At 44.5% G+C, this 72,089-nt stretch overlaps 2 protein-coding genes across 2 annotated transcripts; one reads left to right on the plus strand and one right to left on the minus strand.

The window, feature by feature from the left end:
* Positions 1 to 19,059: 19,059 nt before the first annotated feature.
* On the minus strand, positions 19,060 to 56,086 carry LOC145400388 (NFX1-type zinc finger-containing protein 1-like). Its single transcript, XM_080272903.1, has 5 exons — positions 55,932 to 56,086; positions 47,330 to 47,441; positions 43,086 to 43,309; positions 35,245 to 35,492; positions 19,060 to 22,135 (listed from the first exon to the last, which is right to left on the minus strand). The coding sequence occupies exons 3-5, from the start codon at positions 43,307 to 43,309 to the stop codon at positions 21,354 to 21,356; spliced, it is 1,254 nt and encodes a 417-aa protein (XP_080129029.1). The 5' UTR covers positions 47,330 to 47,441; positions 55,932 to 56,086; the 3' UTR covers positions 19,060 to 21,353.
* LOC145400442 (uncharacterized) lies at positions 44,614 to 45,945 on the plus strand. Its single transcript, XM_080272956.1, has one exon. It carries the CDS (start codon positions 44,614 to 44,616, stop codon positions 45,943 to 45,945), a length of 1,332 nt encoding a protein of 443 aa, XP_080129082.1.
* Positions 56,087 to 72,089: the final 16,003 nt, after the last annotated feature.

The following is a 72,089-nucleotide window of genomic DNA, read 5'->3' on the forward strand; positions in this document are numbered from 1 at the left end:
TGTTTTTAGCCAAACCTGGGCCGATCACTTGCAGCGCCTCCGCCGAGTTTTCACCCGAATTCGCCAGGCAGGCCTCAAGTTACATCCAGCCAAATGTGTCCTGGCCGCAAAAACCGTCGCGTTTCTAGGCCATACCATTTCCCAAGCCGGAATTTCCCCAGACCCCGATAAGCTGCGTGCCATAGCGGACATACCACCTCCGCAGGATGTCCACGGCATTCGTGCCTTTTTGGGGCTCACATCCTACTACCGCCGCTTTGTGAAGGGGTTTGCACAGATTGCTAAACCTCTTCACGATCTGACGAGGAAGGGAGAACCTTTCCTCTGGACAGAGGACCGACGAACCGCTTTCCAGCAGCTGAAAGACAAGCTTATCTCGGCCCCCATCGTGGCCTTCCCCGACTATGCCCTTCCTTTTCGCCTCTACACGGACGTCTCCCTGGACGCCATTGGCACTGTTCTAGCCCAGGTACAGGCCGGTCGGGAACACATTATTGCTTGTGCCAGCCGCACACTGAACCCGGCCGAGAAAAATTATGCCGCCACCAAGCGAGAATGCCTCGGCATAATCTGGTCCCTCCAATATTTTAGAGCTTACCTTTCCGGGACCCAAGTCACTATAATAACCGACCACCAATCACTCCAGTGGCTGCGACAATCGGACTCCCAGAACGCTCAAACCGTCCGATGGCGTGACACCCTAGAGGAATTCCAATACAAGATCTCGTACAGACCCGGGAAGCTCCACACCAACGCAGATGCCCTCTCCCGCCTTCCCATCCGCGCGATCCAACCAGATCAGGACCTGCTAGAACTCTGGCACCACAAAGAACGCCCCCCCTGGATTCCAGCCTATCTGTTTCCCAAATTGTGCCGACAGGGCGACCACCTTTTAACCCCGTCTGGACATATCCTCTTGGCCCCCGATGCGGCACGTGACACCCTGCGCCACTTACACACCCACAACGGCATCCATTTGGGCACAAAAAAATTGCTACAGGTGTTTAATGACGCGTACTGGGCCCCGAACCCCTCCACCCTCGCCAAGGAAATTATTCAAGCTTGCCGTGCCTGCGCGCTCGGGAAAGACATTACCCGGACCGCCGGGCCTTCTGGCCATATCACCGCCCACAAACCCTGGCAGCTCCTAGCAGTCGACGTGGTAGGACCTCTCCCTCCTAAATCGGGATATAAGTACGTGATCACTTTTGTCGACACGTACTCCAAGTTCGTAATAGCCTGCCCCGCTAAAGAACATCACGCCGTCGCGGTCGCCGATGCCTTACTCCGACACTTTTTTCCCTATTTTGGCATTCCCCAGGCCATCCATTCCGACAATGCCCCCGAATTCTCCGGGAAAGTCTGGGAAGAGCTGGCCAGGATTTTTGGATACGAAATCTCCCACTCCTCACCATATTGGCCTCAAGGGAACGCGGTGTGTGAACGCAGCCATCATACCTTGGCAAATCAGCTACGGACCAGAATCGAGGCAACAAAAGACAACGATTGGCCAGCACACATCAAAATCGTCCAGTAGGGCATGAATTCCTGCCCCCGAGAGGACGGGGTTTCCCCCCACGAAAGGATCTTTGGCGAAACGCCCCTCCTACTACCTTTACGCCATCACCTGCAGCCGCCCACCTCCGCCCCTGCAACAGACCCGCTACACTTGCTAAAAAGGTGGGTATACCACCTACAGCGGAACTTAGATCTTGGGCCCGACACAGCCGCCAACCCCTACAAGCAGGGTGACACCGTAGTCATCGCCCAACTCCCCACTCCCCACAAACTTGCCCCCCGTTTCACGGGCCCCCACACCATCACCAAGATCCCCAACCCTTACCAGGTGGTCGTGGACTACCACGGCACTCCCCGTACCCTCCGAAACCGACACGTGCGCCCCTTCCGCACGCCCATTCCCCCCGCCCCAACCCCATCCCCCCAACCCCCCACGGCTCCCGCTCCACCCTCTACAACCATATATGAGTGCTACATCTCCTCCTCCCCTTCCCCCTCTCCCCCCCCTACCACCTCCGCCTCTCCTGCCCCAGGCACCTCACCTGATGTCTCCCCCGCCATCCCCCCTCCCCCTCGCCCCACCCATCCGTGGCTTGCCCCTCAGCCCTCACTCCCCCATCTCTGGCCCCTGCCGCCACCCCCTCCCCCCAGCCCATCACCACCCCTTCCGCCCACACCACCACCCCTTCACCACAACCCTCTTCCACCCCCCTTCCCCTGCCCACCACCCAGACGCCCACTCCACCAATACCACGTCCTACCACGCCCACGGCACGAAAAACAACACGCCCACACCTAACGCCCCCCTCCCCCCCCACCCCTGCCCGCACCACCACCACCACCCCTTCACCACCACCCCCTTCTCCCCCCCTTCCCCTGCCCACCACCCGTACACCCACTCCACCAATACCACGTGCTACCACGCCCGCGGCACAAAAGACAGCACGCCCACACCCAACGCCCCCCTCCCCCCACCCCTACCCTCACCACCACCACCACCCGCTCGGGCCGCCTCTCACGCCCACCCGCCCGATATTCCCACACCCCTACACCCCCCACCTCCCCGCGACTTCACACTGTCCAGCTACATCGGGCCCAAATCCCTCCTACCTGTACTCCCCAGAGACTCAACGCCGCATTACTACCGCACAAAACCCGGCCTTCGCCCACTCTGTCCGGCATTCCACCTCCAACCACACCGACAACCACACCAAGCAACATGAGGATTAAGCGAGCTGTATGGGCCCCTTCCTTTGCCAAGAACCACCGGCTCCGCGGGCCCCACCACCTGTTAAATATCCTCAAGCACACCACCACCCCCTCCGCCCTCTTCCTCACCTATGACCAAGCACAAGAGGAAAATTCTTACACTGCCGCCTGGCAGCACACGCTCCGACACCTCCAGCCCATCTACACCACCTCCAACACTCTAGCGTTCCACCTCCAGCCACAGGGACGTGACTTTTTTCAAGAACACGGTGGTGAAATGCGTGGCTTTGACAGATACAATACTCCGGAATATTCCGGAGAATACCGTAGTATCCCCAACATCGAGGCGGACCAGGAGCAGTGGAGTTTGCCCTCAAGAATGCCGACACCCCCACTCGGACCCCACGGGGTAGCCGCCGCCAGCCACCACCACTCCGGGCAACAACGGCGTACGTCAGCCCGGGCCGTGCACCCTTGTGACACTCAACCACCACGCCGCCGCCACCGTAGGCGAAAGACACTACCTTCGTGTGGCAGAATCACCGAGTTAGCTAGGGGTGGAGTCAGAAACTATACTCCAGGCAGCGCCCCTAAGGTAGAGACGATCTATGGTCGCTCTGATAGTGCTAAGGTAGAGACGATCTATGGTCGCTCCCATAAAAATCCGGTAGAGACGATCTATGGTCGCTCCCCTAAAACTCAGGTAGAGACGATCTATGGTCGCTCCCCTAAAGCTCAGGAAGAGACGATCAACGGTCGCTCCCTCAGCACCCCGGTAGAGACGATCAATGGTCGCTCCCATAAAAACAAGGTAGAGACGATCTATGGTCGCTCCCATAAAAATCAGGTAGAGACGATCAATGGTCGCTCCCTGAAAGCTCAGGTAGAGACGATCAACGGTCGCTCCCTCAGCACTCCGGTAGAGACGATCAATGGTCGCTCCCCTAAAAACAAGGTAGAGACAATCTATGGTCGCTCCCATAAAAATCAGGTAGAGACGATCAATGGTCGCTCCCTGAAAGCTCAGGTGGAGACGATCAACGGTCGCTCCCTCAGCACTCCGGTAGAGACGATCAATGGTCGCTCCCCTAAAAACAAGGTAGAGACGATCTATGGTCGCTCCTATAAAAATCAGGTAGAGACGATCAATGGTCGCTCCCTGAAAGCTCAGGTAGAGACGATCAACGGTCACTCCCTCAGCACTCCGGTAGAGACGATCAATGGTCGCTCCCATAAAAATCAGGTAGAGACGATCAATGGTCGCTCCCCTAAAGCTCAGGTAGAGACGATCAATGGTCGCTCCCTCAGCACTCCGGTAGAGACGATCGATGGTCGCTCCCAGGGTATAGTGAGGAGAAAGACGTCTCCACGACCGGAGGTTGAACTCCAGGGGCCTCACTCCGGGAATTCTCGTAGAGACCTGCCTGTTTCCCCCGGCCTCTGTTCCCTACGCGTGGCCCTTGAGAAGACCCACCTGTCAGGCCCCCGTGACAGCCGCTGCCGCAGTCCTCCCCTGACGGCGCCCCTGCTTGTGGGAGACCGCAGTCCGTCGCCTCTTCCGGCCCGCCCTAGGACACCCGGGCGAGACCTCACCACGCCCCCGCGACGCCGAGACCTGACCCAGAGGTTCCTAGACCTCTTCGGCCCCAGTCCCAAGGGCCTTACACCGGAGCCCAGTCCGGAAACCCCCGGACGTGAGAGGACGCCCTCGCATGTCGCCCCGTGCCCTCTCGGCTCGCCCCACCCTGACGACGCCCTCAGTCCGACCGGATCACCAATGATGTGTCCGTGTTTCTCTTCATGAGGAAATACGAGTGATCCTGTAATAATCGTGAAGTGGGTTAAGTGTGACTCCTTTTCTCTTAGAATAAGTATGGTGCAGTAATTTCATGTAATCTCCATTGGGGTAAACCAGGACATAATACCCTGTTGAAGGACGAGAATGTGGGTTGAGACCTCAAGTGAAAATACGTGCGAGTGTCATCCCGAAGTTTTCTAAGGACATATCTCTAGAGCCCGAAGAAAGACTAAAATATTATTGGAGTGCTATTGGCTGAGCTCTGAGTAATATAGTGGAATAGTATTTACGAGTGTTCCGACTTTGTTACGCGTTGGGAAGCGAGAGTCTACATAACATATCGGGGAGATGTGTAATGTATAAGTTGTGCCGACAGAAACCTAGTGTCACCAAAACAAGGACGGCGAGTAATAACGATATTCCCCTGCTCTGCACGTTATTCCTAAAAGCTCTCTCCATTCCTCACTCCCGCTCTTAAAGTCAAAATAAGAACCAGAGTTAATTGTCAAAGAATCTTCGCCAACAGAGAACACCTAAACTCCCTTGCTAATATCGGGCCTCCTTAAATATTACCATAACTTCCTTCTCGCCGTTTCAAGTCACTCTCCGTGTCTCCCTACCTCCTCCTGGTAGATCACAAACCCCCCCCCCTCTCCCCTCACGCGCTCCGCGCGCACGGGTATTTACTGCACTCCTAGTACTAAGATTTGTTGTATTGTCATTAGTATCTAGAAAGCTAGTATCCTGCGAGATACACAATATTTTAGATAAGGTTTTTGTATTGATCTATATTGTGATGTAATGTCTACTGAAGTGTCCTGTGTCTGACTGAAGTAATACACGTGTATGGTGTTGCCGAAGGTTTTTATGTCCTACCTCTCTTCATTGCACTAGTTCCGGTCTCGAAAGAGGACCCCGCTCCGCGTTGAGTTGAATTGGGACGAGAAGTCGAGCCAAATTCAACTCAGCATTACAAAAATTTTTCTCAGTGGGCTGACTATCAAAAATCCTGTATCTCCTATTGCGTTTTCTTAATGCTTGTCGGCAATCCGGCGTCCACCAATGTGCTCTATGCTTCGCATGAACTGTAGAAGTCTTGGGAATAGCAGCCTCAGCTGCGTGTAATATGGAAGTAGTTATATTTTCAACCTTAACATCTATGGTCTCCCCAGATATATCTAAATTGGCGATCCTTGAGAAGGATCCCCAATCTGCTTTCTTATAGTTAAATTTTGGAGGTGGAGGGTCCGAAATGATGTCGCGTGTATAAGAAAGACAGATGGGTAAAAAATCAAACACTTCCCAAGGAGTCGTCGTAAGGGTCCCATGAGAGATCTTGATGTATACCAGGGGAGGCCAAAGATAAGTCAATGGCCGAAAAGTTACCAGTACGATCATCTACACGATTCGCTCTACCATCGTTCAGAAGACAGAGGTTGGACTGTAGTATTAGGTCGGCTACTTGCTCCCCACGACCATCAATCCTCAAGCTACCCCATTGATAGTGATGGGCGTTAAAATCACCCAACACTAACTTATTTCCAGGCAGATGTTCAACTAGTGAATTTAAAGCATCACTATCAATGGGGCCATGTGGAGGACAGTACAGAGAGTAAATAGACAGATACGTGTTATTAAATTTTACTCTGCACGCGACAGCTTCCAGAGTAGAATTTAGAATCAGTTCCGTTTGTGGGTGTGATTTGTGTGTGTAAATTGCAACTCCGTGACCTTCATATCTTCTATACGAGTGGTAGTGTTTGAACTGTGGAGGATCAGGATGATCCTCCAGGCGCGTCTCCTGTAAACAAACAACGTCTGGCCTGTGTATTGACAGCAAGATTGCTATATCTTGTAACTTATTCCCAATACCTCTACAATTCCACTGTAATAGAGTGAATGCGGCGGTTTAAGATTTCCGTTGGGGGCCAGTGTGCTTCGTCTTTTTTTGTCGCCCGCCAGAAGGCGAGCGACTACCGGGGGACCTATCCCGGTGCTTACTCATGGAAACCTCCATATTCTCATCAATTACAAGGCTCCCAGACTCCACCGAGGAAGAGCTATTCTTTCTCTCCCTCGCTGGACCAGGAGCGGGAAGGACATGAGGACGTGCCGGCTTGGTGAGGGTGGTCAAATTAATCTTATCAGACTTGTCGGGCTTCGATTTTGGCCGCACCGACTGCGAAGGAGCAGCGGCAGCCTGAGAGTAAGAAGTGGCGACAAGGATGTCTGTAAGAGAGTTGGAACGTACAGGGGGTCTAGACTTAGAGGTAGGGCATGTGGCATGTGGAGCGAAGGTAAGGTCAGTCTGTGTCTCCACAGTGCACATCACGGGACGGGACACAACCGCCGATGCATAGGAGACATTAGGCTTGGGAGTTGCATGCAGCTCCTTCACCTTCTTCCTTGCATCGTAAAAGGGACAAACCCTCGAGGAAGTGGAGTGAGCATCCTTGCAGTGAAAGCAGCATTCAGTCTCGGACGTACAGGTGTCAGCAGAGTGACCTACAGTCGCGCACTTGCCACACACAATGTTGGAAGCCCGACAAGCCTTTTCGTGGTGTCCATAGAGTTGACACTTTGCACAACGAAGGGGGTTCGGGATGTATGGTCTGACATTTACTATTTCATATCCAACTTTCACATTGGTTGGGAGAGATACCTTTCCAAAAGTCAAAACAACAGTTGCGGTCTTCGTCCTTATGCCTTCCGAAAATCTTGTGATGAATCTGGCCTCTATTACATCTTGCTGAGAAAGTTCCTGTACGATTTCTTCCTCTTCCATAAGCACAAGATCCCTGCAGGTGATAACACCCTTGCAGGAATTCATGGCGTGCGGGATCGTTGTTTGGACATCGTAATAGTGGAACTTCCTCAGTTTCAGCAAATCCTTGACCTGGGCAGAATTCATGGTTTTAACGAGAAGGTCTCCACTCGCAAGTTTTTTTTTAACTTATTCCACCTCACCTGCACACCCATCAATCACCTTCTTGATGATGAAGGGATTGAGGCTGGACAGGGGAGTGGAACCAACCGCATGAATCTGTACAAAGTCGGCGTTTTTTACATTGATGTCAAGGCGGGTACGTGTCTGGGGCCGTTCAGTCTGGGGGCAGTCCGTCCGTGCAGCAGTCGGGGGTCGGTCAGGACTACCTCCCCCCCTGAAGGGGGGGGAGGCAGTTGTGCCGTCCGCCATAGTTACGACTTCCCCCGTGAGGGGGAAGCGGGAAGAAAGAGAAAAACAACCAAGGGAGAAATTGCCCGGGGAAAAAACACCTAGTCTGAGATTACCCTCTCAAACCACTCTCGGGAGGACGCGCCTGTGTGTCACTCACACCCCAGAGCGATCAGTGGGGGGTACACTCCAGAGGTGAGTAAGCAAAGGCAATCTCAGTAATTAGATATAGACACCTACTATATCTACTAAGGCCAGGGAGGAAAATGAGGTCTAGCTAACCTAACTTTATTGAAAAACGCCCTAGTGGCGGAGAAAACAAAGCTAACGCCGGTGACGCAACCCTGCAGCTTTTTTTTTTTTTTTTTTTTTTTAAATAACAGAACGGAGGAAGGAAAAACAAATGGAGAAAAAAAAATAATCCATACACCAGATTACTGGTGTCCTCTGTTCATAAAATATCTGTAAGAATTAGACTTGAACAGTTGTAGGTTGAAATTTGGAGGAAAACAACTCTGGGGAAGCGAGTTCCAGAGAGATGCAGTTCGGGGAATGAAAGAATTCTGATAGGCAGAAGTTCTGCAATGTGGTTGAGTGACATTCCAGTCATGAGCGTTACCAGATGCCCGTGTAGCACGAGGGAAGGCATGGAGAGGTGGCACCATGGACGCAACTTCGTCTGAGCATTTGCCAAAAAAATATCTGTAAAATAATGCAAGGGAGGCAACATTCCTTCTTACTTGCAGGGGAGGTAGTTTATATGTAATGGCAGGGTTGTTAATGATTCTAACAGCTTTATTCTGAATTTTGTCTAGTTGTCTTAATGCAACCTCTCCACAACCATTCCACAAGGGTGAGCAATATTCAAGCTGAGAGCGCACATGACTCTTATAAATTAAAGCTAACTGCTCATCGGCGAAGAAGTTACGGACTCTGTACAATAATCCAAGTTTCCTTGAGGCGGTTTTAGCAAGTGATCTGACATGAGAGGTCCAGCTGAGGGCACTGTTAAGTGAGACACCAAGAATTTCAATACTTTTGGAGATGGGAATATTAGTAGCACTGAAGGTAATGTACGAATCTGGCAATATCTGTCTATTAGTAAACTGTATATATTTAGTTTTACTAGCATTAAAAGAGACAAGGTTGTTTTGTCCCCATTCACTGATTGTAGATAGATCTTGATTTATGGAGATGGCTGTATTGAGTTGAGAGGTAGAGATATTAGACTTTGTAAATGGATGTCTGAGTGTGAATGAACTATGTAGTGTTGAGTCATCTGCATATGAGTGAATGGGATTGTGAGTGACAGATAAGAGATCATTAATATGAACCAGAAATAGGGTTGGCGCCAGAACTGATCCCTGTGGCACGCCGGCGTTAATTGAGTGGAAATTCGAATATACATCATCTACTTGTACTCTTATTTTCCTGTCACTAAGATAAGAAGAAATCAAAGGAACAAAAGACGTTAGTCCATAGCAAGGGAGTTTGGACAGCAGGGAACGGTGCCATAGAGGAGAGCCAGAGAAACACGTCTGAACACTCAGCGACCATGCATAAAAGTCCTGGAGTTGACTTTTTTTTTTTTTTTTTTTTTTCCGGCCTATCAACCATTGGGGCCGAAGCCCCTGGTTATTAAGGCCGTGTATATATATATATATATATATATATATATATATATATATCTATATATAAATATATATATATACATACATACACATACACACACACACACACACACACTTCCATGCATACATACAGACACACTTTCATGCAAACGTACATATATATATAATAATTTTAATCTTATTTATTTTTATATTTTTTTTTTAATTTTTTCTTGGTTTTTTATTTTTTATACCTTATATTATAAAGGAACACTAATCTAAAGACCCTAAAACTAATCACCTAACAGACAAATCGCTAACCTATACTAAATCCTACAGAGACAAATAGCTAGACCTACACTAATGGTAAAAATACCTCGACTAACAGAACACCATCGACTACAGATATGTAATGCCTATCTACATTACATACCTGCACTCATCACCTGGTGACTGTCAGTCGAGGCACAACCTAATATAGGGGACATCAATATATGAAAGGGAACCAGACGAGTCAGGAACATTTCCATATACGTCAGCTGTCGTCCCTAATTAGAATAACTTAAGCAAGATAATATAATGTATTTACATAATTTGTACAAAAAGTGAAGAACCTCGCCCAGCAGACCACCATCGACTACAAGTGCCCAATACCTTCCTATATTGCACACTTGCACTCATCAGCTGGTGACTGTCAGGCGAGGAACTTGGCTTAATGTAGGGGACATCTATATTAGAAATAGATCGGTGGGAGGAGGAACTATTTAAAATATGTCAACTGTCAACCCTAATTAATATTACAATATCTACATATTTACTCTTCATAAAAACCATAAGCACACAGTAAAAAAGTCACATCACTCTGATCAGTCCGGTCTCTCTCAAGAAAGCCATCAATTTATCAGTCATAACAATGTCCCCATCACCCAGGATGTTGGAAAGGGTGAATGGGTGGAGCTGACACTCACTAGGAGGAGATAGGGGAGGTGCGGGGAGTGACTTGGGACGGCTAGGAGAAAGTTATGGTAATACTGGAAGGCGGCAGATATTAGCCGTGAAATTTATATGGTTTCCACTAGCCAAAATACTTTGGTAAATGAATCTTATCCTTGATTTACACTCACTTGAGATTTGGGAGTGAGAGCGCGTGGTAAACAAGATTTTATGGGTAGCGTGGGGGAAGGAGTCACTCACACGTATAGTCAAACAGATCTCGTTCCACAGCGTGGGGGAAAGATGGAATACTATTAATACTTCCTTTCACAATATTCCTTCACAGTAATGGGCCTATGTCTTTATAGGCATAGGCTTATTAATTATATAACAGGGATGTCACTCGCACGTATAGTCAGTCAGATCTTGGTCCACATTCTCGTCCTTTAACTTCTCACTGTGATCTGATTTACCCCGATATTCACTATATGAAATCACTGCACAATACTTACACTAGGGGAGAATCACTATCTATCTATCTATCTATATACCTAGGCTGCTTCCCCCAAGGAAAGGGAGGTAGCCGAGACAGGACGACTCACTCTCCATTTACTCATCCATTCAAACACATTCATTCGCATCTTAGCCCCAAAGGGGAGAACGGACAGATCCTCACCGCATCACACCGCACAAGGGTCAACTGCGCAATGCAATCAGTGACATCCGCAGCAGGGCCCGACAGCAGAACTGGTTTACCCCTGCTACATCATAACAGACCCATCCCCTTACCCGCACCTGACCTGACTAGCTGATCAGACCAAATGCGGGAGAATATCCCCTCAGGGCTGCGTCATCACTTATTCATTCACAATTTCTCTCCATTTATTTGTCACGCACAGCCACTCTTCCTTGCTCAACAGATATCCCTCTCGCATCCAGCGCTCTCTTCACACTGTCCATCCATCCTATTCGTGGTCTCCCTCTCAGCCTTACACCTCTCACATCAGATCTAGTTATCTTTTTCACCAATCGTTCATTATCCATTCTCTCCATATGCCCAAACCATTGCAACACCCTCTGCTCAGCTCTACCAGCCATCTCCTGAACAACTCCAGTTCTCCTTCGCACTTCATCATTTCGCACTCGATCCATACGCGTCACTCCACACATACTCCTCAGACATCTCATCTCCATTACATTCAAACTTTTCCTCTCTGCTACACCCACATTCCATGTTTCAGCCCCATATAATGCAGTCGGTACCACAACACCCTCATACAGCCTTCTCTTTACATCCATTCTAAGCGAACGACATTTAAACACTTTTTTCATTCCTCCCAGCACCTTTCCTACTTCATTTATTCTAAACTTCACTTCTGCATCTATTCTTCCATCCACAGCAACATGTGACCCTAGATATTTAAAACAATCTACCTCCTCAAGCAACTCACCATTCAAAACTATATTCATCCCCCTACCATCTATCAACCTTGTACACTTCATCACTTACTCTTATTCTCATTTACTTTCAATTTCCTCCTTTCACACACCCTTCCAAACTCCTCTACCAACTGTCTCAATCTCTCCTCTGAATCAGTCACCAGTGCAGTATCATCTGCAAACAGCAGCTGCTTCAGATTCCACTCTCCTCCATCAACATTTACCAGACTCAGACCACCTAAAACTCTTGCATTCACCTCCCTTACAACACCATCCATGTAAATATTAAACAACCAAGGCGACATCACACATCCCTGTCGCAGCCCCACTCTCACGGGAAACCAATCACTCACAGCATTTCCCACTCTTACACACGCTCTACTATTTACATAAAAACTTTTCACCCCTTTTAGTAACCTACCATCAAGTCCATACAATCTTAAAACAGTCCACAAAGCCTCCCTATCAATTCTATCATACGCTTTCTCTAAGTCCATAAATGCCCAAAACACATCCTTGCCTTTCGCTAAATACTTTTCACACACTTGTCTCACAGCAAACACCTGATCAACGCATCCCCTCCCTCTCCTAAAGGGGAGAATCACACTTAACCTAAATCACTCATGTTACAATATCACACGTATTCATCAGGGGATAGGCAGGAACATGTCATCGGTGATCCTGCTGGGCTAGGGGCACCGTCAATGCGGGGCGTGCCGAGAGGGCGCGGGACGGCTCGCAAGGGCGTCCTCTCATGTCCTGGACTCCCCGTGGCTTCCGGACTTGGCTCCGGCGTGTGGCCCTCGGGACTGGGGCCGAATAGCTCCAGGAACCTCTGTGACAGGTCCCGGCGTCGTGGGGGCGTGGAGAGATCACGCCCGGGTGTCCTGGGGAGAACCGAGAGAGACTGTGGGCTGCGGTCTCCAGCGTCTAGGTGCTTCCACTGGGGTCCGTCAAGTGCGTCTGCTCTAGAGCCAGGCGTAGAGAACAGAGACCGGGGGAGGCTGGGAGGCCTGTCTGGGCCGCTCTGGGATAGGAAGCCTGGGCTTCAGTCTCCTGCCGTGGGGACGTCCCTCTACTCTACACGCCCTCGGAGAGACCATAGATCGTCTCACGAGGGAGGGAGCGACAATAAGTCGTCTCTACCACGACACTCTCGGGGCGACCATAGATCGTCTCACGAGGACGGGAGCGACCATAGATCGTCTCTACCGGAGCACCTTGGGAGCGACCATAGATCGTCTCTACCGGAACACCTTGGGAGCGACCATAGATCGTCTCTTCCTGAACACTTTGGGAGCGACCATTGATCGTCTCTACCGGAGCACCTTGGGAGCGACCATAGATCGTCTCTACCGGAACACCTTGGGAGCGACCATTGATCGTCTCTACCTGAACACCTTGGGAGCGACCATTGATCGTCTCTACCTGAACACCTTGGGAGCGACCATTGATCGTCTCTACCTGAACACCTTGGGAGCGACCATAGATCGTCTCTACCTGAACACCTTCGGAGCGACCATAGATCGTCTCTACCGAAATACTTTGGGAGCGACCATAGATCGTCTCTACCGAAATACTTTGGGAGCGACCATAGATCGTCTCTACCAGAGGGGCGCCGTCTGGAGTTTGATTTCTAACTCCACCCCTAGCTAGCTCAGCAATTCCACTACGCGAAGGTAGTGTCCTTCTCCTACGGTGGCGGCGGCGTGGTGGCTGCATGTCACAGGGGCGCACGGCCCGGGCTGACATGCGTCGCTGTTGCCCGGAGTGATGGTGGCTGGTGGCGGCTACAGGGGCGCACGGCCCGGGCTGACATTTGCCCGGAGTGATGGTGACGGGTGGCGGCTACCCCGTGGGGTCCGTGTGGGGGTGTCGGCATATTTGCGGGCATACTACGCTGTTCTTGGCTTGCCCTGTCGTCGAGGATACTATGGTATTCTTCCGGGGCACTGTTCAAGCCACGCATTTTATATAGGCTACGTATCGATGGGATAAGTCCATCAATCCCATGACATATTTCGTGCTGTATCGTTCATACCTTATCGCTAGACCTAGCCTTATCGTTTATAAATGCTCCAGCATGCTTCCATGCGTCGGCCTTGATCACCCACGCTCTCCACGTTGCTCGATCTCTGGCAGCCTCCCTATTCAGTCCCTTATCCCTGAGGTCACACTCTGTGACCTCGTCCCAGGTCTTCGGTCCGCCGACGTTCACACTTCTCACTTTCTGCATCCAAATGTCATCCTCCATCTTCTCCACATGCCCAAACCATCTCCATCTATCCCTCCTTATTACAACAGTACACTCCAACCCCATCCTTCCTCTCAAACCATCTCAATTTACCCCTCCTCATCACAACACGAATACACTCCACTCCTATCCTTCCTCCCAAATACATCACCAATACACTCCAGTCCCATCCTTCCTCCAAAACCATCTCATTCTATCCCTCCCCATCACAACAACAATATTCTAGTCCCATCCTTCCTGTTATGCTAGGTGTTTTTAGGTCGACTTCTCGACCTCTGAACGGGGTCCTCTTTCGAGACCGGAACTAGAACGCACAACAAGAGGAACAGGGCCTAAAAACTCGGCAGACCACCCTTACACATATATTGCCTTAATTTGACTTCCTTACAATATACAATTGTATACAATGCAAGACATAGGGACAGCGTCAGGCTTCAATACAAAAGTTACTGCACACCATCCATACAAATGTAATCACCATTAGCCACAATGTTCACTAACAGTACACAGGGGCGAGGCACAGGCTATGTAATCTTTTCCTTACAGTCCTAGGGTATCACTCGTTAGTTCCAGATTTAGGTATTTCTCACTGCACATTGAGAGTGCCACTATGGTGAGTATAGTCACTGCCAGTTCTCAATACATCACCGATATGAATATGCCATATAACACAGACACTGTCAGTCTTTGTTCATTATGGTGTCACTGATATTACACTACAGTCGTGGCGCACGACTCTGAAGTTGTTATTTTCGTACCCTGGCAACCTCCCATTCAAACGTGTCCGATTTTGTATCATATTATACACGAATCATATTATGCACCAATATAGTATACACAAATATTATCATACACGAACGTATTATACACGAATCACATGCGTCTCATATTACACACGAAATCAAACGCACTTTTGAATGGTAGGTTGCCAGGGTACGATAATAACAACCTCAGAGTCACGCGCTGCGACCATAGTGAGCTTCTTGGGCTGCTGAACCCTGGGCTTAATCAGAGGTGATGTCCGGGCGTAGGGGGCTGTTGCTCGGGTGTGCTTTCCTTGTACGGGGCACAGGACTACTGCAGGGGAGTAGTCGCCCGAGTGTGGTCGTGGCCCGTGGTGCAGGGAGGCCCTTTCTGAGTGGGGCCTTGACCTGGTAGGTGGCCCTCGGGATTGGGGCCAAACAAAGCTGGTAGACGCACCTGCCGCTGTTTGCTCCGGGCAGAGGGTCATCAGCGGGAAGGACTCGGGAGCTCCCACCCTGGGGTCCTGGGGATGTCCCCGGGTGGCTGGGGGCTGCGGTCACCACTGGGCTGGACCACCGTCAGGAGTCGTCTGTGGCATCCCTTTTGGGTGGCGTCCGTCAGTGCTGGGCGTCGTCAAGGGGCGATCCGTAGGGCATGGATCCCCTCTCTCGAGATCGGGCCCTGCCACCACCCCTCAAATGGCAGCTCCTCTTGGGGGCCACATCTGTGGGGAGAGTGAGAAGGGTGTCCCACGCCGCCTCTGGGTGGGAGGTGGCCCGTGCCAGGGGCTTCCTCCAACGGGGAAGCCCTAGGGACTGCAGACAAAGGGTGTACAGTGGCTGACCCTTCCCCAGTGTGGACAATGGCCGACGTCGCGGTTCCACAGACCCTGAGGACAGCAGCAGAAGGGCGTACAGTGGCCATCCTTTCCTCGGTATGAACAGTGGCCAATACAGAGGTGCTGCTCCTGGAGGAGGTGGAGGCAGATGAAGGGCAGACAGTGGCCGATGTTGCAGTTCCGCCTTTCCCTGGCTTGCCAGCCGACGTGCGTACATTGGCCGTCACGTCCAACCTGGGGCATACAGTGGCCGCCACCGTGGGGCTGGCTCCAGGTGTGGCTGCAGCAGAAGGGCATACAGTGGCCGTCCCTTCCCCGGTATGGACAGTGGCCGATACCGTGGTGCTGCAGGGGGCAACAGCTGAGGGACGTACGGTGGCCGATCCTTCCCCGGTATGGACGGTGGCCAATCCCGAGGTGCTGCTTGGGACTGCCTGTAGACAAGTCCCACTCCGATCCTGTCGAGGGCTGGACCGGCTGAGATGTAGTCTGCCATTACTGTCTAGTTGTCGTTGGCTGTGTTCAGGGACACAGAGGCGTATGGTCGTGGCATACCGGGGCCCATCTCGCTCAGACCTGGCGCTCGCACTACCTGTTCCTCCGTGGTCTCTTCCTGGGGTGGGATTGGGGCCATGGCTCCATCCTGGGGGGGGACTGCGCGTGTATTTCACTTCCTCTCGACTCTGTCGTAAAACTACCCCCCCCCCTCCCAGGCCTAGCATTCAAGGACACACTACACTTCCACCAAATCATTGTCATTTCTGTACATCGAAGTCTAAGAATATCCTCTCCTTTTACTGGCCAGGTCTCACTGTCATGCAGCATTAAACTCCTAACACCACAAAGTAGCACCAAACGTATTTAACAATACTGTATATTTATGGGTGTCACCTATCCATCGTCGTGGGTAACAGCAAGACTATTTACCATAATCAAGCATGGCTCGCGAGCGTTAGTAGCAAAGTACAAAGGCATCAATGTGATCAATTATTTAGCTTAATTATATAATGTGGTTCTGTCTCACCTTAAATGTCAGGACCAGCTGCCTAGCCCCGGGCTCCTATGGTCCTCATGGGGCAGTGTAGGATTGGATGATAGATGGATGGTTCTGTATTCTTGTCTAAACACATGCTTTTCCCTCTATCGTGAGCTGGCTGGTTGTCAGTCTGGGGGAAGTATTCTGGGATGGTTAGGAAGCTAACTAACACCTCTTTCTTAATGATTATTTCTGATTCTGCCCCATTACTACATTCTTCTGTATTAATCAGGGAAATGGGGAAAAAGAAGTGTGTGGTAATCATAGGAACATTTGTCTTCTTAGTGTAATAGGAAAAGTATATGGTAGGATACTTATTGACAGAGTTCAGAAGATAACAGAGGAATTAGTTGAAGAAAAAGGAGGTTTTATGAAGGGAAGAGGATGCGTAGATCAGATTTTCATTCTTGGGTCTTTAGCGGAAAAGTTTCTAGAGCAGGGAAAGAAAGCGTAAGTGGCCTTCATGGATTTGGAAAAGCACATGACAGAGTAGATAAACAAAGAATGTAGAAAGTATTAAGGATATTTGGACTAAATGGGAAGTTCCTGAATGCCGTGAAGAGCATATATGAGGGTGCTAAGCCTGCAGTGCGTGTGGACAGTGAACTGAGTGAATTTTTCTCTTTGACGGTTGTACTGAAATAGGGATATGTCTTGTCCCCATGGTTGTTTAGTATGTAAATGTTTGGTAATAAAAAAGATACAAGGTAGGGCAGTGGATGTTGGAACGACCTTCATGAGAGAGGGCTGAATGTGGAAACTCCTTGTACTGTTGTTTGCTGATGATACTGTGTTGTTAAGATGAAGGGGAGCTGCAAGGCTTGGTGAATGTGTTTAGGAGTGTGTAAGAAACGGAATCTAAAGGTGAATGTAGGGAAGAGTAAAGTTATGGTCTCGAGACAAATGAAGTCACTGAATGTACAGTGGGGTTGGATGAGGAGGAAATGGTAAATGTGAGTGCATTAAGTACTTGGGTAGTGTGATAAGTAAGGATGGAAGCTTTGAGGGTGAAGTGCTTGAAAGGGTACAACAAGGATGAAATGTTGTTGGTTCTTTGAAAGCAGTGATAAGTAACAGGTAAGTGAGCACGGAGGTGAAAAAATTACTGTACGATAGTGTTGTGATACCAACTCTAACGTATGGAAGTGAAGCTAGGACCTTGCTGGAGGGACACAAGTCTGTCTCTCTCTCCATTACTACATACTGTATACAGAATCTTACTGACATGTGCAGGTACTGTTTGTGTAGGCCTATCATGTAGTACATGCTTTGAGGAATTAAAACTGTTTCTGCAGCACTTATCTTTGTCTCCATCAACTATCAACCCATCACTAATTTGCAGCATACTGCACAAGACAATAATACGGTGTGCAACACAGCGTCTGATGGGCCTATGTTACCGGTGATCCACCCAACTGTCTTTGTTTGCTATCAAGATACTACATACATGAAAATGATGTGACGTACGCAAGTTGGCCTTTGAATGGGCTTAAAATGAAGAAGGTTTGTGGGTTTGATCAGATTTGGAACTTGGGTATCTACCTAACTACAGAATGCAATTTATTAATCTCTAGTTGTTTATCATTCATTTATGGCAAGCACTAGCTGATGTTTATTCCAGCACATATGGGTTTCACAGGTTCAGTCAGGCTTGGCACTTATCACACATTCTGCTAATGGTAGTGTGGCTGCCCAGCTTTTCAGATACTGGATTCTGCAGTCTCACACTTGACCATAGATCATTACAGAACATAAAATTTTTATCTGATATAATTATTTATTCAACCGATTGAAAGAATGCATGTGATGTGAAGTACAGGTGTGGCGGGAGACTTGTGGGTGTTCTTTTTCTCTTTTTCTCCTCTCTCTATGAAAAACCTCTCTTGCTCCTCCTCTTGAACCAAACTCCTTTCTACCACTTTCTCCTCTAGCCCCCTTCCTCTCCTTTCATTTTATCCATTGCTCTACTTTGCTCATCTTTTCTCCACGCATCTCTTATCTATCATCATCTCTCTTTTTATCCTTGCCTCTCTTTTGTTTGCTCTCTTCCACCCTCTCCTCTCTTTCCATCCACTATTTCCCTTTCTTATCTCATCACATCTCATCTTCTTCCTATCCTTTCCCCTCTTCTGCCACTCTTGTCCTCTCCCTCCTTTCTGCTCACTCTTTCATCTCTTCCCATCCACTATCTCCCTCTCCTCTCTGCTTGTGCAACTCATCCCCTCCTCTCCTCTCCTCCTCACTTCCCCTCTCTCTCTCTCTCCATGTAAGTCAACATGCTCCTCTCAAACAACTTACTGTATTTCCCAATGCTCTCACTTTTGACTTTGGTCCTCCCAAGTGTCACTTGGACATGCACCAAGAAGATTCCATTACTCAATCTAATTATCATAAATTCACCATCAATGATGCTTAATAGTTATCAGTTACTCACATCTCACTAATAATCACTTTTCAGATATTTGTTATTAATTTTTATTTCCTTATATTAAAACACAAGGGTGTGCATACCCAGTATAATTTGTACCTGTGCATAACAATAGTATTGTTAAATATACATTTAATTATTTAAAAAGATCAAGTGGCTTACCATACCATACTGTAACTATCATGCATAATTAACACATTACTGTACTAATTACTTTATGGGCTAAAATAAAATCCACAATAACAGTTCTTTCAATGAAGTATTTAACAATCATTCCAAACAAAATTATTAATAGCCTACAAGTATTAATGTAAACACAGAATCAGTTCAGTATTACAGAAGATGTATCTAACTTATAGCTTATCATTTGTTATAGACATATAATTATCAACTACTACTTTTATACAAATAATAATAATAATAACAATAATAATACTGTATAATTATAATCATCATCTAATCCAGTGTTGCCCCATGAGGAGCGTAAAAGTCCGGGGCTGGGCAAGTTGGTCCTGACATCTATTAGGAGAGTAACCAGCCTCACTCATCCCTAAGTGCCATTACAAGAGCAATAAACCCCAACCACCCCTTTGATATAAACCTGCCCAGGCTCAATCCAACTGGAGCACATAAATTACCCACTAAACCACCAGGTGCCACAATTTGGTTATATGGTTACCACCCAGCATAGTAAATGGTTTCCTGGTGTACAGAAAACCATTTGGCTTGTCAGTGCAGAGTCACCCACAGACAGAAGGAAGAGGAGAGAATAAAGGAAAGAAAGACAGAAGAGAAAGGATGGAAAGAAGGAAGGAAAAGTGGAAAGGGCAGTCACCTGAGAGCAGCATTACATCAAGTGAGTGGATGGTGAACATCCCCACCTACCACCATAACAATAATAATAATAATCATAATAAAATAATAATAATCCATCCATCATCAAATCCTACATTGCCCCATGAGGAACGTAGGAGCCCGGGGCTAGGCAGTTGGTCCCAACATTTAAGATGAGAGTGACCAGCCTCACTCATCCCTGAGTGGCATTACATGAGCAATCAACCCCAACCATCTCTTGGATATAAACCTTCAACGGCTCAATCTGACTGGGTAATAATAATAATGTTTACCTGCAAAACTTTACTCTAAAGATACACTGTTTTTACTACATATATTTTTCTCTGAGTTATTAAACTTACATAATACTGTACAGTATTGCTTTTCAAGAAGCAGTAGGTAGAAGAATTAAGAAAATCATATTCTGTACAATTCTAACTATAAACACTGCATTGTGCTTCTGGAGTTATTTTCAGGACGTTTAGTATCTGCAGTTGCACTAACGCAGCAATTATAATAGCCGAATTAGTCATCAGAACATTACTATATAAGTATGCACAAATAAACACAAAAGTACTGTCTACAACCCACCCCATCCATTCAACATCCAATCCAGTATTACCACATTAAATGCATGTGGTTAGGCTATACTCCAGGCAATGAAGACATAAGTGACACGTTGGTCAACATGAGCAGTAAACCCAAACCACCTGTGGAGGCAGACCACCATGGATCACAACCAGCTGGAGTGCTTTAACTCACCAGACCACTGGGAATCTTAAAGAAACTATGAGGACAGTATGGCTACTGCACTACACAAACACACAGCACAAGAGCTCCCTCTTTATATCCTTGCATGCATCAGAAAACTGTCTTATAAGGAAAGCACTGAAATGCACCACTCTTAAAATCAATGTACAATTATATAATCAAAAATATCACAGCATGCATGATCATAACTCTCATAATAAGCAGTGAATGATGTAGCTATCACAAAGCATTGCTGAATTAGTTCTGGAATTTGTATGGTACTGCTACAGAATATTAAACCTCTACAAGTCATGTGCAAAAAATAAGTAGAAAATTTTTACGACCACAAATTTGGGAGAACATTTTTGTACTGTAATCAATATTTAGGTGGGAGGGGATATATGGGATGGGTTGGAAGACAGGACACAAGTGGATGGTAAAGGGTACAGTACACTCTGCTGTTGCTGTGGAAGCTCATCTGGACATGAACCTAGTAGACAGCGGGATGAAACTGTCATTCTTCTGTGGTACATCATCATCCTCTCCTTGCTTTTAAGAAGCTGAGGGATGTTTGTATAACTGGCAGTTCTTTTCAGCTATATCAGTGCCACCACTTGAAATGCATCCCTCTCCACTATGTTAGATGGGTATTGCATGTATATACGTATTAGGTGCTAATAATGGTGAAGCTTTTAATCAAAAGATACTGGAACTATGTAACAGATGCAGCTTTGCAATTTTGATATATAAAACTACCTGTAAACACTTTTTGACTGAATCTCTCCTTTACCTCATTGATGGATATGCTGGTGCACTGGCTCTATCCATCTCTGATGCAAGAGCATTACCACTTACCAATCTATGATCCACACCTCCAATAGGAGCTTTACAATCAGGACAAGTGCTCTGTTGAGTTGCTCCACCACATTCTCCAATACAATAAATATGTCCATTAGGGCACTTGAACCAATGTCCTTGTTTCAGACCAACAGCCTGTACAATCATAACCCTTTCACTGTCACTGATGCCAAGCCCACCAAAATATTCCTCACTTGCTTTCAATTCATTACGGACTTTCTTGTCAAGTTCTTCATCAAATATTACTGTAGGATCCATTAGTTTCTCTAACCTTCCTTTAACCATCAACAATTTCTCATTACAGTTACCAGCAACTTTTTCTTGGAACTTCCAATAAGCAGGAAGGATCATCTGTCGCTGTAGCTCATAACTTACCTCTTTCATCATCTGAGGTGCAATTGTTACAGTCTGCTGCATCACTCTCTCTAGTATGGTATCAATGTTTGCTTTCAAGACTTTATTAAACTTTGGTACCTTTTGCATATCAAACCTGTAAGAAATACCACTTCTGTTTTGAGAAGCCCCATCTTTTTCTTCAGACTCTTGCAAAATACTTACAGCTTTCTTCAGCACTTGAGCTTGGAAATATAAGAGCTTCAGTTCTCCATCACTCAAAAATTTCTGTTTCTTCCGGCGATTTGTGGGTCCAACACCAAGAGTAACTGTAATCTTTTTGGCATAAGTTGTGAAGTAAACACCAAATCGACGATCTATAAAGAAAAAAGAAAAAAAAAACTTGAGAAAAGCTAAAACACATTAATTCATTACTAACAAATATATTATTATGTACATGCTGATGTACCAATGTCAGCTATATCCTTCAATATGATGAGCATAAAGGTATAACTTTCTATCTGACAATCAATGGCAACACTAAACTATCCAATAACCTAATATCTGACAGTATGCTATTATCATCATTTGCCACAAAATAGTAATAAAAATAATAAATAAATAACAATAGTGCGGTAGGTGGGGGCACTCATCATCCACTCACTCCATGTAGTGCTGCTCACAGGTGACTGCCCTTTCCTCTCTTCCTTCCTTCATTCTTTCCTCTTCCTTCTGTCTATGGGTGACTCTACACTGAGTAACATACCAAATGGTTTCCTGTACACCAGGAAACCATTTATTATGCTGGGTGGTAACCATAAAACCAAATTATGGCACCTAGTGGTTTAGCGGGTAATTAAGGTGGTCCAGTAGGGCGAGTCTGCAGGTTTATATCCAGGGGATGGTTGGGGTTTACTGCTCACTTAATGCCACTCAAGAATGAATGAGGCTGGTCGCTCTCATCTTAACCCTTCGAGATTCCAATGATGCTTTTTGGCATCATTTCAAAACCAACCTCAGAAATTCCGATGACAAATTTACTCATCATTTTACAATACTTTCGTAAAATATTCACTATAAATTGCGTTTACATCATAACAAAGAGACTCGGGCATGATGTGGAGGAATGCTTACTCTATGCACAGCATGTACTGTGCAGCTGGTATGACTCATGGCTTTGTTACTTTATTACTTTATTCTTGGCGAACATTTTTCTACAGAATGGTATAAAATTTTTAACTTCAACTGGTCATTTTGACTTTTTATTTTGTTTTCCATTTCTGAACCTACTACGATAATGTACAACTATTCATCATTAAAATGACACCACCACCAGCCTTCTATCATCAAAAATGTATTTAAACTGGCTGATCAAAGAAAAAGTTCACAAAGCAAATACAGGTATGAAGCCAAGAAATACAGGTATGGAGCCAAGAATACAAAAAATTGTGCATCTATTTCCTGTTGCTTTTCCTTGAAATGAAATGCAGAAATAACCATAATCTATATATCATTGTAGAGGTGTTTTATTGTAGTTTTGAATAGTTTAAACCAGATTTATATATTTTTTCTTTTTTGTCGAATATCTATGGCAAGGTATAAAAATTTTGGTTTTCGTCTAAGTTCAACTCGTCATTATGATTTTTTAATTTCTTTGTTTCCCTTTTTTGAAAATACTATTATAAAGTACAACTACTCAGCTTCAAAATAACACCACAACCAGCAACCTATCATAAAAAGTGTATTTACACTGACTGATCAAAGAAAAAATCGTGAAGCAAATACACAACAGAGAATCATGAAAAATTGTGCATTTTTTTCCTTTTGCTTTACTGCATAATAAAATGCAGACATTACCATAATATACAGTACGTAGCTTTGTGAAGGTTATAAATTGTAGTTTTGCATGGTTTAAACCAGATTTATATACAGTAAACCCTCACATATCCATCCAACATCCAATCCTACACTGCCCCATGTGGAGCGTAAGAGCCCAGGGATAGGCAGTTGGTCCCGACATTTAAGATGAGAGTGACCAGCCTCATTCATCCCTGAGTGGCATTACATGAGCAATCAACCCCAACCACCTCTTGGATATAAACCTTCACCGGCTCAATCCGACTGGAGCGCAATGATTACCCACTAAACCACCAAGCGCCAAAATTTGGTTATATGGTTACCACCCAGTGCAGTAAATGGTTTCCTGGTGTACAGGAAACCATTTGGCTTGTCACTCAGTGTAGAGTCAACCACAGGCAGGAGGAGGAGGAAAGAATGGAAGGAAAGAAAGACAAAAGAGGGAGTGTAAAATTACCCTGTAGGCAGAAAGACAAGGAAAGAATAAAGGAAAGGAAGACAGAAGAGGATGGAAGGAAAGAAGGATGGAGGAGAGGAAAGGGTAGACACCTGACAGCAGCACTACATCAAGTGAGTGGATTGTGAGCGTCCCCACCTACCACATAATAAAGCCAAAGGCATGTCCGGGTAGTGGCAAGATCCGGATAATGAATACTATTCCCCTACTATACCCAGACCCTACCTATAGCCAACCTCCAACAATACCTAACCTATCTGTACAATAACTATGCCTAATTTAGCGGTGTTTTCCAGTCATTCTGTCATATTTAGACATCAAAACACACAAGAATATCCAAAGTAATGCTAAACACCAAGAAAACCATGCAGAAAAACACTGAAAACTTAAAAAAAACCCTACCTATACATTACTGTGTGTAAAGTACCCCTCCTTATTTTAGCAGTGTTTTCCAGTCATTCTGCCATATTTTGACATCAAAACACACATAGAAATATCCAACGTAATGATAAACACCACCAAAATCATGAAAAAAAAAAAAACACTGAAAGCCAAAAAACACCCCACCTATACATTACTGTATGTACAGCACCCCTCCTAATTTTGGAGCTGTTTTCCAGTCACTTTGATGTATAGACATAAAAACACACACAGGATTATTTATACCAATGCTAAACATCAAGAAAGCAATGCATAACTAGCAAAAATCTACAAAAAAACTGAAGACGGTTTGAAAATCAGTTATCTGTGATGAGTGATTGCTTCCGGGGCTTTAAAAAAAAAAAAAAAAAAAAAAAAAAAAAAAAAAAAAGACAACTATGCTACCAGAAATTGGTTATATTGCAATTAATCATATACCACCATCTTTGCTGGTGTTTAAACTATAAGATTAACTAATAAAAGCACATAAAATTGATAAGTAAAATTACAGAAATGCAGTGAGGATAAAGTGTTCAGAAGTAAAACTTACCGTACCTTCCTATAGTCTTCTCACCATCCTAGTGCAAAATTTTGCCAACACCTTCCAAGTGTTAAGTATATGTTTAGACGCAGAATTTCGTTAGCTTTCTTGTGGATTTTGCAGAATTTCGATACGACCAATAGTGGTCCAATAATTGCAAAAAAATGTAAAAACTCACGATTCAGTGTTATCATCTGGGAGGAAGGTAGGAACTAAAGAAATGAGGGGCCAGCAGGGAAGGTATGGAGGAGGCATGGGAGGAGGGGAGAAGCGTGACTGTGGGCAGGATTTTCACCCTTCTGTCACGATGCAGATGGGCCCTTTTGCCATACATTTACTCATGGCTTGCAGTTTGTTAGACCCCAAGTGGCCATGCAGAAACACAACTCACAGTGACCGGGTGACTTTGAATGTTCAGTAGAGAGGCAGACAGCTGCTGTCACCGAACATGTATTCATGGCTTGTGGTCTGTGTTCGATGGCGGTGGCAGTTGGGAAAGACTTAGCCCAGTGACCGGACAAAATTGGATGTTCAGTTGAAAGAAGGACAGCCGCTGTCATCGAACATGTACTCATGGCTTGTGGTCTGTGTTTGATGGTGGTGGCAGTTGAGGAAGACTTAGCTCAATGGCCACGCGACATTGGACATTCAGTGGGGATGCGTACAGATGTTTTGACACCGTTTGCGGGTTACAGTCAAATTACTTGGGTGCTGGAGGTTCATTGAGAGTGACTGGACGAGCGCTTGACTTTGACCATTCAGTACAGGGGCGAATGGACATTTTAGCTCTGGTTGTGGGCTACAGACTACTTCCAACTCACAGCTCAAGCCCAGCAGGCATGATACCGAATGTTTGAACATGTCGGCTGGCCGGCTGAAGTTCTCGGGGACTTTTATGTCCGGATAATAGCAAATAAATTCAGATAATGGTTTAATAAAGCCATGGTCCAGCATCCAGATAATGAACAAGTCCGGATACTGCAAGTCCGGATAAATGAGGGACTTCTATACCTTTATTATTATTTTTTTTTTTTTCCCAAACATTTTTCTACAGCAAGGTATAAAATTGTTGGTTTCCATCAACTTCAACTCAACATTCTGACTTTTTTTTTTTTTTTCCTTTTTTTAATATACTTATGTAAAGTACAACTGGGAGAAGGAGGGAGGTGAGAAGACAGGAAGAAATCAGTAGGATAGAAGTTGTGAAAGCAATGAAGAAAGTTAAATAGGGGAAAGCCCTAGGAATTGATGGAGTGTGTGGTGAAATGCTGAAGCATGGGGGAGAGATAGTAGTAGAATGGATGTGGAAGATACGCAGATTGGCCTGGGAGGAAGGTAGAGTCCCGGAGGATTGGAAGTCAGGTATAATTATTCCCTTGTACAAAGGAAAAGGGGGAAAAAGAAGTGTGTGGTAATCATAGGGGCATTTGTCTTCTTAGTATAATAGGAAAAGTGTAAGGTAGGATACCTACTGACAGAGTTAGAGAAAGAACAGAGAAATTAGTTGGAGAAGAACAGGGAGGCTTTAGGAAGGGAAGAGGTTGTGTAGATCAGATATTCATTCTTAGATCTTTAGTGGAAAAGTTTCTAGAGAAGGGAAAGAAGTTGAATGCAGATTTCATGGATTTGGAGAAAGCATATGGCATGGTGGATAGACAAGGATTGTGGAAAGTGTGAAGAATATATGGAATAGATGGGAAGTTGTTGAATGCTGTGAAGAGTATGTACGATGCTGCAAAGGCTGCAGTGTGGGTGGATGGTGAACTAAGTGAATATTTCTCTTTGAAAGTTGGGTTGAAACAGGGATGTGTCATGTCTCCATGGTTGTTCAATCTGTACATGGATGGGGTAATAAAAGAGGTACAAGGTAAGGTAGTGGATGTTGGAGTGGGCCCTGGTGAGAGAGGATAGTGTTTGGAAACTCCCTGTACTGTTGTTTGCAGAAGATAGTGTTGTTGAATGAAGACGAAGGGGAGCTGCAAGGCTTGGTGGATGAGTTTGGGAGAGTGTGTAAGAAACGGAATCTAAAGGTGAATGTAGGGAAGAGTAAAGTGATGGTCTTTGAGAGAGGTGAAGTCAGTGAATGTACAGTGAGGTTGGATGGTGAGGAATTGGAAAATGTGAGTACGTTTAAGTACTTGGGTAGTGTGATGAGTAAGGATGGAGGTTTGGAGGGTGAAGTGCTTGAAAGGGTACAGCAGGGAAGAAAGGTTGATGGTTCCTTGAAAGCAGTGATAAGAAACAGGGAAGTGAGCATGGAAATGAAAAAGTTGCTACATGTCAGTATTGTGATACCAACTCTAACGTACGGAAGTGAAGCTTGGACGTTGTTGGAAGGACACAAGTCAAGAGTGAGAGCAGTGGAAATGAGTTATTTAAGAGGAGCCTGTGGAGTCACATGGAGAGACAGGCTGACGAATGAGGATATAAAAGAGCATTGTTGTGTTGATGTGGATGTGATAGGAAGCGTTATGAGGAACAAACTGAGGTGGTTTGGCCATGTGGAGAGGATGGAGGGTGAAAGACTGACGAAGAGAGTGTATGTGAGTGAGGTGGAGGGGGGAAGAGGGAGGGGGAGGCCGAGGATGAGATGGAGAGATGGGGTGGAGAGGTATATGAGAGAGGGGGGTGTGAGTTGGGAACAGGGCAGTGAAATGGCGGGGGACAGGGCGACTTGGAGGCGATTTGTTTGTGGCCACCCCAAACAGGATTGAAGCGTCTGGCAATAGATAGATAGACAACTATTCAGCTTTGAAATGACACCAAAACCAACATTCTATCATGAAAAGTGTATTTACGCAGAGCAATAATTAAAACATATATATATCACGGTGCGAAGATGTGGGTCACCTCCAGAGCAGCTGACTCTAGCACAGACATTATCTGCCCGGCCCAAAAACCTCATCGGGTTAAATGTCTGGACCAACTTGCCCAGCCCCGAGGAGTCTACGCTCCTCATGGGGCAACACAGGATTAGATAATAATCCATCCATCCATCATCCAATCCTACATTGTTCCATGAGGAGTGTAGGAGTCCGGGGCTAGGCAAGTTGGTCCTGACATTTAAGATGTGAGTGACCAGCCTCATTCACCCGAGTGGCATTACGTGAGCAATAACCCCAACCACCCCTTGGATTACTAATATTAATGATAATAATAATAATAATAAAGAAAGAAATGCATTCGGGAGCCGACTGCTAATCACCCGCCACAATAATGACCCCATGTGCCCATTTTTGAACTCATCCAAGATTTTGGCCATATCTTGATACAGTACTCTGAAGATTTCATGTTGATAGCTCAAGAGGTTCATGAGATATAATGGTGCTAAAGGCCATCTTTCTATTGCCAGACGCCATAATCCAGTAAGGGGTGGTCATTTGACTTTGAGTTATTTGTTTTACGGGGAGGGGCACTAACCCTCCACCAACCCACTTGTTGACATGTAGGGAGCACGTATGGTCTGGTTATATGGTTACCACCCACCATTGTAAATGGTTTCTTGGCTTACATGAAACCATTTGGCTTGTCACTCGATGTAAAGCCACCTGTAAGGGAAAGAAAAGCAATAAGAAGTGACAGGAAAGATGGGAGAAATAGAAAGAGAGGAGGGCAGGCACAGAAAAAGAATGGTAAAGGCTAAGGAAGTAGTAGGCAGCACTATATCAAGTGAGTGGATGATGGTCGCCACCACCTACCACAGTGCTAAAGGCAAGCAATAAAAACTAGTTGACCTGTCCAAGATTTTGGCCATATCTTGATACCCTGAAGGTTTCATGTTGAAAGCTCAAGCCGTTCATGAATTACAATGGTAACACACACACACACACACACACACACACATATATATGACCTCTTCCTCACAACTAATGTTTCTGCAGGTCAGGTGAAGAGGGATAATCGGGATATTATAGGTGAACAGTGTGTGAAGAATGATGAAGGAAGGGTAGTGGTGAACAGTGAGGATATTAAAGATGCATGGAGATAACATTATAACCGGTTGTTGAATGAGGAGTTTGACTGGGACAAGGAAGGTTTGGAGCCAGCAGATCCAGTGTCTGGCCCTTGGCCTTTGACTGATGCTGCTACTGTGAATGAGGCAATAGGCAGGATGAAGGTGGGGAAGGCAGCGGGTGTGTCTGGGTTGACTGCCGAAATGTTGAAGGCCTCAGGCGATATAGGGGTGAAGTTAGTCACTGACCTGATAAATAGGATTATTTACGAGTGTGTTGTCCCAGATGACTGGCTGAAAAGTGTAATTGTAAATGTGTATAAAAGGAAGGGTGATGCCCTGGAAAGAGGAAATTATAGAGGTATAAAGCTTTTAGATCAGATAATGAAGGTAATGGAGAGAGTTTTAGAAGGTATGATTAGAGAAAGAGTGAATATTGATGAGATGTAGTTTGGGTTTATGCCAGGTAGGGGGACCACTGATGCTATATTCACTGTTCGACGGCTTCAGGAAAAATATATTGGTAGGAGAAGGGATCTTTATTTTGTTTTTGTTGATTTGGAAAAGTCCTTTGACAGAGTCCCTAGAGAGGTGGTGAAGTGGGCAATGAGAAAGCTGTGCTTGGAGGAGTGGCTGGTTAGGGTGGTTATGGCTATGTATGTGGATGTTCACACCCAGGTAAAAGTGAATGGAGATTTGAGTGATGAGTTTTCCATGAATGTTGGTGTGCATCAGGGGTCAGTCTTGAGTTCCATGTTGTTTATCATGGTACTTGAAGTCCTTTCCCGTGACTTTAGAAACGGACTCCCGTGGGAGTTGTTGTATGCCGATGATTTGGTGTTGATTGCAGAGAACGAAAGGGAGGCGGACAAAAGGTTTAGGAAGTGGAGAGATGGTATGGGGTACAAGGGTTTAAGGGTAAATGCTGATAAACCAAAAGTGATGATATCTAGGGTTGGTGGCGGTACTGTCAAAGACGAGGGAGAGTGGCCATGTGCAGTTTGCCACAAGGGCATGGGAAGTAATTCCATCTTGTGCGGTGTTTGTGATAAATGGGTGCATAAGAGATGTAGTGGTATCAGAGGTAGACTGTGAGATAATGCTGATTTTATGTGTACGGCGTGTCAGGATGAGCAGGTGGAGATTGTCAGATGTGAAAGGATTGAACTTGCTGGTGAATCTCTTGAGTGTGTGGAAGAGCTGGAGGTGGGGCTGGAGCTAGCTCTGTGGCTAGGGTGAGAAGTGGTTGGAGGAAGTTCAGGGAGCTCTTGCCTCCTCTAACATTGAGAGGACTCTCCCTACGAGCTAAGGGGTCTTTGTATGCAGCTTGTGTTAGGAGTGTGATGCTGTATGGTAGTGAGGCCTGGGCAGTGAAGGAGGAAGATATTCGCCGGCTCAGACGTACAGAAATGACAATGATTAGGTGGATGTGCAGTGCGTCCCTGCGTCCAAGGCCTGGAGGGGCTAGGTTTACGATGGAAGAGTTGAGAGGTAGGATGGAACTGGAGTGTATTGGTGTTGTGATGAGGAGAGGTAGATTGAGATGGTTTGGACATGTGGAGAGGATGGGGGATGATAATTGGGCGAGGAAGGTGAGAAGTGTTAATATTGGGGGTGGGGTTATGAGCGGCAGACCGAGAAAGACATGAGACAAGGTCATTAAGTGTGACCTCAGGGTTAAGGGACTGAACAGGGAGGTTGCAATGGATCATGAAGCGTGGAGAGCCGCCATTAGGTGACCAAGGCCGACACGTGCAAGCATGTTGGAGCCTTTAAAAACGAAACAAAACGAAAACAAAACGAACGTTGGGCTCCTCCAATCACAACCTTATCACCTTAACCTGTCCTATCGTTCCAATACGGCCTGCGGACCCACCAAAGAAACATTGTCTGTGGCACTTTGGAGCTGCAGATTGGGAGGCCCTCAGGCAGTACTTCTTTGATATTCCCTAGAACGATTATTGCTTCCATGGCTGGGAGCCATCTGGGTGTGCCTTGCGCATTACGGAGGTTATTCTCTCAGGCATGGACGCATACATTCCTTTCTCATACCCTTTGTCTAATGCACGAAAGCCTTGGTTTAATCACGCTTATTCTAATGCTGTCCACAACAAGGAGAGGTCCTATAAAAGGTACCGGAGCCAGCCCACCCCTGAATCACATCTTTTATACGTTTCTGCCCGGAATCGTGCTAAGTCTGTTCTTTGCTCTGCTAAAAATAATTTCATCCGTACTAAATGCTCTCAACTCTCTAACTCGAATTCTTCCCGCTCCTTCTGGCACCTTGCCAAAAACCTTTCTAACAACTTTATCTCATCATCCTTCCTTCCTCTTTTCTACTCTAATGGCTCTGTAGCTATTTCTTCTACTGATAAAGCAGATCTCTTCGCTCTGACTTTCACCTCCAATTCCACCTTAGATGATTCCAGTGCTGTTCCTCCATCACTTCCCCCCTTTGACTTCCTCATGGCTTACATTAAAATTTCTTCAGCTGATGTATTTTCTGCCATCACAGGCTTCAATACTAATAAGGCATATGGGCCTGATGGAGTCCCTCTGTTGTTCTCAAGAACTGTGCTTCTGCGCGTACACCCTGCCTGGGCAACCTCTTTTGCCTTTATCTATCAACTTGTACCTTTCCTTCTTGCTGGAAGTTTGCTCTCAGTCAGCCAGTACCAAAGAAGGGTGACCATTCCCAACCCTCTATCGTCCAATTGCTTTAACATCCTGTATCTCCAAAGTTTTCGAGTCAATTCTGAATAGAAAAATTTTAAAGCATCTTTCCTATCACAACCTTCTTTCTGATCGTCAGTATGGGTTCCGTCAGGGACGCTCCACTGGTGATCTTCTCACCTACCTTTCGGACTCCTGGTCATCCTCTTTTCGGGACTTTGGCGAAAGCTTTGCCATTGCACTTGACATCTCAAAGGCTTTCAATCGAGTCTGGCATAAATCTTTAATTTCCAAACTGCCCTCTCACGGTTTCTATCCTTCTATCTGTGCCTTCATCTATAGCTTCCTTTCTGGTCATTCTATAGCCACTGTTGTAGACGGCCATCGTTCTTCTCCTAGATCTATTAACAGTGGTGTTCCTCAGGGCTCTGTCCTTTCACCAACTCTCTTCCTTTTATTCATCAATGACCTTCAAAGCTGTACATCTAACCCTATCCACTCATACGCTGATGACTCCAACCTTCACCATTCCATTCGATTCCCACAATGTCCAACTCAGCAGTTCCTTCAGCAAACAAGGGATAAGGCTATGGCACACCTAATGACTGACTTGGCTCGTATCTCTGACTGGGGTAAAAATAATCTGATTGTTTTTAATGCATCAAAGACACAGTTTTTGCACCTATCAACCCGTCAAAATCTTTCACAGGTATACCCAGTAATGTTTATTAATATTCAGCTTAATCCTGCATCATCCTTGAACATGCTTGGGGTTTCATTTACTCGAGACTTATCTTGGTAAGATCATATTACATCTCTTGTAAAATCTGCCTCCAAGAGACTGGGTGTGCTAAGCTGACTCCATTCCTTCTTTACCCCTGCACAAACGCTGACTCTATACAGGGGTTTTATCCGCCCCTGCATGGAGTACAACTCTCATGTGTGGGGAGGCTCCTCACACACAGCTCTTCTCAATAGGGTGGAGTCAAAGGCTTTTCATCTCATTAACTCTCCTCCTCTTACTGACTCCCTTCAACCTCTGTCTCTTCGTTGCACTGTTGCATCTTTATCTCTTTTCTATCGCTACTTCAATGGTCACTGCTCCTCTGAACTGTCTGCATGCATTCCTCCATCTCTACAACAGGCGTGTACACCCGTCTAGCAGCAAACTCTCATCCCTTTTCTGTCCAACTCTCTAATGCAAGAGGTAACCGTTACTCCCAGTCCTTCATTTATGCAACAGGTCAACTCTGGAACTGTCTCCCTCTGTCTGTGTTTCCCGCTTCCTATGGTTTCCAGTCTTTCAAACGCAGTGTGTCCAGTCATCTCGAAATGATCGGATCTTGAATTTGGCTCTCTTGTATTTTGTTTTTCTCTTGGAAAGAACAGTTTTGCAGGCTTGTTGCCTTTGGTTCCTTCTTCCTCACATTAAACACACACACACACACACACACACACGGGCAAAAACATTATCGCTCCACCTTGGTAAAAGTGGGAGATGATGATAAAAAAAACAATAATTCATCTCGGGTGTCTGCCCCTTCCTCTCCTCCATCCTTCTTTTCTTCCATCCTCTTGTGTCTTTCCATATCTTTCTGCCTACAGGTAACTTTACACTCCCTCTTCTGTCTTTCTTTCCTTCATTTTTTCCTCTTCCTTCTGTCTGTGGGTGACTCTACAATGAGTGACATGCCAAATGGTTTCCTGTACACCAGGAAACCATTTACTATGCTGGATGGTAACCATATAGCCAAATTTTGGCGACTGGTGGTTTAGTGGGCAATTATTGCTCTCGAATTGGATTGAGCCGGTGAAGAAGGTTTATATCCAAAGGGTGGTTGGGGTTGATTGCCCATCTAATGCCACTTGGGGATGAGTGAGGCTGGTCAATATTAACTTAAATATCGGGACCAACTGCCTAGACCCAGGCTCCTACGCTCCTCACGGGGCAATGTAGGATTGGATGATGGATGGATGGATGGACAATAATTCATTCATTCATCTACTCCTGTGTTGCCTCATGAGAAGCATAGGAGCCTGGGGCTAGGCAAGTTGGTTCTAACATTAGTGACCAGACTCACTCATCCCTGGGTGGAATTATGTGAGCAATAAACCCCAATCACCCGTTGGATGTAAACCTGCCCAGGCTCAATCCAACTGGAGCGCCTTAATGACCCACTAATCCACCAGATGCCACAATTTGGTTATATGGTTACCACCCAGTGCTGTAAATCCTTTCCTGTTGCACAGAAAACCACGTGGCTTGTCACTCTGTGTAGAGTCACTCACAGAGGGAAGGAAAAGGAAAGACTGAAGAAAAGAAAGACAGAAGAGGAAGGAAGAAAAGATGGAAAGAGAGGAAAGGGCAGTCACCCAAGAGCAGAACTACATCGAGTGAGAGGATGGTGAGCGCCCCCACCTACCACTAAAGCATTATTATTATTATCATTATTCTAATTATTATTATTATTATTTCACTGACTCTATCAGATACGTTTAAGTGAAGCTGCAGAATGTGGTGAATGTTTTTGGTGTATCAGATAGAGCCAGGATTCTGGGGGCTTGAATTGTGAGCGAATGGAAGCATGGCCCATTGGATTGGGCAAATTTGGGCTGTCGGGAATTGTTACTCCTCACCCTGCCCTAGGGTGGGAGAGGAGATCTGGGTGGTGGTGGTGGTCGTTAACCACTCCTCACCCTGCCCTAGGGTGGGAAAGGAGATCCAGGTGGTGATGGTGGTGGTGGTGATTATCATTATTATTCTTATTATTAATATCCTTTTACTACTACTACTATTAATAGTGCTTTATTTATTCCATATGCTTTATTTATTCCACATCTTTTCATGTTTATCTCTCTCTCTATAGCCAGACGCCATAATCCCATAATGGGTACTTGTTTAACTTTGAGTTAGTTATTATACAGGGAGGGGCACTAACCCTCAGTCAACTGACTTGCTGACACACAGTGAACACATATGGGTTGGATATAAGGTTGCTACCCATCACTGTGAATGGTTTCCTGGCTTACAGGAAACCATTTAGCTTGTCACTAAATGTAATGCCACCTGAAATGGAAAGAGTATTAAAGTGTGACCAAAAAGATGGGAGAAATAGAGAGTGAGGAGGGCAGGCACAGAAAAAGAATGATAAAGGTGAAGGATGAAATAGGCAGCACTACATCAAGTGAGTGGATGGTGGTCGACACCATCTACCCTTTTCTTTTGCTCCATTTTACACACTATTATGATGGCCTGCATGTTAGTCAGAGGAATTAGAGTGGAATTCTGAGATTGTCTGCACAGGTAGTGGGGATTATTTTGTAAACTATAGACAATTGGGATTAACAGCCAGGGAAGTGCCTATGGAATTTCCTGATATTAGGCCCCCTAAATCGAAGACACACTAATCTAAATACAGCATCTTCAAAGCATTGTCCTGCTAGCTAGTAACAACACCCACTCTCATTATATGTAATCACTTTGCCACCCCTATTATTATTTTCTGCTACTATACAGAGCTAAACTGTAGAAGCACAGTATTACCTGGTAGGTGTTAGTGGAGTTAAATAATAATTTAACACTTACCTTGCAATATCAGTTCAATATCTCTCCTCTTAATATTATTTTTGTTTGAGTAGCTGTTGAACTTTGCTTTAACCTTCTTAACAGTTTCATATGTCTCCAGTACAATATTCTGGTAGCGTCGATTATTATAAATTGTAGCCTGGCACCTGGGACATCGCTTCATCCCAATCTCAGAAGATTTCTGATTCAGCCACATTTCTAATCCTTCAGCTTCAACAGTATGACCACAGTCCTCCAAATACACAAATCTGAAATTCATAAACCCTCAATATAATACTTTAATAAATATAGTACTGTACTGCAATGAATAAAGTAAATGGGAGAACAGTAACAGACAAACTATGATAGATGAGAGAATATCTGATGAGTACCAAAATACAAGGCAGTTTCCATAAAGTACTGGTATGTATGGCTCAAATACTTACAGCAAGGCAGACAGCTGGTGGAGGGAAGGTATAAAAATTGAGAAGAGTAGTAGTAGTAGTTGTTCCCTAGGCAGTCTGGCCAAGCAGTTCCGAGCCCCTTAGGAAGGCCATGGCTGAGACCAGGCTTTCCCACAGAGCTCTCAAAGTGTATGTTGTGTTGTTGGCATAGGTGATTGTGTGCAACGCAGTCTTCCATAATGTGCTTAATAGTATGGGGTGCTGTGTTGCATCCTGGACAGGCATCAGCGACGGAGTCATCCAGCCTCTTCTGTTATCTTAAGAAGGCTGGATGGTGCCCACATCTCAGCCTGGCCAGGTGGACCCTGTCAGGAGGCCGTGCATGCAGCTGTGTGTTGTCTTTAAGTGACTGAATGGAGCGGTGAGTGATCTGAGTGTGGATATGCTTCTGGAAGCTGGTCTGAGGTAGGCGAGGGGGGAGAGATTACAGTATTTGTGTATGGTATCATGTGTTGGATGTTGTTTTGATGTTCCTTGGCATGGGTGGATGTGCTGCCATGTAATATAGTGGATACTGTGGGTTTGTGGAGGCTGCAGCAAGAAACTGGGTGCCTCTCATGTGTAGGTGATCCTTGACTTTGAGGACTTTGGTTTCTTGATGTAGGCGGTCTGTGAGTGTAGTAGCTGTGCAGCCTGTGATTATTTTTAGGGCCTTGTTCTGTATGGTCTGTAGAGTGTTGTAGTGTGTTTTGGAGAGGTTAGGAGCCCAGGCAGGGCTTGCATAATTCATCACTGAACGTATGTATTGTTTGTATACCGTGGTGGTGGTTTCTTAGTTGTGTCCAAATGTTGTATGGGCAAGTGACTTTAACCTTTTAACCGCGGGGCGTCACTTTCGTGACGCTTGGGAGCAAGGGATCATACCACGGGGCGTCGCTTTTGTGATTCTGTGTTATTTTGAATTCACCCGGGCTTCCAAGTGGGGGCTTGTATCATCTATCAGTACTGCCAATGTCCAACACTAGTCAGCACTCCTAATCTCATCTGTACTCCCATCCATTGTTGACAATTTAGCCATTTCTCCCCGTTCTTGACTCCCCTCCCTACCCCCCCTCCAATACCCTATCCTCTCGCCTGCCCGGCCATGCTACGCTAAGTAAATCTTCCCTGGAATTTTTCACTGATTTCATCCATTGAAATAAGCCCTATGTCGTATTCTTATACCAAATAATATATACAAGAAAGAAATAAGGTAAGTGAGAGTGCCATACACCTGGAATTGGCTAATTATCACCTGACAACACCTCACGTGCACTCGTTTGCTAATTTTCGCTGTTTTTTTCCCCTTGAAATATGCCGTATAATCTATTTTCGTAATAAATATACATGTAAGGAGGGAAGGGAGAAGCCTAAGTGATATTTACATTCACCTGGAACTACCTAATTTATAATGTATTGTCTAGATTTCCTGCCAATCATATCAGTGCTACACAAAGCTGTTTCAAGATTTAACATTGGTAGCTCTGATTATATATCTCCTAAGTAGGCCTCTAATCTATTTTCGTAATAAATATACATGTAAGGAGGGAAGGGAGAAGCCTAAGTGATATTTACATTCACCTGGAACTACCAAATTTATAATGTATTGTCTAGATTTCCTGCCAATCATATCAGTGCTAGACTTAGCTGTTTCAAGAACCAATATTGGTAACTCTGAATAACCCCTAAACAGGCCTCCAGGCTGGCCCTGCGTTATCAGTTTACTCTCATCTTCCGAAGTGAGGGGACGTATGTTTCTTCTTGCTGACTTCAAGGCCTTTTTTCACCCCCATGCAAATGGCTCTGTGGCCTTTACCCCCTACTAAACCTCGTGTGGAAAGAGGTAAAGGGCTGACAATTGATAAAAGAGTGACTACGATCTTTCTATTGAGTAAAACAGTGCAAGTGGAATTGTAAATAATGTGTAAATAATGTGTAAACAGCAAGTGAAAGTAATGAATGTAAATATACGTGAACAATGGAAAATAGTTTTATAAGTTATTTCAAGTGACAGTGCACAACACAGTGTAAATAAAATAGAAATGTAAATAACGTAAATAAAATAGAGAACGTAAATAGAAATGTAAATGAGTAGTATTATAAGAATACGAGTATATACCCTAGGAGTAATGAAAGTGAAAGTTTCACTCTAGCATGTCTGAATGCTATGAGTTATGAGAGTGAAGATGAAAGTGACATTCACTCTCAATGCCAGTATACAGGACAAGAAAGTGAATGCTACGTATTTTACTGAAAGAAATTGAATCCCTACAGTGACAATAAACTAATACTACTGAAGGAAACTTATGGATAAAGACTGTAGATATATATAAGTGTTATATAGTAATAGAAATATAAAGTGTGAGGGGTTTTATGAATAATAAATGACAGAGTAACAAAAGCGAACTAGTGCCAGTGCGACGATCAGACGCGCTCGTAATTTCCATTGCTTTCACTTTTTTTTTTTTTTTTTTTTTTTTTTTTTAAAGTATGGATCCCAAACTACTTGAAAATTGTAGAATAGTGTTTATAGTGTTTGTATCTGGCTGTGGTAATCATATTACGGGTTGTCGGGAAGTGTAAAGTGGAGACTTCGTTACCCTACTTCAGAGGTCTCTACAAGTCCTACGGTAACCGACGAAGGCTCAACAATCACTCCAGGAGAAAGCTGAAGGTTGTGCCATAAGCATATGTAATTTTATTATTCTAGGACTAATAACTGATTTTTGGCAAATATTTTTTGAGAGTCTGTCGGAGCCCAAATAACCCCGCGGCACACGCAAGTCACTGGTAAACAAGCCAGCGGTGTAGGGGTTAAGGCATTGAGTCTTGGTGTTATTTTTAATGTTTATGATGTGTTGTTTAAATGACACTGATGTATTGTATGTTACACCAAGTAAGTAAGTAAGTAAGTGTGTGCGTGTGTGTGTGTGTGTGTATTTACCTATTTGTATTTACCTATTTATAGTATACAGGAATTGAGCAATGCTCGTGTTGTCCTGTCTCCATATCCACATTTATCAAGTCTACCTTTACACACATGAATGTTTTTCTCATGCACCACCTCTTTGTCTAAGTCGTTCCAAATATTTAAGTATTTACCTAATATACCTAATTGTGATATACACGGAATGTACTATGCTCGTGGGTTTCCGTCGCTGTTTCTCAGTAAGTCAAATTTGGCTTTAAACTCGTTTAAGTTTCTAGACTGGACGATCTCTTTGTCCAGGCTATTCCATAAGTCTATACTTCTGTAAGGAAAGCTATATTTCTTGATATCCTTCAAGCAGCTTGACTTTTTCAATTTCATTCCATGTCCTCTTGTTGCTCTCTTATCCCATACAAACAGATCTTCTTTGTCAATTTTATCTACTCCCACCATGGTCCTGAACACTGCAATCATGTCTCCCCTCTTTCTCCTTTCCTCTAACGAAGGCAAATCCAGTTTTTCCAGCCTCTCTCTGTATGACAGGTCTGTCAGACTGGGGACCATCTTGGTTCCTGTTCTTTATATTCTCTCAATCTTGTTTATATCTTTCTTTTTGTGTGGGGACCACACTACCACTGCATATTCTAACCTGGGGCGGATCATGGCCACTATCAATTTTTTCATCATTTCCTCATCCATATAATGAAATGCTACTCTTATGTTAGTCAAGAGTTTATAAGTCTCTCCAACTATCTTGTTAATGTGCTTTTCTGGTGACAAACTATCTTGGACCAGCACTCCCAAATCTTTCTCTTCTCTCCTTTTTGTGATTAATTCATTACCCAAAAAATAATTTAGTGATGGTCTCCTGGTACTTTTACCCATTTCCAATAATTTACATTTCTTTACATTAAATTTCATTTCCCACGTCCGGCTCCAATTGTGTATCCTATCCAAATCCTCCTGCAGTATTTTACAATCCTCCTCAACCTCTATCTTTCTCAAGATCTTTACATCATCAGCAAACAGACTTGCATAACTGTTCACTCCATCTACCATATCATTTACGTAAATCAGGAACATTACTGGCGCCAACACCGAGCCTTGAGGGACTCTACTTGTTACTTCCCTCCATCCAGACATCCTATCCTTTATTACTGTCCTCATTAGTCTGTCTCTCAAAAAGTCTCTCATCCATTCCAGAAGTTTCCCCTTTAGTCCTCCTATATATTCTAGTTTCCACATTAGTCTCTTATGAGGTACCTTGTCAAAGGCCTTCTCTAAGTACACACAATCCACCCAACCATCTCTCTCCTGTACCACATCAATCGCTCTTGAGTAAAAGCTCAACAAGTTAGAAACGCATGACCTTCCACTTCTGAATCCAAACTGACATTCAGCCAAAATATTCATCTCTTCCAGATATTTTATCCATCTGTCTTTCAGGATTCTCTCACACAATTTTGCGACCATGCTGGTTAGAGACACTGGTCTATAATTCAGGGGTTCTTCCCTGTTCCCTCCCTTGTAAACTGGTACCACATTTGCCCTCTTCCATTCTTTTGGCACTTTCCCCTCTTCCAGTGAGCATACAATTAAGCTGTGAATTTTATCCGCCAGTTGTTCTCTGCATTCCTTCAGTACCCAATTAGAAATTCCATCAGGTCCTGGGGCTTTCCTTACATCTTGAGTTTCCAGTAATTTATACACTTCCTGTACCTCCACTTTTATATCTTTCATCACCGGAACATTTCTAATCACTCCCTCCCCTTCCACAAGCTCCTTTTCTTTAGTGAAAACTGACTGGAAACGTTTGTTCATTATTTCTGCTTGCATTGCCGCATCCTTAAAGACCTCTCCTTCTATTTTCAGCTTGGTGATTCCTTCCTTTTGTTTCAGTTTGCCATTAACAAATCTATAAAACAGTTTGGGTTCATCCGTGCATTTGTCAATTATACTTTTTTCAAAATTCCTTTCTTCTTCTCTACGTATTCTTGTGTATTCATTTCTTGTTCTTTTATATTCTTCCTTTGTTCTGTCATTACCTCTCTTTCTCCAATTGTTCCACGCCTTATCTCTCTCTTTTTTTGCTATCATACACCTTCTATTAAACCACTCCTTTTTCCTGTTTTCTTTCCCTCTTACTCCTGGTACAAATTTTTCCACTCCCAAATTATAGAATGTGTGTGTGTGTGTGTGTGTGTGTGTGTGTGTGTGTGTGTGTGTGTGTGTGTGTGTGTGTGTGTGTGTGTGTGTGTGTGTGTGTGTCTTACCTAATTGTTCTTACCTAATTGTATCTTTACAGGAATGAGTCAAGCTCGTACTGTCCCGTGTCTTAAACCATATTTATCGTACATATCCTTAAATTTGAGAATTGTTTTGGCACACACTATTTCATTTGGTAGTGCATTCCATTGATCAACTGCTCTGTTTGGGAAACTGAATTTCCTTACATCTTTATCACCTCTCTTCTTAGGCAGTTTTTTGCAGTGTCCTCTTGCTGATTCTTCTCCATATGTTAAGTAATCATTTATCTCTATTTTCTCCTTTCCTGATATGCACTTATGTAGCATTATCATGTCACCTCTTTTCCTTCTCTCCTGTAGTGTTGGTAGATTCAGTTTATTTAGTCTTTCTTCGTAGCTTAGGTCCCTTAAGCTTGGTATCCATCTTGTAGCGGCCCTTTGAACTTTTTCAATCTTGTCTATATGCTTTTTGAGACGAGGACTCCAGACTACTGATGCATATTCCAGGGTTGGTCTAATGAATGATGCTATTATCCTTCTTAGCATGTCTTCATTTATGTATGTGAATGCTATTCTCATATTTGCAAGCAGTGTATACATGTTCCGTACTTCTCGCTGATGTGGTCAGCCGGAGATAGTCCGTTATTGATAATCACACCTAGGACTTTCTCTCTTTCTGATGTGTATACGGTTTTATTTCCTAACTTATAATCCCAATCAGGTCTTTTTCCACTTTTACCAAACTTGATTACATGACACTTGTCCACATTGAATTCCATCTGCCATGTACTACTCCATTCATGAAGTTTATTTATTTCTTCTTGTAGCTCCCTACAAGAGTCTGTGCTAGTAATTCTCCTTTGTATTTTTGCATCACCTGCAAACATATTCAGATAGCTCTCATTTCCAGTGTTACTGTTTATATCATTTATATACACTAAAAACATGATTGGTGCCAGCACTGAACCCTGTGGTACTCCACTAGTCACTTCTTTCCATGATGAGTAGTTTCCTCTTAGTACTGTCCTCATTTCTCTTTTTATGAGAAAGTCTTGCATCCAACAAAACAGTTTGCCTCGAATTCCTCCTTGATGGTACCGTTTCCATAAAAGTCTTTGGTGTGGTACTGTGTCAAAAGCTTTCTTGAAATCTATATAGATACTGTCCACCCATCCTTCCCTTTCCTGTATTGTGTTTGTTACTCTGTCATAGTAGCTCAACAGATTAGTAACACATGATTTTCCTTTTCTGAAACCAAACTGTCTTTCTGTTATCATACTGTGTTCTTCTAGATGATTTACCCAAGCTTTTCTTATAAGTTTTTCTAATACCTTGCTTACAACACTGGTCAGTGATACTGGTCGGAAGTTGAGTGGATTTTGTCTATTTCCTTTCTTGAATAAGGGGACAATATTTGCTTTTTTCCAAATATCAGGTAGTTTACCTTGACTCAAGGATTTCTTGAAAATTAAAAATAATGGTTTACTTAATTCCTTTGCACATTCTCGTAATACCCAACATGAAATTTCATCAGGACCACTTGCTTTTCCTCTGTCTAATCTACTTAACTCCTCCTGTATTACTTTTTCTGCTATTTGTATATCTGGTAGTATGTGTGGACATGCGTGTGCGTGTGTGTGTGTGTGTAATTCACCGGGTCGGTCAGGATCACTTGATGGTCGCGATCGTCAGCTTTTACCCTCCCGGAAGGGAGCTGAGAGCTCATATAGTCCGATCTAAGGGCAAGGCTGTGACCTTCACACACGCACACACCCGTCCCCTTGCTCCAGGGGGACAGTAACCACCCACTTCGTCAGTGAAACTTTTCGCAACCTGAGCGAGGCGCGAACTCCCGTCTACCAGATGGCAAGCGAGAACGTTACCACTTCACCAGCGAGTGGTGTGTGTGTGTGTGTGTGGGGGGGGGGGATGTGACTGATAGTTTATACCAATGGTGAGTATTTGTGAATGAAACATGGTAACATAGGTCTAATTCCCAACTACAATGGTACAGAGCTACAATTGCTGATGGCCATATGAGTGAAAATGGTCTTCCCCACAATTCAGAGATAGAGTGACCAGTAACTGTAACAGAAATGAATTGAACTCCTGTTGATACACTGTGCTGTACCATTATAAAATAAAATAAACCTAAGAACAACCTCCTGAAGTTTCTCTCACATTTCCTGGGACACCCTATACATGAAAGGTATTTGTATTGAAAGAAAGGAAAACAAACATTACCTAGCATCAGGTTCCTCCTCTGAACCAGAGAGAATAAATTCAGTCAACTCTTCTTTGTCACATTCTCGACAAACTGGTGGACAAGGATCGCCACAGAAACCAATACAAGGGTGACCACACTTCTCTAGAGTCAATTTGCATGGTTGATCACATGGTGGTCTTGAGCATTTTTCTCCACAATGCTTTTTACATTGGTGGTGCTCACATTTCCAGGGACATTTCATCTGAAAATAAAATATATTTAACAGGACAAATAAAATTACAATAAGATAGAGGGGGAAAAAAAAAAAAATGTACTGAACAGCCAACAATGCATTTTTTTCTCCACAAACACCCTGAACATATAAGAAAAATCATAAGAATGAAAGGGGACTTTTGGTTTTCTATCCCATTCAGCTCAATACAGTTTTTTCTAAGTTGAACAATATTGTCTGGCATTAGTCCGGATAAAATAAAACAATCTGGCATTTGTTTCATTTCACTTATAAAAGCTTCAACATGCATGTGACAATCATGGTCACCTAATGGCAGATCTCCACACCACTTGATCTCTGGCAGCCTCTCTCTTCGCCAAGATGCTACGGGATGATCTCGTCCAAAGACTTTTTCGGACTGCCTCTCGCAGCTCTGCCCTCAACATTCACACCTCTCACCCTCTGCATCAAGTAATCATCCACCATCCTCTCCACTGGGCCAAACCATCTCAATCCACTTATCACTAATACATTCAAGTCCCATCCCTTGGCTCAATTCTTCACTCGCAGTCCCACCCCACTCAAGCCTGTCATTCACGGAAGCACTACACATTCATCTCATCATTAGCTAGGATAAAACAAAGAAGACTAGTACCCTGTGGTTGCTTCTGATCTCCCTAAACCCAATGATATCCTTCCTAAACTGAATGAAACTGTCAGATGTAGCTAGAACAGAATCTCATGCTCAAATGACGGAGTCTGTGGAGGTACTACAGCCAACACTAGGCCTGGTGTATACAACTATTCATCCTAAAATATTCTTATCTTAGTAAGTACAGTGCTGTAACTGAATGTTACATGATTAATGCAGCTGACTGATGAATTCGAAGTGAATACAATGACAAGGCTTTGAAAATATGAATGGGATTATAAAGGGATCAAACTATAGTAGCCGCAGCGAGAAATGAACGCTGTGGTGGGGCAGGCGGGATGACTGGGGATTCCCCCATTGTAGCCATATCCACATGTCACCGACCATCAGCCACTGCTGCAGCCCCGCTCCATGATCCTTACCCTGTGTCTCTGGCTTTCTCTTTCTCTCTCGGTTTCTATATAAACTGGTGTATTTCCGAAACTAATTATGAAATTATTATGACTTTTGTTCCACACCACCTCTGAGGTAAAAATCAAGGAGTTTTTTCTGTATAAAGGTTTCCCCCCCCTCCTGAATGTGGCATATGAGCGGGGGAGTGCGGCCTTGCCGATACCTCCGCCTGACCTATAATTATACACTCGCCAGAACTGACCTGCCCTCAGACAAGTACAGTCTCGCTATGGATCGTTCTCCTGTTTCAAGCTCGCCATATGGCCACCTTCACAGCCAAGCTAAGGCTGTTATCTACAACGTAAGCAGGTTCTTCTTAGAAGAAAAGGAAAATGGAGCACCTTTAATGCCACTCTCAAAAGCAGTTGCACGCACAGCTATGGCCACCAAGACAAGCAAATCAACAGTCAGAAGAATTTGTTCTTCATCTCAAGCTGCACCACAGAAACCCACGTTCACCTCACCAAAGAAGAAGATTCGTGCTGAACCTGTTACAGGTTTTGATGACTTTGACAAGTGTGTATTGAGAAGAACTGTCTTGGGGTTTTATGAGAGGAAAGAAATTCCAACTGTGTACAAAATAAAAGAAGAGCTCAGTGAAAAAATCGGCTACTGTGGTAGCAAAACTTCTCTTCGCAAGGTCCTGCTCAAAACAGGATTCAGATTTGCAAAGGTTGATGGCCGAAGATTCCTTATGGAAAGAACTGATGTCGCTGCAGCTCGGTCAAGATTTTTAAGAGAAATGCGGCAGCTTAAACAGTCCGGCCACACCTTTGTTTACCTTGATGAAACTTGGGTGAACCAAAACTACACAGTTGGAAAGTGCTGGACTGATACTTCATCTCAAGGAGCAACAGGAGTTAAGCCGCCCACAGGAAAAGGAGCACGACTGATTATTCTCCATGCTGGAACAGCAGACGGTTTCATCAATAATGGTGAGCTGGTGTTTCAAGCAAAACATGATGGTGATTACCACCATCAGATGAATGCTACAGTTTTTGAAGAATGGTTCCGTATGCAGCTGCTACCCAACATTCCACCAAACTCAGTCATTGTGATGGATAATGCATCGTACCATAGCAGACAAGTGGAGAAATTGCCTACATCTTCATGGAGAAAAGCCGACATCAAGAACTGGCTGATGCAAAAGGGAGTTGCAGTCAGTGATGCTTTGTCAAAAGCTGAGTTATATGAGCTGACAAAGACTTACCGTACGGACACGAAAAGATATGTGACGGATACAATTGCTATAGAAGCAGGCCATCGCGTCGTGAGACTACCACCGTACCACTGCCAATATAATCCCATAGAGCTGATCTGGGCTCAAGTGAAGTGCTACATAGCGAAAAGGAACAGCTTTAAAATGGTTGACCTCAAACCTCTGGTTACAGAAGCCATAAGTGCCGTCACTTCAGAAAACTGGAAACAAGCAGTCAGACATGCCGAAGACCTTCAGGAACACGACACGAAGCAAGACAGAGCAATTGAAATGTATGTGGATTCATTCATCATACACATTTCAGAAAGCTCCGATGAATTCTCCGATGAATTTTCGGACTAAATATTAGAGAGAGGATTATGCCTCATGGGGAAACCTCTATAAAAAAAACGCGCCTAGACTTTTACCTCAATGGTGGTGTGGAAAAAAAGCCAAAATAATTTCGGAAATACACTACTTTTCAGAGAGAGAGAGAGAAAAAAAACGTGTGTGTGTGTATGTGTGTGTGTGTGTTGCTACCTCTATCTATCTATCTATCTACCTACCTACCTACTTCCCTACCTACCAACTTACCTACCTACCTACCTACCTACCTACTTTTCAGAGAGAAAAAAAATTCGGAAGTACATTATTTTTCAGAGAGAGAGAGAGAGAGTGCGAGTAAGGGGCGAGGATGGAGAGCGGGCTGGTGACATGTGGAGACGTGGCAAGACTGGGGGAATCCCGGTCAAGCCCCTGACCACACCCTGGCGTTCAATTCTCGCTGCGGCTACTATAATGTCAGAAAAGTGGAACTCCTTACAGCACAGGTGTACCTGACTATTTACCACTGGCTATTTAGGAGACACAGTACTGCAATGTCATAGCAGTTTGTTGGAAATAAAGCTTTTAATATCTGCTACCTTACCTCATCATACTGTGTCATATCATTTATAAAAGCTCCAACATGCTTGCATGCGCCGCCGGAACTGGTGATGTAATGGTGACTTTCCACATGGCTTGATCTCTGGAAGCTGCCCTGTTCAGTCCCTTACTCCTGAGGTCACACTCTATAAGCACATCCCAGGTCTTTTTTGGTCTGCCTGTCACAGCCCTACTCCAACCTTCCACATCCAATTGTCATCTGCTATCCTCTCAACAAGCCCAAACCATCTCAATCTAACCCTCCCCATCACAACAACAATACATTCCCGTCCCATCCTTCATCTCAACTCTTCATTCGTAATCCTAGCCCCCAGGCCCCACATTCAAGGCCACATTACACATCCAACTAATCAGTCGTTTCTGTACGCTTAAGCCTACGAATATTCTCTTCCTTTACTGCCCAGCTATCACTAGCATACAGCATTACGCTCCTAATGCATGCCACATGCAAAGATCCCTTAGCACAGAGAGACAGCCCTCTCAATCTACCATATACCAGTCAAAGTGACAGTCCTGCACTACACAAGAGGTTTTGTATCTCCGAGAGAAAAACAGAGATTTTTCAGTTTTGTATAATCCTTCAAAGTAGGTAGTTTAGTCCCCTCCCCTTAATATTCAGGGCTACAGTAGCCTAGACTTAGGACCCCATCCAATTATGGTCGTTAAATCTCTGTCATTCACAGAGATCATATTCTGTACTGAACTGTACATGACCCAGGGGCCACTATAATACCAACAGAGCCAAGATCTATAGCATATCAACAACATTGCTGCACTGGCAGGAGGGGGAGGGAATGAATACCTTGCAAGGTTCACATGGTCTTCCGCATGGCTGTCTACATCGGCTATGGATACATTTCCACTGACACGTTTCTTGACATGATGGACACTCGGCACCACATGGCTGTTTACATCTGAAAAAATAGTTATGATAAAAACAACAATAATAATGTTAATAATAAGTACTGTTAATAAATTTCAGTCAATTGTTTTGGCATGTACTGTATCAGTGTAAACTCTCAATTATCTGGAGTAATTCAGCCACGCCCTATGCTGGTTAAAGCAAAACATCAGATACGTCTAGTACCCCCCATTGGCTCAATATTCGACGTCGTGCCAGATACTGTATTACTATCCATCTTGAATGTGTCCTAAAAACTTTCCCATTAGTAAAAGATGAAAATGAACTCTTTGCGTACTAAACGCGAATAAAGTCAAGCTGCGTAATATTCGTTAGTGGGACCGAACTCGACTATAGTCCAATACGGCTGAAAAACTTTTGGTCACCAGAATTTAAATCGACCATCACCAAGGAGGTTGGAAATGTGCACTGAAGGGTATAAGACCTGCCTGCGGGATGTGGCACCAGCGTGAAGAGTGTTGCCAATGGCGTGCCTACCTGCCGGAGGGACTGCCTCTCTCCTGTATGTTCAGGCTCATAAACAACTATTATAGGTAGGTTACATATAAGAAAATGATATACAGGTAAATGAACCACAAAAAAGTGTAGATTAAAAAGACAAAGATCAGACTGAAAAATTTAGTAATAAAACAAGGAAATTGTGTGGAGTATTACAGCTCACTTGTAGAGACATGTAAACACTGATCATCTGATTGTCAAGCTGATGGTTCTCTCTTCTAATAAGTGCACTGAGATGATTTACTAATGAGTTTATGAAAGTAATACATCTTTTCACGAGTCAGAAAGGTATTTTAGCATAAAACCATGTGCTAGGCCTGCCTTACAGTACAGTTCATTATGGTTGTGGCACTAGGAATGCTAAGCAGGCTAATAATATGTCCTGTAGGCTAGGTCTGCCTTACAGTACAGTTCATTATGGTTGTGGCACTAGGAATGCTAAGCAGGCTAATAATATGTCCTGTAGGCTAGGTCTGCCTTACAGTACAGTTCATTATGGTTGTGGCACTAGGAATGCTAAGCAGGCTAATAATATGTCCTGTAGGCTTTTATCACTATCATTATATCCATCCATCCATCATCTAATCCTATGTTTCCCCATGAGGAATGTAGCAGCCCAGGGCTAGGCAAGTTGGTCCTGACATTTAAGATGTCCCTGAGTGGCATTACGTGAGCAACAAACCCCAACCACCCCTTGGATATAAACCTACACAGGCTCAATCCAACTGGAGCGCCTTAACTACCCACTAAACCACCAGGCACCATAATTTAGTCATATGGTTACCACCCAGCTTAGTAAATGGCATCCTGGTGTACAGGAAACCATTTGGCCTCTCACTCAGTGTAGAGTCACCCATGGGATGAAGGAAAAGAATGAAGGAAAGAAAGACACAAGAGGAAGGATGAAAAGAAAGATGAGAGGAAAGGACAGTCACCCAACGGCAGCTCTACAACGAGTGAGTGGATGGTGACTGCCCACACCTACCACATCCCCCACCCACTTTATGACCCACTTATCATTATACATTTTTATTACTATTGTTTTGTGGTAGGTGGGGGAACTCACCATCCACTCACTTGACGTACTGCTGCTCTTGGGTGTCTGCCCTTTCCTCCATCCTTCTTTCCTTCCATCCTCTTCTGTCTCTCTTTCCTTCATTCTTTCCTTGTCCTTCTGCCTATGGGTAACTTTACGCTCCCTCTTCTGTCTTTCTTTCCTTCATTCTTTCCCCTTTGTTCTGCCTGTGTGTGACTCTACACTGAGTGACAAGCCAAATGGTTTCCTGTACACCAGGAAACCATTTACTACGCTGGGTGGTAACCATATTACCCAATTTTGGCGCCCGATGGTTTAGTGGGTAATTATTGCGCTCCAATCGGATCAAGCCGGTGAAGGTTCATATCCATGGGGAGATTGGGGTTGACTGCTCATGTAATGCCACTCAGGGATGAGTGAGGCTGGTCACTCTCATCTTAAATGTTGGGACCAACTGCCTATTCCTGGGCTCCTATGCTCCTCATGGGGCAATGTAAGATTGGATGATGGATTATTATTATTGTGTTTTCAAGGATTTGTACTTTTTATTATATTGTATAACTGTATATCCTATTTGTCATGTGTCAGCGTCTTTAGAAATGTTAACCTGTACTTTTGACACGCATTTGGTATCAGTTTGAACACTTTTTGTGTTGATGAATGTTAGGTTCAAGTGTACTGTATATGAACTGAAACTGATTTTTTTTTTTTTATACTAGAACATGTATATGCACAATCCACAATATTGCTAATATTTATTTTCAAGGAATTTTACTTGTTATAACATTATATAATTGTATTTTGTGTTAAGTCGTATGTGTGTATGTGTCTTTAGGAAAGTAAACCTGTACTTTTGGCATGTATTTGGTACCTGTTTGAACCCTTCTTCCATTCAAAATGGATTTTTAATTACTTTTTAAAACTGCAAGATATTTTTGGAGGAAAAAAAAAAAAAATGAGCTTATTTAAAATTTGTAAGCAATTAGTGTTAGACATGGAAAAAAAAAAAAAAAAAAAAAAAAAAAAAAAAAATGGACACTCATATTTCAGTGGAAAAATTACACCCATCGTGAACCCCTTGTAAACTGCCAGCAGTACTCAAGGGGTTAAGCATAAAATGCAATAAAATAATGATACAGTAAAGTAATACAGTGCCGGTTAGCTACTGTTTATGAGCCAGTTGATACAAAATGAGCTTATTTAAAATTTGTAAGCAATTAGTGTTAGACATGAAAACTACATCATCAGATCACCTAAAAAAAAAAAAAAATAAAAATAAAAATAAATAAAAAAAATAAAATAAATGGACACTTTCATATTTCAGTGGAAAAATTACACCCATTGTGAACCCCTTGTAAACTGCCAGCAGTACTCAAGGGGTTAAGCATAAAATACAATAAAATAATGATACAGTAAAGTAATACAGTGCCGGTTAGCTACTGTTTATGAGCCAGTTGATACACCTCAGCACCAGATATTGTATAGAACTGCTGGTTCCATCCCTTTTCGATACCAGACATTCCATAATTTTGCCGGATACTGCTTTAATAGAGCCAAGTCAGCAGCACAGGATATTGTGACGATGGATAACTGAGAGTTTACTGTATTTCATCCCTCTAGTGCAAACTGGGCTACCCCAATATGAGACTTGCAACATCCTATACTCACAAAATATACAGTATATGAACTAGAGTACCTGTTTAACCCTTTCAGTATGATACACCTAGTTGTTATCATGGCATGGTCCAAGACATATTCTGTGACACCCATTGTTTTCATAAACTAGACAGGACGTTTCAAAACTGTACCGACAAACATTAACCATAGGTAGCGTATGGAAAGGTAACGGGCTATCTCTATAACAGTTTGTCAATAGGTAGAGTATGGAAAGGTAATTGAGCATTGCTATAACAGTTTGTCAAAAAATGCATAGTAAATGTGATATAGACTTTATAATCAATTTAGCATTATCAGTGCTGCAAATTCTGCAAGTGTTACAACTTCTAAATATAAGCAATGTCTTGGAAATTCACCATACGCCCATTTTAAGACATACCGGTATTGGAAGGCTATGGTATTCGTTTTGTTTCGTTTTTAAAGGCTCCAACATGCTTGCATGCGTCGGCCTTGGTCACCTAATGGCGGCTCTCCATGCTGCACGATCTATTGCAGCCTCTCTGTTCAGTCCCTTAACCCTGAGGTCATAATTAATGACCTTGTTCCATGCCTTTCTTGGTCTACCCTTCACAACCCCACCCCCAATATTAACACTTCTCACCTCCCTCACCCAATTATCATCCCCCATCCTCTCCACATGCCCAAACCATCTCAATCTACCTCTCCTCATCACAACACCAATACACTCCAGTCCCATCCCACCTCTCAACTCTTCCATCATAAACCCAGCCTCCCCAGACCTTGCACGCAGGGACGCACTGCACATCCACCTAATCATTGTCATTTCTGTACATCTGAGCCTGCAAACATCCTCCTCCTTTACTGCCCAGGTCTCACTACCATACTGCATCACACTCCTAACATATGCTGCATACAAAGACCCCTTAGCACATAGAGAGTAAAATGTAACAGCTTACTCAAGACATATTAGAGAAGTTGGATGTTAGCAACACATTAGCAACCTATCTTACTAGCTCTAGCAGCCAACATGTTGAGAACTGGTAATGCCGGTTAAAGATCGAAGCACTGTGGCCAATGCCAAGGTCAGCCTTCCGGACAAAGATATCCCTCCCTCCCTCCCCCATGCCTCCAACCCCCACCCCTACCTCCTTCTCGTGAAGTTCCAGGTCGCACTGCAGTGTTTCAGTACGTGCATTTCAGGTACTAGGTTACACCTATACCGAAGCACGTACCATACCATTTCAGTTTGGGATAATTATAAAACAGTACTCTGTTTCAAAATATGGAACATAAAATAAGGCCTGTTGGCAATAACATAAAGTATGGCTATTAATTATTTACTTTTTTTTTTTTTTTTATGCTAGGAAGAAGGAACCAAAGGCCACGAGCCCACAAAAACTGTTCCTTCCAAGAGAAGAACAAAATACAAGAGGGAGCCAAATTCAAGATCCGATCATTTCGAGATGCCTGGACACACTGTGTTTGAAAGACTTGAGATCACAGGAAGCAGGAAATACAGACAGAGGGAGACAGTTCCAGAGTTGACCTGTTGCATAAATGAAGGACTCGGAGTAACGGTTAACTCCTGCATTAAAGAGCTGGACGGAAAAGGGATGAGAGTTTGCTGCTTGACGGGTGTTACGCACCCGTCGTAAAGGTGGAGGAATGCATACAAACAGTTCAGAGAAGCAGCGACTAGACATTTTGTCATGACTAGACATGTTGTCAATACAGTAGTATTGTCATGATGTCTACATAAAGCTCAAACCTCTGAATGCCATCCTTTTACAACAATGAAAGTCAACATCTGTTTGCATTATGGCACTTGATTTCCCTACAACTTATTATTTTTCCAATTACCCTTAACTCTGTATGCTACATTACAGGGGACAAAATTAAACGTAAGGGCAAATAGTCTCGTAGCACTGCAAATTAAATACAGACTACTGTACGAAAGCCTGTTGTCCTCTCGTTGCGTTAGTGCTTCATAAACTGATATCCATCATGCGACTGTACCTAAAACTCATGCATAAATCAGTCTAAAGCCAATTAAGAATTCAATGACATGGTATAATAAACAATGTGAATGTTTAGTTCAGACACCTTGGAAATTCAGAGGATATGGGGAGTGAGAGGGGAGGGGGAGGTGTTTGGATAGCTGGCCACAAATATTTAACCCTGGCTTAGAAGGTGAGTGCAGGATATTCACAGAAGAAATATGTGCAGCATGTGATGTGGTGTGTGGGGTGAAGAGAAGACGGAGGGGGATGCAAGGAGCAGCGTGGTGGAATGAAGAGATGAGACAGGCTGTGGTACAAAAGAAGAAAGCATACAATGAATGGATGAGAAATAGGGGTGTGGAAAAAGTTGAAAGGCTGAAGAAAGAGTTATATGTAGAAGGGAAGAGAGAGGTAAAAAGATTAGTAAGAGAGAGGTGAAAAGATTAGTAAGAGAGAGTAAGAAGAGAGTGGATAAGGAATTTGGAAGGAATTTGAGTGTAAAGTGGAGGGACTGTAAGATAATGTTCTGGACAGAGGTGAAGAGAGTAAGACAGAGTGGTAGTGAAGTTAGCAGGGGAGTGAAAGATAAAAATGGTAGATTACTAGTGGAGAAAGGAGAAAAAGTGAGCAGATGGAGAGAACACTTTAGGGAATTGTTGAACATAGAGGATGGAAGTAAAGCGAGTATAAGTGGCTGGGGAATGGCTGGGAGGAGGAGGGAGGTGAGAAGATAGGAAGAAATCAGTAGGATAGAAGCTGTGGAAGCAATAAAGAAAGTCAAATTGGGGAAAGCCCCAGGAATTGATAGTGTGGTGAAATGCTGAAGCATGGGGGAGAGATAGTAGTAGAATGGATGTGGAAGATGTGCAGATTGGCCTGGGAGGAAGGTAGAGTCCTGGAGGATTGGAAGTCAGGTATCATTATTCCCTTGTACAAAGTTAAAGGGGAAAAAGAAGTGTGTGGTAATCATAGGAGCATTTTGTCTTCTTAGCGTAATAGGAGAAATGTATGGTAGGATACTTATTGACAGAGATAGGGAAAGAACAGAGGAATTAGTTGGAGAAGAACAGGAAGGCTTTAGGAAAGGAAGAGGTTGTGTAGATCAGATATATATTCTTAGATCTTTAGCGGAAAAGTTTCTAGAGAAGGGAAAGAAGCTGTATGTGGCTTTCATGGATTTGGAGAAAGCATATGACAGGGTCGATAGACAAGGATTGTGGAAAGTATTAAGAATATATGGAGTAGATGGGAAGTTGTTGAATGCTGTAAAGAGTATGTTTGATGGTGCGAAGGCTGCAGTGCGTGTGGATGGTGAACTGAGTGAATTTTTCTCTTTGAAGGTTAGGTTGAAACAGGGATGTGTCATGTCTTCATGGTTGTTCAATCTGTACAAGGATGGGGTAATAAAAGAGGTACAAAGTAGGGTTGTGGATGTTGGAGTGGCCCTGGTGGGAGAGGGCAGTGTTTGGAAAATCCCTGTACTGTTGTTTGCAGATGATACTGAGTTGTTGAGTGAAGACGAAGGGGAGCTGCAGGGCTTCGTGGATGAGTTTGGGAGAGTGTGTAAGAAACGGAATCTAAAGGTGAATGTACAGAAGAGTAAAGTGATGGTTTTTGAGAAAGGTGAAGTCAGTGAATGTACAGTGAGGTTGGATGGTGAGGAAATGGAAAATATGAGTACGTTTAAGTACTTGGGTAGTGATAAGTAAGGATGGAAGTTTGAAGGGTGAAGTGCTTGAAAGGGTAAAACAAGGAAGAAAGGTTGTTGGTTCCTTGAAAGCAGTGATTAGAAACAGGGAAGTGAGCATGGAAGAAAAAAGTTACTACATGACAATATTGTGATACCGGCTATAACGTATGGAAGTGAAGCTTGGACATTGTTGGAAGGACACAAGTCAAGAGTGAGAGCAGTGGAAATGAGTTATTTAAGAGGAGCCTGTGGAGTCACGGAGAGACAGCCTGACAAATGAGGATATAAAGGACCGTTGTGGTGTGGATGTGGACGTGATACGATGCATTAGGTGGAACACACTGAGGTAGTTTGGCCATGTGATGAGGATGGAGGGTGAGAGACTGATGAGAAGAGTGTATGTGAGTGAGGTGGAGGGGGGGAGAGGGAGGGGGAGGCTGAGGATGAGATGGAGGGATGGGGTGGAGAGGTATATGAGAGAGGAGGATGTGAGTTGGGAGCAGGGCAGTGAAATGGCGGGGGACAGGGTGACTTGGAGGCAACTTGTTTGTGGTCACCCCGTACGGGATTGAGGCGTCTACCAATAGATAGACAGATAGATAGATAGGCTTGGTCTCCATGTTGTGTGATAGTTAAACCACCTTTAGCTCATTCATAATGAACTTCCAGATTACAAGGCACAGAGGTAATTTTGTTTCTTGTCTCTGCATCTATCCACCAAGAACATTTGTAAGTACAATTTTGAACCACACTCTGTATCATTATTGTGACTACTTCACAATGTCAGATTGGTTACCGAAACTTACTAAATGAGGACTGGATGTCATATGAAGCTCATCTCCTCCACTATTAATCTCATCAGTTAATCCTGTTAAAGGGGCATGACCTCTACAAAGCACAAGCCACTATCTTATTTTTTTTCCTCCTTCCTCTTTACTTCATTTTGTTTGCAAAAGTAACAGGATCCATGCAACACGCTCCCCCCCTCCCTTCCTCTATCTTGCCTGCCATCCTCCTTTCTTCCTTCCCCACTCTCTCCTCCCTTCTGTCTCCATATGATAAATTTATCCCAAATTACACGAATTACCAAACTAAATATGATTCCAAATGCTTCCCTTCTTTGCCACTCAGTGGCAGAGTAAACAAACAAATTAAAGCTTGACACACACAGGAATCTCAGATGTGGATGTGATGGATGGTGAGCCATGGTCATACTGAAAGGGTTGAACTCTACTTTCTACCATAACACTTCTGAGCTTTGTATCTTAATTAGAAAAATAGAATTTAGATGGTGAGTTAAGGGGTGTGTATCACAATGGTGTGAAATTTAAGGGAGACTTCTTTAGTGAAAGGGTTATTAAAAGGAATATTGTACTTAACTACTTCAGTTCAGAAAGTCTACAACAAGAAAAATTGTCTAGTAGCAATAAAATATAAAAGACAATGAGAAAAACTGTCTAGCAGCAACAAAATAAAAGAGATGACAAAAAGAAAAATTGTATAGTAGCAATAAAATATAAAAGATGACAAGAAAAACTGTCTAGTAGCAATAACATATAAAAGATGCCAACACAGAGATGATGTTAAACAAAGTACAAAATATTATACTGCAATACTTACATATGTCCACACACAAGGGGCCTCTTGCAAGGTTTGCGGCAGGATACATGGAGGCGGCCATGGAAGCACTGGCCACATTTACCAACACAATAATGTTCACAGTCTAGTTGCTTGTTGCATGGTTCACTGCAATATGACCAGGCTGCCTCCCCAACAACTGTGATAAAAGACAATAACTTTTGTCGTTATCATCACAACAGCTAAATTCCAACACAATCATCATAATCTCCAATACACCAAAACCCTCGTTTTTCAACCGATCGTTATTCAACAATTTGTTGTTTTGACATTTATCCATACCCTTTTCGTTGTTCGACATGGTTATCCCTGCCATTTCGACAATTCAAACTGCACGCCGCCAGACAGACTGGCTGAGCTGCCTGTCTCCTGTGCCCTGCCCTACTGATCAGTTGCCCATTCATCCGTCTGCATTTCTTTTTTTGCCTCGTGGAATACTACATCACCACCATGGCTTCATCCAAGACCCCTACTGTTACCCCTCTCAAGTGCAGTCGTGTGCTCACAAACCTGAGTGAGTGTTTTGCCATTACATGGTTGGGTGACAATCAGGGTTGCTAGATCTGAAATTGGCCACATTACCAAAGTCCTCAATATTCATTACCAAATTTAACTTTTCATTACCAAATTCTTAAAGCAAGCATTTATTCTTCACTAATTATGTATACAAATGGAACTAAGCACTCTCCTTATAATTAGCAGCATGTTCATTATTTTCGTGCTATGTAGGCTAGCAGATTAATCAAACAGAGCAGACAATCCACCGTCTCCATCCTATGTATCTTCATACATGTGAAACATCCATTTGGTAATGGATCATGCTGATTCATTACCAAACAAATTTTTCATTATCAAATTAGCCCACATCTGGTAATGAAAAATATCAAATGGCAACCCTAGTGAAGATTGAGCTAATGATTAACAAACGCTCTTAACGAACGATACTGTTTTAGTCCCAGTATTACGGAATGCACATCTTAGTTTGCACTAGTTTAGGTAAGATATATCACTGGGAGGTCCTGAGGGCAAAACCTCCCAGTTAGGTTTCAGCATTTCCAGATAGGCTTCCACTGCTATTTATGGTTTTAAATTGAATGCATTTGTGTTTGTTTGGTGTGGTGACATCATGTCCAGTCGGCGGGATCGTCTATAAACAAGCTATCGAAGGCATTTTGGTGGCTTTCTTTAATATCGCTATGAATGGCAAAGTCGGGAATGTACGAGTGGATGGAGTGGTTGGTCAGTGGGGTGTGCCAGCTGACGTAGATGGGAATGGAAGTGCTTTGGTGGACATCTGTGCTTGTAAGGGGTTGACAATAGCCAACACCTACTTTCGGCATAAGATGATCCACCGGTATACATGGAAAGTAATGAGGAGGATGGATGGTGAACTTGTTGAACGAAAGGCAATGATAGACTACGTGTGTGTGGATGAGCGAATGAGAAGACAAGTGTTGGACGCAAGAGTGTGGAGAGGGTGGGGGAATGGAGTCTCGGACCATCACTTAGTGATGGCCAAGGTAGAGCTGCAAAGAAAGTGGCTGAGGAGACGAAGGGGAAGACAGGAGGAAGCAACTCCTGTGAGAAGAGTGGAGAAATTGGAAGATTGTGAGAAAATGACAGAGTATAAGAGCATAGTGGAAGAAAGACTGGGAAGGTATGAGCTAGAGCAGATGGAAGGGGTGGAAGACGTACTCATGGAAGAGATAGGCTCAGCGTGTGAGGCGGTTTGTGGAGTGAGGAGGAGATGCAAGGGTGTGCAAGGGACAGCATGGTGGAATGATGAGGTGAAAAGAGCTGTGGAACAAAAGAAGAAGGCATACAGTGAATGGTTAGCGAGCAGAGGTAGGGGAGAAGATGAGAGAGAGAAGAGAGAGGTATTTGTGAGCAGGAGAAGGGAGGTTAAGAGACTGCTGAAGGAGAGTAAAAAGAAAGTGGATGAGGAGTTTGGGAGGAATCTGAGTGTGAAATGGAGGGAGAGTAAGAAATTGTTTTGGAAGGAGGTAAAGAAAGTAAGGCAGTGTGAAAGGGGAAATAGTAGGGGAGTGAAAGATAGGAATAATAGATTGTTGGTGGAGAAGAGAGAGAAACTGAGGAGATGGAAGGAGCACTTTGAGGATTTGTTGAATGTGGAGAGTGAGAGCAGTGCGAGTATAAGTGGTTGGGGAATGGCTGGGAGAAGAAGAGTTGAGAGGAGGGAGGAAGAGATCAGTAGGGCGGAAGTAGTGGAGGCGATGAAGAATATTAAGTTGGGAAAGGCCCCAAGAATTGATGGAGTGTGTGGTGAAATGCTTAGGTATGGGGGTGAGACTCTTGTGGAGTGGATATGGAAGTTGTGTAGATTGGCTTGGGAAGAGGGAAGGGTTCCAGAGGACTGGAAATCAGGTATAATTGTTCCTTTATACAAAGGAAAAGGAGAGAGAGAAGTATGTGGTAACCATAGGGGTATTTGCCTACTTAGTGTGACTGGTAAAATATATGGTAGAATACTCATTGATAGGGTTAAGCATATGACAGAGGAGCTAGTTGGAGAAGAACAAGGGGGATTTAGGAAGGGAAAAGGGTGTGTAGATCAGATATTTGTTCTAAGATGTTTAGTGGAGAAGTATCTAGAGAAGGGAAGGAAAGTGTACGCGGCCTTCATGGACTTGGAGAAAGCTTATGACAGAATAGATAGGCAAGGTATGTGGAAGGTATTAAGAATATATGGAGTGGAGGGGAAATTGTTGAGTGCTGTGAAGAGTATGTACGAGGGAGCTAGGGTTATGGTGCGAGTGGATGGTGAGCTGAGTGAGTTCTTTGATCTCAATGTGGGACTGAAACAGGGTTGTGTGATGTCTCCATGGCTGTTTAATATATACATGGATGGGGTTGTAAAGGAGGTGCAGGGTAGGGCAGCGGATGTGGGGGTGGCTTTAATGAATGAGGGTGAGATTTGGAAGCTTCTGGTGTTGCTATTTGCTGATGATACAGTACTGTTGAGTGAAGATGAATGGGAGTTGCAAGGTTTGGTGAATGAATTTGGGACAGTGTGTAGGAGGAGGAAGCTGAAAGTTAATGGAAACAAAAGTAAAGTTATGGTGTTTGAGAGGAATGAAGTCACAGAGTGTGCAGTGAGGTTGGATGGTGAGGATATGGAGAATGTGAGTGCATTCAAATACTTGGGTAGTGTGATGAGTAAGGATGGAACTTTGGGGGATGAAGTGCATGAAAGGGTACAGCAGGGAAGGAAGGTTGTTGGTACGCTGAAAGCAGTGATGAGAAATAGGGAGGTGAGTATGGAAGTTAAGAAGTCACTGCATGATAGTATTATAGTATTGTGATCCCTACCCTGATGTATGGAAGCGAGGCATGGACCTTGCAAGAGGGGAACAAGTCAAGAGTGACAGCAGTGGAAATGAGTTACTTGAGAGGAGCATGTGGAGTGACAGGTTGACGAATGAAGAAGTGAAGGAACGCTGTGGGGTGGATGTGGATGTGGTTGAGAAGATTAGGAGAAATACACTGAGGTGGTTTGGACATATGAAGAGAATGGAAAATGAAAGACTGACTAAGAGGGTGTATGTAGGTGAGGTGGAGGGAGGGAGAGGGAAAGGTAGACTGAGGATGAGGTGGAGGGATGGAGTTGAGAGGTATATGAGGGAGGGGGGGGGTGAGTTGGGGGGAGGGTAGTCAAATGGTGGGTGACAGAGCGACTTGGAGGCGTTTTGTCCGCGGCCACCCTTTGCGGGATTAGGGCGTCGAGCTATAGTTAGATAGATAGATAGAAGTATATTTCGGTTGTTCTCCAATATTTTTTTTAACGAAAAATCATCTGAAATGTATGTAGTACTAAAATAATTTTCCTTGAGACTAAGTCTATAAGAAAACACTTCAAATCCCTGCATCAGTTTCGTTCATATATACCAGTATCATTTCCATTTTAACTGAATATTTTGTGAGTGACGAAGGTGGTAAGGCACCTAACCCCCCACTCTTAACAATCAAGGTGGTCAGGAACCTAACCCCCCATTCTTAACAATCAAGGTGGTCAGGAACCTAACCCCCCATCCTTAACAATCAAGGTGGTCAGGAACCAAACCCCCCATTCTTAACAATCTTATGGGAAAAATCAATTCGTTATTAGACCACTTTGTTATTCAACCACTTTTTATGGAATGCATCTCTGTTGAACAGTGAGGGTTCGGTGAACTGTATGGTGCTGTACACTTTATACACCTTATTATTTATGATCTTACAAATAAATGATGTTCACTTTGCATATTTCACTTTCCACTTGTCACCCTCAGACTTTTCCCAGTACATAAGAATTTAGTCTGATTAGCTCCTCAACTCCGATAAAAGCAAATTCCGGTATATTGAAGTACATTCCTGTATATCAAGGTTTTACTGTACGAGTGTGTGTATGTGTGTGTGTGTGTATATATATATATATATATATACATATATATCTATTGCCAGACACCTCAATCCCATTTGGGGTGGCCACAAACAAATCGCCTCCACGTCGCCCTGTCCCTCGCCATTTCACTGCCCTGCTCCCAACTCACACCCCCCTCTCTCATATACCTCTCCACCCCATCCCTCCATCTCATCCTCGGCCTCCCTCTCCCTCTTCCCCCCTCCACCTCAATCACATACACTCTCTTCGTCAGTCTTTCACCCTCCATCCTCTCCACATGGCCAAACCACCTCAATGTATTCCTCCTAACGCTTCCTATCACATCCACATCCACACCACAACGCTCCTTTATATCCTCATTTGTCAGCCTGTCTCTCCATGTGACTCCACAGGCTCCTCTTAAATAACTCATTTCCACTGCTCTCACTCTTGACTTGTGTCCTTCAAGCAACGTCCAAGCTTCACTTCCATACGTTAGAGTTGGTATCATAATACTGTCATGTAGTAACTTTTTCACTTCCATGCTCACTTCCCTGTTTCTTATCACTGCTTTCAAGGAACCATCAACCTTTCTTCCCTGCAGTACCCTTTCAAGCATTTCACCCTCCAGACCTCCATCCTTACTCATCACACTACCCAAGTACTTAAACGTACTCACATTTTCCAATTCCTCACCATCCAACCTTGTTGTACATTCACTGACTTGACCTCTGTCAAAGACCATCACTTTACTCTTCCCTACATTCACCTTTAGATTCCGTTTCTTACACACTCTCCAAAACTCATCCACCATGCCTTGCAGCTCTCCTTCGTCTTCACTCAGCAGCATATATATATATACAGTAATCACTCTAATATCCAGACGCCCAATAACCGAACATCCCCACTACCTGGACCTTATCGTCCTGGGATCCAACATTCTCAAAATGGTCCGAAACCCCAAAAAAATAAAAAAATAAAAAAAAAATCGATTTTTTGCCGTACGTAATTTGAACTTGCCGCGCGCGCCGCGGGAGAGCATTGTTTTGGTTCGTCATTCCTCCAACGTCCGATAGAGCGCCGCTGCATCCTCCCCACTTCCCACCTGTCTCTCACCGAGACTGGACCTACGCTCTTCGAAATGGCTGCCCACGTGCTCGCTTTTGTGGTGGTGCCGTACTTGCTGCAAGGCCTCCTGCTGCTCTCGGCCCTCCTCTTAGTGTGTGTGATGATGACCCCGCCACCTGAGAAAAGGAAGAGAGTGGTGTTGACTCTGGAAAAGAAGAGGGAGATATTGGAGAAAGTTGATGCGGGTTGGTCTTCTTCACGCATTCTCCGCGAGTTTAACCTGGCCCGGTCGACTTTGTTCGATATCAAACGTTCCCGAGACAAACTCATGCAGTACACGGCTGACTTCTCGTCGAGAAGCAAACGCAACGTGGAAAGGAAGGTTATGTTTACCCCCAAGTTTGCAGAAATCGACTGATCCACGTTGATTTGGTACCGACAGCAACGTGCAGCTGGTGTGATGGTACGTGGAATGGAGCTGAAGGCTGCTGCTGAGAAGTTTGCAAGGCTTCACGACGCCCTAGACTTCAAGGCATCCGAGGGTTGGCTCTTCGCGTTCAAGTTGCGACATGGCCTTACTAACCGTAAAGCACATGACAAAGCATTGGACGCTAACGAGGATGGAATTGATGAGTTTCGGCACAAGGTGAAAGGCTTGATCTACTAACCGTAAAGCACATGGCGAAGCATTGGACGCTAACGAGGATGGAGTTGATGAGTTTCGGCACAAGGTGAAAGGCTTGATCGACAGGGAGGGCCTCACTCTCGGTCAAGTCTATAACGCAGATGAAACTGGCCTATTCTATCGCTCGCTGCCAACGAACACGCTAGCCGATGAGATGGAGAAGCGTGTACCTGTCTGCAAGCTTTCTAAGGAACGGATATCTGCTTTGTGTTGTGCCAGTGCTAACGGCATGCACCGGCTTAACCCCGATGTTGTTGGCCGTGCAAAGCAGCCTCGGTGCCTTCGTGGGGTGATGGATGTCCTTCCTGTCGTATGGTACCATTCTTTGAAAGCATGGTTCACAGCTGTGATTTTCAAAGACTGGTTTCACCGTCACTTCGTCAAGGAGGTCATCCAGTACCACACGAAGACACTGGGAATCCCTCGCGACCAGGTAAAGGCTCTCCTTCTGCTCGACAATGCACCTGCCCACCCGTGCGACAAGGGCTTGGCTGCTGAGAATGGCCGTATTAGGTGCATGTTTCTGACACCTAATACGACTGCTCTCATTCAACCCATGGACCAAGGAGTGATCGTGGCAACAAAGCGCCTGTACCGTCGGAAGTTCCTGGACGAGGTGATGGTTGTTCTCGAGGACGAGGACGAGCGCAGGGAAGGACGTGACACTCGAGGCAAGCGGACTTTGGAAAACCTTCGCCGCTACAACATCAAGTCTGCGCTGTACAACTGGGCTAGTGCATGGAAGGAAGTCCCTGTGAAAACTCTTGAAAATGGTTGGTCCTGTCTGCTTCTCGGAACAGATGTGGAGTACGATTTTCTGGGCTTTGACGTGGATGACTTCCATGCACGGCTACGTACGCACGGCGACGTTGTTGATGTGGACGATGTACGTGAGTGGTTGGACGACGACGAGGGCGATCCTGGGTATCAGACGTTGTCTGATATCGAGATCGCGTCTTCGGTTGCTGGAGTCAGTCCCGAATTTGAAGATTCCGACGACGAAGGCGACGATGTTGCGGACTCCTCTCAGCAGGACACTACTCCAGCCATCCCCAAGCTGAGCGCACTCCGGGAACATCTAGAGTTCGTCCTAGACTACCTGGAACACCCGGGCTGCGACAGGGAGATGGGGCCCTTGGGACTCGTGAAGGAAGTGCGTGCTTTCCGGCAGCGCATCATCAATCGCCAGAATCGTCGGTCCTTGCGTCAGTCAACGATTGACAGTTTTTTCAGGCCCGTGACCCCCGCTGTGCCAAGCCCTGGCTCCACTCCGTTGCCTCCCCAAGACAGACCCTCATGCTCCGAGCCACAGCTCAGCACACCAGCTACAGTGGAGTCACCGCTCGATGTGAGTTTGCGGCTTTCCTCAGAGTCTTCTGTAGTCGGTACGCCATCACCATGACCCAGCGATGCACCCCTTGGTCGCCTGCCAGTGATACTCTCGGACTCTGACAGTGAATAAACAGCAAGAACTTCTCCACTACACCACACGGGAATTTTGAGTGTTGTGCAGTGAAAAAAACGGTGTGTTGTGTTAAGGTTTTCGAAATGAGAGAAAAGACTCTGTGGAAACAAAATTTAACATAACTAACCTTCTTTGTTTTGGCTTTGGAAAATAAAAAAAAATTGGGAAAAGTTAATGTGCAACACGAAATTAAAATGGAACATTATTTGGACTAAAGTGAACACTGTGAAGAAAGCGGACTTCTATGTGTTATCGACTAAGTTCAGTGCAAGACTTCAGGAAGAGTGTACTGCAAGTGCTTCAGGAAATCGTTCTTACTGTCAGAGTCCGAGAGGAGGCGGTTATTCATCGAGGTGGCCAGGGACTTGCTGTAAGTAGCCAGAATGTTTCATATTGTACTTTTTTCCATACTATACTTACCAGAATGTTTCATACTGTACTTTTTTCCATACTATACTTACCTCATGCATGTGCAGTAGGAATGTGTTTTTCAGAGTTAGGCTAGGTTAGGGTCCATAAGTACCAGAATGTTTATTAATGTATGAACATACTTCTAAACCCTCATTTTATGTTTCTTTTGCATTTATTTCAATCATTTATGTGCCTTATTGGTGTGATTTGGGTCTTAAATAGGTGCTATGCATGTCCAGAGGGAGTTGTATAGGTGTTTCTCTGAGTTAGGGTCCATAAGTACAAGTCCATAAGCTGGGACCCAATATCCGGACGAAACCAATAACCGAACCTACCGATAGCCCTATTGATCCGGATATTGGAGGGATTACAATAAATATATATATATATATATATATATATGCAGTACCCTCACGTCCAACACGCGTTAGTCCAGCACTGAGAGCAAATAATTAGTATTATTTAATATGATTTAATTACTGCAACACGAGTGTGTTAGCATAACACGAACAGAGCTCCGAGAAGTGGGCCAAATCCACAGAGTTCACCTCTAGCACGATCACCCCCGGTCCAACACGGTCATACTGGACATTCCCATGATGATGATAGCCAATGAAAACTTCTGACCAAGTAGCCTTCCCCGCCCGCTATCGTGACGTGATCGTGATGCCACCCAATTAAAAACGCCTCTGCTGTCCCGTGATGTTTTGTTTAAATTTCTCCCGCCACAGCGCCACTCAGTCGCATAATTTGCACTGGAAGGTGCTTTTTTCTTGCTGCATTTTCTGCCCTTGTTACTGCATTTTACCCTGCTCACGATGCCTAGGAAACCTTCTGAGAACCCCAAGAAGCGTCGGCACCTCCCTCAGGCCACCAAGCTAGAAAGCATCGAGAGGAAGAAGAAAGGGGAGAGGAAAGTTGACATTGCCAAGGCCTACGACATGAATGAAGCCAACGTGACGACAACAATAAAAAACCAAGACAAGATGCTGGCAGCCGAAGGCTATCACACGGCACTTCATACCAGGTTTGCCGAGGATACGATGGTAAATCAGAACGGTAACGTGGTAAAATTGCCGACGATACCACGGGCATTTGGAATTCATCTGGATGGATTCCTGCCGAGGATACGACGGGCAAAACAGTGTGACCAAAACTCAGGCGACTCGACAGAGAATGTATTGTACTACAGCATTGAACATTCAGCCTGACACTGAATACATATTAATATTTTAAAATAAATATCAATCGTTTTGAAACCCTTCTCATCGGCGTGTGTACCAGTTTATAAACAAAGTTGCTTCTCCTTATTCTCTACCGAGTCAGCGACAGCGATCACTTTCCACAGTCACGAGACGGGGCTCTGGCAACAGTGCGAGAAGCATGCCCTTTGCCGAGGATTATAGAGCGCTAGGACAGGCAGAAGCAGAACCTTCCATGGCTGTGGACAAAGATAGTGATTCTGAGTGTGATTTTGAAGGATTTATGAGGGAGGTTGAGGAGGAGCAATAGCCATAACCCGCTAGTGACGCCAGCAGCCATCCTCCAGGGACCCAGTAGGACTAACTACAGCCTTGGATACCACCTTCCATTCCCAGCAAGCCCACCAACACTATCCTAAAAGGTTAGTTATCATTCATAGCACAGTACCATTTATTATAATTACAATAGTACCAATATATGTATAGGTATATGGTAGGTATTTAGGGTGACTTTTCCTAGGGTTGCTGACATAATTCATTTTTCCCCATAAGCTCTATTGTTAGTCCAACACGTTTTTGGTCCAACATGTGACCCATACATGACAATATTACCGTGTTGGACACGAGGATACTGTATATGCATATATATATATATATATATATATATATAGATATATATAATCCATCTAATATCCGGACGCCCACTATCCGGACATAATCGTCCTGGGATCCAATATTCCCAAAATGGTCCGCAAACCGCAAAAAATTGGGGGGGATCCTGCCCGTAATTTGAACTTGGTGTGCAGGGCGCGGGACAGCTTTGTTGTGGCACGTCATTCCTCCGACATCCGCTACAGCGCCCCTGCATCCTCCCCACTTTCCACCTGTCTCTCATCGCGAGTGAACGCTCGTCGTCATGGCTGCCCACGTGCTTGCTTTTGTGGTGGTGCCTTACCTGCTGCAGGTACTCCTGCTGCTCTCGTGCCTCTCCTTCGTGTGTGTGATGATGGCCCCGCCGCCTGAGAAGAGGAAGAGAGTGGTGTTGACTCTGGAGAAGAAGCGGGAGACATTGGAGAAAGTAGATGCGGGATGGTCTTCTTCACGCATCCTACACGAGTTTAACCTGGCCCGATCTACTTTGTTTGATATTAAGAGATCCCGAGACAAACTCATGGAGTACACGGCTGACTTCTCGTTGAGAAGCAAACACAACGTGGAAAGGAAGGTGAGGTTTACTTCCAAGTTTACTGAAGTCGACCGCTCCACGTTGATTTGGTATCGACAGTAACATGCTGCTGGTGTGATAGTACATGGTACGGAGCTGAAGGCTGCTGCTTAGAAGTTCGCCAGGCTTCAAAACACCCTAGACTTCAAGGCATGCGGGGGTTGGCTCTTCGCGTTTAAGTTACGGCATGGCCTTACCAACTGTAAGCCTCATGGCAAAGCTTTGGACGCTAACGAGGATGGAGTTGACAAGTTTCGGCACAAGGTGAAGGGCTTGATCGACAGGGAGGGCCTCACTCTCAGTCAAGTCTACAACGCTGACGAAACTGGTTTATTCTATCGCTCTTGCCAGCGAACACTCTAGCCGAGGAGACGGAGAAGCGTGTACCTGACCGCAAGCTCTCCAAGCAACGGATGTCTGCTTTGTGTTGTGCCAATGCTAACGCCATGCACCGGCTTAAGCCCGTTATTATTGGCCGTGCAAAGCAGCCTCGGTGTCTTCGTGGGGTGATGGATGTCCTTCCTGTCGTCTAGTACCATTCTTTGAAGGCATGGTTCACAGCCCACATCTTTAAATACTAGCTCCACCGCCATTTCATCAAGGAGGTCATACATTACCAGACGGAGAAACTGGGAATCCCATGCGACCAAGTAAAGGCCCTCCTTCTCCTCGACAATGCACCTGCTCACCCATGCGACAAGGACTTGGTGGCTGAGAATGGCCGCATTAGGTGCATGTTTCTGCCACCTAATACTACTGCTCTCATCCAACCAATGGACCAAGGAGTGATTGTGGCAACGAAGCGCCTTGTCACCGAGTTTTAAATTTAAAATAAAGGCTATTATTAAAGGATAATGATAATATTGAAGTGCAGGGACAATGATTGTCTTGCTACATCAAGCAATGATTATTTACGCTGGCTTACTTCGCCGATTTTCTCAGAAAGAGAATTTATAAACTTTCTCAACAGTACACAGCAGAGACTAATTACTCGCAATTGCTGATTATTAGTACTGTTAGCCTCTGGAGAAAGTTTCTTCACCCCTGACAATAAATAACAAATACTAATAACAGTATCAGGTTCTTGCTGATGCTTAACTCCTAGGAGGCACAACGGATTTTAAGCTTAATACAACAAGACTGGCCTAAGTACCAGTTATGAATGGCAAACGTTTATGCAAGCTAGGAGCTATATGGAAAAAAATCTTAATTGTGGAGAAATGAAACAGGAGTTTACATTACATTAAGCTCAAGAAAAAAGAACTGTTAAATTTATTGATTACAAAATAAATTTGACGTTACATTTCAAAATCAAATTAATGAGATCGCACTCACTCACACAAGAACTAAATTCTTACGCCTAGAAAAGAACACAACATGCGGCGCAGCCGGCCAGCATGTAAGGAAACAGCTCACTTAACTAAACTCTTAAACCTAGGAAAATACAAAAATGAAATACTGGTCGATGAATGCGGTGTATCACTCAAAGCTGGAGAACTAAGGTGGGAGCTTGGAGAACTGTAAGTGGAGTTTGGGTACTAGCTGACCTCTCACACTGCAGCACAGGTCCTCTCTCCGTCACAGCAAACACATGACTGAATTCAAATGATGCATGTGGTAGAACGCATAGGCCACCGGAAGAAGGCGTGGCTAACGGTTGAGGCAAGCAGGGGCGAACAATAAAGAAACAATAGTATCGCTCAGTACAGCACTTAGTGACGTGCATTAGATCGGTCACTTTTGAAACAGTGACGAATGTTTTGAAAGGTATACCACCGAAGTGGAGAGAGAAACGGTTAACTGAGTGATACACAGTGAGTTTTCCACTAATAGTTCGTGGCTTCTCACAAAAGGGAAATGTCGCGAATTTGATTCGTGACATTATGCCCCTACAAAATTAAATTTTTTCCTTATGGGAAAAAAATTTGTGGATATATATATATGTACACATCCTAACTCATTCACACAAGATTCACACTGTGGTGTGTGTGCTATCCTGCTACAGGAGAAAGTCGCAGTCGCCAGTGAGCGAAAAAAACTCATATTTACGTTAACAGAAACAAGCTTGAGGGAAAAACTCCGTGACGACGGTGAAAATCCTGTACTCAGGTCAAACTGAGCGAAAGTTCGCTACATTTACATTAACAACTAATTGTTATGTGCCTTATTGTATGTAATACATGGTGTAGGTGTGACAGTTGTAGTGTAACTGTACCTACGTGTAAAATGACACAGTAATACAAATTTATAGTAAAATAATGACGACGAGGCAGAGAAGGGGCGGCAGCATGCAACAGGAATGACCAGCTGATCTGCACGGCAATGCTGCACCCAGCAGCTACACCTGCGAAAGGAATTAAGGTGGAGCATCAAAACTGTTATTTCTCTCTCTCTCTCTCTCTCTGCCTAGCAATCAGTACTTATGTCATTATTAACCAGGAAACGTAATTCTTGAATTCACAAATTGCTTAGAACCCTTATAGCTTACTGGTTAATGCTTATTAACTAGGAAATGTGCCAGTTCTTGAATTACTCAAATCTCTTAGAACGGGCAGTTTACTAGTTAACCTAACATTATTAACCAGGAAAAGTGCCAGTTCTTGAATTCACAAATTGCTTAGAACGGGCAGTTTACTGGTTAACCTAACTCTACACTTACGACTACTACAGGAAGCTGAGAATCGCTACGCAATCTCAGGCAGGTCACGTTTTAACACCCACCGTGGGTGTGAACACTCATGTGGGTAATGTGCATTCTCCGGGAATCCTCAGAGAGGTCCACAGCTCGAGACGTTCCACAGGGTAATTCGTACACAGCCTCGGACTGTCTCTGCAGGGTTCTCAACTTTCCCCCTTAACTTATGGTATACATGTATGTACAGGCCCTGGATATACTGTGTCCTGTGAGGCCAACAAGTGAGACGTCTGGTCTACACTTTTAACTGGGAACCAGGCTGGTCCTTGGATTACTCAAATCTCTGAGGCCGCCTATCTTACGGAACCCAGCATACAACAGTTGCTAGTTAGTAAGCAGTTAGTAGGTGAGACATCAGGTCTACACCCACATTACCACTACCCTGTCTCTCAACTGACTCAGAGATTACAGGTGTGGTTACAAATGGCACAGGAAGGACATGTCCCTGATTAGTGGTGTTACTTTGACACACATTGCAGAAACGCACAAAACTATCTACGTCTCGTCCCATCCCTGGCCAGGAAAAGTCAGCTCGGATATGGCCCTGGGTCTTCCTTTTGCCCATGTGACCTCCTGAGGCTGAACAATGACCCCATTGTAACACTGCTAGGCGGTACTTGGCGGGAACGACAAACTGCAGTCGAACCTCGCCCTCGGGTATTCGTGACTCATGGTAGAGCCATCCTTGTTTACAAAGGAACTTGGCTCGTCCTCCCCGCGAATACTTTATCACTCTACCCTTTTGTTTGTTCCGCACGGCAGCAAGTGTCGGGTCAGAATGTTGTTCTTGAACAACAAGTTGGCTACACATCAGATCTTGCGGCGATTCAATGATCACTGGGGTGACACAATCTGGAGCCTCAGCCATGGCTCGTGTTACCGCAGCAGCCGAAGTCTGAGTAGCGTCATCATCGGAGCAACTATCCTTGACACCAGAAATAATGCCGGTGATGAGTTCAAATAAAGGTTCTGGTATGAAAACTGCAAGTGTCGTACCAGTATAAAATGGAGATGCCACCTGGATACATGCCTCAGGGAACAATCTCCCTGATCCATCAATAAGGTTTGCATGGATCTGTCGACCTGTATACTAGTAGCTCAGGCCGAACTAAACTCTGCTTGACAGAGCAACCTGAGGAACCATTATCTCTCAGGACCTTCACAGGAATGCCTCCCACAAACCCTGGCTGAACAAGGAAGGTACTGTCACCTGTGGGAGGGCCTGTGGAGGAAGCAGCTAGCCACTCATGAGGCTGCTGAATTGATGCGGCAAACATTGTGCCTTGTGAATTATATGCTTGAGGGTTTGTACTCACTGCCTGGGAAGATGGAACATTGGCCATCTGTGGAGGGGGGTTCACTCTCACTGTGGGACTAGTGAACTGTGGGGGAGTACCCGTACTGGTAGGGCCATGACCACCGTGCTGCTGCTGAGGAATGAAGGCTGCGTTCGCTTCCTGCCTCTTTTGAGCTGGTGGCGAAAAAGTTTGTCCCCACGGTCGGTTGCGTGGCTGATACTGCTGCTGGTTAGGGTACTTGTTGTACCTCTTCCACTCAGGTTTCTGAGTGCTTTGCCCCTGGTCCTTCCACTGTGGTTTTGGACCTTGGCCATTATTCTGAGAATGGCCTTGCTGCTGGGGTTCAGTCTGAGACGGTTTCCCAGATTTATCAGGTTTTCTGTTCCAGGTGTTTTGCTTACGAGTTTGATACCCGTCTGCAGTAAAGAATGCGTCAGCCTTTTCTACCATTTGGCTGGCATCTTTCACCTGGCAGATCTTAAGCTGTGCTATGAGTTCAGCAGGCCACAACCTCTCTAGCTGTGTACGCAGCATAAAGTCAATTATCCCCTCACGCGTGGAAGGAGTTTCATCTTTCTCCATCCACTCACCTAGGTAAGCAGTGAGACGGTCGAGGAACTGAACAGCTGTCTCCTTGTCTTGGAGACGAGCTCGCATGAACTGAACTTTGGTATCGTCTACTGTGAGACCATACGCCTTAATGAGTGCAGCTTTCATCACTTCATACGTGAGATTGTCTCCACGAATTCTGTGGAGAATATCGAGGGCAGGGCCCTCAAACAGGCTAAGAAACTGAAGCCGCTTAGCTGCATCATCGAGCTGGTAAAGTTGAGCTATGTCTTCAAATCGAGCTATGTATGGCTCGATTCGCTCGCCATCTTTGTATGGGGGAAGCTTGATGCGTGGGGTCACCAGGACGTGTGCAGGGAGAACGCTCGTGGAGCTTTGACCAACTGCACCAGATGTATCTGAAGCCAAGGAATCTCGCTTGAGCTTCAGCATTTCATATTCGTGTTTTTCGCGTGCTTCTCGCTCGGCACGTTCGTGTTCTCGTTCTCTCTCTCGTTCCTCACGCTGTTCTCGCTCGTGTTCTAAGTAGATTCGTGCTGTTTTCGCTCGTGTTCGAGCTGTTCTCGCTCGTATTCGCGCTCCTTTTTGCGTTCCTCATGCTGTTCTCGCTCGTATTCGCGCTGAATCTTACGCTCTTCACGGGCATCATTCTTGCGCTGCTGGTCCATATTATGCCGTGAGAGTATGTATTCTTTAATTTCAGTTGGGTCTGTAAGACCCATATCTTTGGCTTCCTGTAAAAATATGGTGGTAGCCATGTCGCTAACTCAATCTAAATAACTAGCGCCTCAGTACTGATTGCTGCTTCGCAAACGAATGCTAATAAATACAAGTAAAGAGTACAGACACAAGCTAGTGGTGACCAGTCTTATCTAGTTAACTGGATAAGAATAAAGCAAAAAATGCAAATGACTGGGAAGACTCAATAATTAACGCAATAGGTACGGCAGCTACCCAGGAGCAAATAAAATCGTCTGGTGTTACCGAGAATAAAGAACTAAATGGTGTTAACTACACTGTGGATTAATAAAGCAAAAATTCACTTGCTAAATTAACGGTAAACACCAGTAAACTTGTGCCTATAAACTTTAATGATAAATTCCTAAATATGAACGAGTGAGCACTATCTCGTGAATAGCT

The sequence above is a fragment of the Coenobita brevimanus genome, chromosome 52 (genome assembly GCF_032717465.1).
Source record: "Coenobita brevimanus isolate Jiangsu-jjx chromosome 52, ASM3271746v2, whole genome shotgun sequence".
In the NCBI taxonomy this organism is placed as follows: domain Eukaryota; kingdom Metazoa; phylum Arthropoda; class Malacostraca; order Decapoda; family Coenobitidae; genus Coenobita; species Coenobita brevimanus.

Bases quoted from the DNA above. Each gene is read 5' to 3' on its own strand.
- LOC145400388 (XM_080272903.1), bottom strand. From the start codon at position 43,309: ATGAAATGTCCCTGGAAATGTGAGCACCACCAATGTAAAAAGCATTGT. The intron at 35,493-43,085 runs GTAATGTTTGTT...TATGAATTTCAG, and splicing joins GAGGAGGAACCTGATGCTAG to ATTTGTGTATTTGGAGGACT. The intron at 22,136-35,244 runs GTAAGTGTTAAA...TTTTCTTTATAG, and splicing joins TATTGAACTGATATTGCAAG to ATCGTCGATTTGGTGTTTAC.
- LOC145400442 (XM_080272956.1), top strand. From the start codon at position 44,614: ATGGATCGTTCTCCTGTTTCAAGCTCGCCATATGGCCACCTTCACAGC.